The following is a 71,917-nucleotide window of genomic DNA, read 5'->3' as shown; positions in this document are numbered from 1 at the left end:
ATATGGTGAAATAAGCGTTTTCAGAGCGTAAAAAGCTCAAAAAGCACACTTTTCACAGCCAAGTGGCTGCAATCATCATCTTCTTGATGGAAAAGGTGGTTTTGTGTCTTTTTATGTCCTAAATTGGCAGATTTTTCACTTTTTAGCATCAGTGACCACTCTGATTTGGTCCCGGTATGTGACTGCATATGGTGAAATAAGCGTTTTCAGAGCGTAAAAAGCTCAAAAAGCACACTTTTCACAGCCAAGTGGCTGCAATCATCATCTTCTTGATGGAAAAGGTGGTTTTGTGTCTTTTTATGTCCTAAATTGGCAGATTTTTCACTTTTTAGCATCAGTGACCACTGTGATTTGGTCCCGGTATGTGACTGCATATGGTGAAATAAGCGTTTTCAGAGCGTAAAAAGCTCAAAAAGCACACTTTTCACAGCCAAGTGGCTGCAATCATCATCTTCTTGATGGAAAACGTGGTTTTGTGTCTTTTTATGCCCTGTTTGGGTAGATTTTTCACTTTTTAGCATCAGTGACCACTGTGATTTGGTCCCGGTATGTGACTGCATATGGTGAAATAAGCGTTTTCAGAGCGTAAAAAGCTCAAAAAGCACACTTTTCACAGCCAAGTGGCTGCAATCATCATCTTCTTGATGGAAAACGTGGGTTTGTGTCTTTTTATGTCCTAAATTGGCAGATTTTTCACTTTTTAGCATCAGTGACCACTGTGATTTGGTCCCGGTATGTGACTGCATATGGTGAAATAAGCGTTTTCAGAGCGTAAAAAGCTCAAAAAGCACACTTTTCACAGCCAAGTGGCTGGAATCATCATCTTCTTGATGGAAAAGGTGATTTTGTGTCTTTTTATGCCCTGTTTCTGCAGATTTTTCACTTTTTAGCATCAGTGACCACTCTGATTTGGTCCCGGTATGTGACTGCATATGGTGAAATAAGCGTTTTCAGAGCGTAAAAAGCTCAAAAAGCACACTTTTCACAGCCAAGTGGCTGCAATCATCATCTTCTTGATGGAAAACGTGGTTTTGTGTCTTTTTATGCCCTGTTTGGGTAGATTTTTCACTTTTTAGCATCAGTGACCACTCTGATTTGGTCCCGGTATGTGACTGCATATGGTGAAATAAGCGTTTTCAGAGCGTAAAAAGCTCAAAAAGCACACTTTTCACAGCCAAGTGGCTGCAATCATCATCTTCTTGATGGAAAACATGGTTTTGTGTCTTTTTATGCCCTGTTTAGTTAGATTTTTCACTTTTTAGCATCAGTGACCACTCTGATTTGGTCCCGGTATGTGACTGCAGATGGTGAAATAAGCGTTTTCAGAGCGTAAAAAGCTCAAAAAGCACACTTTTCACAGCCAAGTGGCTGCAATCATCATCTTCTTAATGGAAAAGGTGGTTTTGTGTCTTTTTATGCCCTGTTTCTGCAGATTTTTCACTTTTTAGCATCAGTGACCACTCTGATTTGGTCCCGGTATGTGACTGCATATGGTGAAATAAGCGTTTTCAGAGCGTAAAAAGCTCAAAAAGCACACTTTTCACAGCCAAGTGGCTGCAATCATCATCTTCTTGATGGAAAAGGTGGTTTTGTGTCTTTTTATGCCCTGTTTTGGCAGATTTTTCACTTTTTAGCATCAGTGACCACTCTGATTTGGTCCCGGTATGTGACTGCATATGGTGAAATAAGCGTTTTCAGAGCGTAAAAAGCTCAAAAAGCACACTTTTCACAGCCAAGTGGCTGCAATCATCATCTTCTTGATGGAAAAGGTGGTTTTGTGTCTTTTTATGTCCTAAATTGGCAGATTTTTCACTTTTTAGCATCAGTGACCACTCTGATTTGGTCCCGGTATGTGACTGCATATGGTGAAATAAGCGTTTTCATAGCGTAAAAAGCTCAAAAAGCACACTTTTCACAGCCAAGTGGCTGCAATCATCATCTTCTTGATGGAAAAGGTGGTTTTGTGTCTTTTTATGTCCTAAATTGGCAGATTTTTCACTTTTTAGCATCAGTGACCACTCTGATTTGGTCCCGGTATGTGACTGCATATGGTGAAATAAGCGTTTTCAGAGCGTAAAAAGCTCAAAAAGCACACTTTTCACAGCCAAGTGGCTGCAATCATCATCTTCTTGATGGAAAAGGTGGTTTTGTGTCTTTTTATGTCCTAAATTGGCAGATTTTTCACTTTTTAGCATCAGTGACCACTCTGATTTGGTCCCGGTATGTGACTGCATATGGTGAAATAAGCGTTTTCAGAGCGTAAAAAGCTCAAAAAGCACACTTTTCACAGCCAAGTGGCTGCAATCATCATCTTCTTGATGGAAAAGGTGGTTTTGTGTCTTTTTATGTCCTAAATTGGCAGATTTTTCACTTTTTAGCATCAGTGACCACTCTGATTTGGTCCCGGTATGTGACTGCATATGGTGAAATAAGCGTTTTCAGAGCGTAAAAAGCTCAAAAAGCACACTTTTCACAGCCAAGTGGCTGCAATCATCATCTTCTTGATGGAAAAGGTGGTTTTGTGTCTTTTTATGCCCTGTTTTGTCAGATTTTTCACTTTTTAGCATCAGTGACCACTCTGAGTTGGTCCCGGTATGTGACTGCATATGGTGAAATAAGCGTTTTCAGAGCGTAAAAAGCTCAAAAAGCACACTTTTCACAGCCAAGTGGCTGCAATCATCATCTTCTTGATGGAAAAGGTGGTTTTGTGTCTTTTTATGCCCTGTTTTGTCAGATTTTTCACTTTTTAGCATCAGTGACCACTCTGAGTTGGTCCCGGTATGTGACTGCATATGGTGAAATAAGCGTTTTCAGAGCGTAAAAAGCTCAAAAAGCACACTTTTCACAGCCAAGTGGCTGCAATCATCATCTTCTTGATGGAAAAGGTGCTTTTGTGTCTTTTTATGCCCTGTTTCTGCAGATTTTTCACTTTTTAGCATCAGTGACCACTCTGATTTGGTCCCGGTATGTGACTACATATGGTGAAATAAGCGTTTTCAGAGCGTAAAAAGCTCAAAAAGCACACTTTTCACAGCCAAGTGGCTGCAATCATCATCTTCTTGATGGAAAAGGTGGTTTTGTGTCTTTTTATGCCCTGTTTTGGCAGATTTTTCACTTTTTAGCATCAGTGACCACTCTGATTTGGTCCCGGTATGTGACTGCATATGGTGAAATAAGCGTTTTCAGAGCGTAAAAAGCTCAAAAAGCACACTTTTCACAGCCAAGTGGCTGCAATCATCATCTTCTTGATGGAAAAGGTGGTTTTGTGTCTTTTTATGCCCTAAATTGGCAGATTTTTCACTTTTTAGCATCAGTGACCACTCTGATTTGGTCCCGGTATGTGACTGCATATGGTGAAATAAGCGTTTTCAGAGCGTAAAAAGCTCAAAAAGCACACTTTTCACAGCCAAGTGGCTGCAATCATCATCTTCTTGATGGAAAAGGTGGTTTTGTGTCTTTTTATGCCCTGTTTCTGCAGATTTTTCACTTTTTAGCATCAGTGACCACTCTGATTTGGTCCCGGTATGTGACTGCATATGGTGAAATAAGCGTTTTCAGAGCGTAAAAAGCTCAAAAAGCACACTTTTCACAGCCAAGTGGCTGCAATCATCATCTTCTTGATGGAAAAGGTGGTTTTGTGTCTTTTTATGTCCTAAATTGGCAGATTTTTCACTTTTTAGCATCAGTGACCACTCTGATTTGGTCCCGGTATGTGACTGCATATGGTGAAATAAGCGTTTTCAGAGCGTAAAAAGCTCAAAAAGCACACTTTTCACAGCCAAGTGGCTGCAATCATCATCTTCTTGATGGAAAAGGTGGTTTTGTGTCTTTTTATGCCCTGTTTTGGCAGATTTTTCACTTTTTAGCATCAGTGACCACTGTGATTTGGTCCCTGTATGTGACTGCATATGGTGAAATAAGCGTTTTCAGAGCGTAAAAAGCTCAAAAAGCACACTTTTCACAGCCAAGTGGCTGCAATCATCATCTTCTTGATGGAAAAGGTGGTTTTGTGTCTTTTTATGTCCTAAATTGGCAGATTTTTCACTTTTTAGCATCAGTGACCACTGTGATTTGGTCCCGGTATGTGACTGCATATGGTGAAATAAGCGTTTTCAGAGCGTAAAAAGCTCAAAAAGCACACTTTTCACAGCCAAGTGGCTGCAATCATCATCTTCTTGATGGAAAAGGTGGTTTTGTGTCTTTTTATGCCCTGTTTCTGCAGATTTTTCACTTTTTAGCATCAGTGACCACTCTGATTTGGTACCGGTATGTGACTGCATATGGTGAAATAAGCGTTTTCAGAGCGTAAAAAGCTCAAAAAGCACACTTTTCACAGCCAAGTGGCTGCAATCATCATCTTCTTGATGGAAAAGGTGGTTTTGTGTCTTTTTATGTCCTAAATTGGCAGATTTTTCACTTTTTAGCATCAGTGACCACTGTGATTTGGTCCCGGTATGTGACTGCATATGGTGAAATAAGCGTTTTCAGAGCGTAAAAAGCTCAAAAAGCACACTTTTCACAGCCAAGTGGCTGCAATCATCATCTTCTTGATGGAAAAGGTGGTTTTGTGTCTTTTTATGTCCTAAATTGGCAGATTTTTCACTTTTTAGCATCAGTGACCACTCTGATTTGGTCCCGGTATGTGACTGCATATGGTGAAATAAGCGTTTTCAGAGCGTAAAAAGCTCAAAAAGCACACTTTTCACAGCCAAGTGGCTGCAATCATCATCTTCTTGATGGAAAAGGTGGTTTTGTGTCTTTTTATGCCCTGTTTTGGCAGATTTTTCACTTTTTAGCATCAGTGACCACTCTGATTTGTTACCGGTATGTGACTGCATATGCTGAAATAAGCGTTTTCAGAGCGTAAAAAGCTCAAAAAGCACACTTTTCACAGCCAAGTGGCTGCAATCATCATCTTCTTGATGGAAAAGGTGGTTTTGTGTCTTTTTATGCCCTGTTTCTGCAGATTTTTCACTTTTTAGCATCAGTGACCACTCTGATTTGGTACCGGTATGTGACTGCATATGGTGAAATAAGCGTTTTCAGAGCGTAAAAAGCTCAAAAAGCACACTTTTCACAGCCAAGTGGCTGCAATCATCATCTTCTTGATGGAAAAGGTGGTTTTGTGTCTTTTTATGCCCTGTTTTGTCAGATTTTTCACTTTTTAGCATCAGTGACCACTCTGATTTGGTCCCGGTATGTGACTGCATATGGTGAAATAAGCGTTTTCAGAGCGTAAAAAGCTCAAAAAGCACACTTTTCACAGCCAAGTGGCTGCAATCATCATCTTCTTGATGGAAAAGGTGGTTTTGTGTCTTTTTATGTCCTAAATTGGCAGATTTTTCACTTTTTAGCATCAGTGACCACTGTGATTTGGTCCCGGTATGTGACTGCATATGGTGAAATAAGCGTTTTCAGAGCGTAAAAAGCTCAAAAAGCACACTTTTCACAGCCAAGTGGCTGCAATCATCATCTTCTTGATGGAAAAGGTGGTTTTGTGTCTTTTTATGTCCTAAATTGGCAGATTTTTCACTTTTTAGCATCAGTGACCACTCTGATTTGGTCCCGGTATGTGACTGCATATGGTGAAATAAGCGTTTTCAGAGCGTAAAAAGCTCAAAAAGCACACTTTTCACAGCCAAGTGGCTGCAATCATCATCTTCTTGATGGAAAAGGTGGTTTTGTGTCTTTTTATGCCCTGTTTTGGCAGATTTTTCACTTTTTAGCATCAGTGACCACTCTGATTTGTTACCGGTATGTGACTGCATATGCTGAAATAAGCGTTTTCAGAGCGTAAAAAGCTCAAAAAGCACACTTTTCACAGCCAAGTGGCTGCAATCATCATCTTCTTGATGGAAAAGGTGGTTTTGTGTCTTTTTATGCCCTGTTTCTGCAGATTTTTCACTTTTTAGCATCAGTGACCACTCTGATTTGGTACCGGTATGTGACTGCATATGGTGAAATAAGCGTTTTCAGAGCGTAAAAAGCTCAAAAAGCACACTTTTCACAGCCAAGTGGCTGCAATCATCATCTTCTTGATGGAAAAGGTGGTTTTGTGTCTTTTTATGCCCTGTTTTGTCAGATTTTTCACTTTTTAGCATCAGTGACCACTCTGATTTGGTCCCGGTATGTGACTGCATATGGTGAAATACGCGTTTTCAGAGCGTAAAAAGCTCAAAAAGCACACTTTTCACAGCCAAGTGGCTGCAATCATCAACTTCTTGATGGAAAAGGTGGTTTTGTGTCTTTTTATGTCCTAAATTGGCAGATTTTTCACTTTTTAGCATCAGTGACCACTCTAATTTGGTCCCGGTATGTGACTGCATATGGTGAAATAAGCGTTTTCAGAGCGTAAAAAGCTCAAAAAGCACACTTTTCACAGCCAAGTGGCTGCAATCATCATCTTCTTGATGGAAAAGGTGGTTTTGTGTCTTTTTATGTCCTAAATTGGCAGATTTTTCACTTTTTAGCATCAGTGACCACTCTGATTTGGTCCCGGTATGTGACTGCATATGGTGAAATAAGCGTTTTCAGAGCGTAAAAAGCTCAAAAAGCACACTTTTCACAGCCAAGTGGCTGCAATCATCATCTTCTTGATGGAAAAGGTGGTTTTGTGTCTTTTTATGCCCTGTTTCGGCAGATTTTTCACTTTTTAGCATCAGTGACCACTCTGATTTGGTCCCGGTATGTGACTGCATATGGTGAAATAAGCGTTTTCAGAGCGTAAAAAGCTCAAAAAGCACACTTTTCACAGCCAAGTGGCTGCAATCATCATCTTCTTGATGGAAAAGGTGGTTTTGTGTCTTTTTATGCCCTTTTTTGGCAGATTTTTCACTTTTTAGCATCAGTGACCACTCTGATTTGGTCCCGGTATGTGACTGCATATTGGTGAAATAAGCGTTTTCAGAGCGTAAAAAGCTCAAAAAGCACACTTTTCACAGCCAAGTGGCTGCAATCATCATCTTCTTGATGGAAAAGGTGGTTTTGTGTCTTTTTATGCCCTGTTTTGTCAGATTTTTCACTTTTTAGCATCAGTGACCACTCTGATTTGGTCCCGGTATGTGACTGCATATGGTGAAATACGCGTTTTCAGAGCGTAAAAAGCTCAAAAAGCACACTTTTCACAGCCAAGTGGCTGCAATCATCAACTTCTTGATGGAAAAGGTGGTTTTGTGTCTTTTTATGTCCTAAATTGGCAGATTTTTCACTTTTTAGCATCAGTGACCACTCTGATTTGGTCCCGGTATGTGACTGCATATGGTGAAATAAGCGTTTTCAGAGCGTAAAAAGCTCAAAAAGCACACTTTTCACAGCCAAGTGGCTGCAATCATCATCTTCTTGATGGAAAAGGTGGTTTTGTGTCTTTTTATGCCCTGTTTTGGCAGATTTTTCACTTTTTAGCATCAGTGACCACTCTGATTTGGTACCGGTATGTGACTGCATATGGTGAAATAAGCGTTTTCAGAGCGTAAAAAGCTCAAAAAGCACACTTTTCACAGCCAAGTGGCTGCAATCATCATCTTCTTGATGGAAAAGGTGGTTTTGTGTCTTTTTATGCCCTGTTTCTGCAGATTTTTCACTTTTTAGCATCAGTGACCACTCTGATTTGGTACCGGTATGTGACTGCATATGGTGAAATAAGCGTTTTCAGAGCGTAAAAAGCTCAAAAAGCACACTTTTCACAGCCAAGTGGCTGCAATCATCATCTTCTTGATGGAAAAGGTGGTTTTGTGTCTTTTTATGTCCTAAATTGGCAGATTTTTCACTTTTTAGCATCAGTGACCACTGTGATTTGGTCCCGGTATGTGACTGCATATGGTGAAATAAGCGTTTTCAGAGCGTAAAAAGCTCAAAAAGCACACTTTTCACAGCCAAGTGGCTGCAATCATCATCTTCTTGATGGAAAAGGTGGTTTTGTGTCTTTTTATGCCCTGTTTCTGCAGATTTTTCACTTTTTAGCATCAGTGACCACTCTGATTTGGTCCCGGTATGTGACTGCATATGGTGAAATAAGCGTTTTCAGAGCGTAAAAAGCTCAAAAAGCACACTTTTCACAGCCAAGTGGCTGCAATCATCATCCTCTTTATGTAAAAGGTGGTTTTGTGTCTTTTTATGTCCTAAATTGGCAGATTTTTCACTTTTTAGCATCAGTGACCACTCTGATTTGGTCCCGGTATGTGACTGCATATGGTGAAATAAGCGTTTTCAGAGCGTAAAAAGCTCAAAAAGCACACTTTTCACAGCCAAGTGGCTGCAATCATCATCTTCTTGATGGAAAAGGTGGTTTTGTGTCTTTTTATGCCCTGTTTTGGCAGATTTTTCACTTTTTAGCATCAGTGACCACTCTGATTTGGTCCCGGTATGTGACTGCATATGGTGAAATAAGCGTTTTCAGAGCGTAAAAAGCTCAAAAAGCACACTTTTCACAGCCAAGTGGCTGCAATCATCATCTTCTTGATGGAAAAGGTGGTTTTGTGTCTTTTTATGCCCTGTTTTGGCAGATTTTTCACTTTTTAGCATCAGTGACCACTCTGATTTGGTACCGGTATGTGACTGCATATGGTGAAATAAGCGTTTTCAGAGCGTAAAAAGCTCAAAAAGCACACTTTTCACAGCCAAGTGGCTGCAATCATCATCTTCTTGATGGAAAAGGTGGTTTTGTGTCTTTTTATGCCCTGTTTCTGCAGATTTTTCACTTTTTAGCATCAGTGACCACTCTGATTTGGTCCCGGTATGTGACTGCATATGGTGAAATAAGCGTTTTCAGAGCGTAAAAAGATCAAAAAGCACACTTTTCACAGCCAAGTGGCTGCAATCATCATCTTCTTGATGGAAAAGGTGGTTTTGTGTCTTTTTATGTCCTAAATTGGCAGATTTTTCACTTTTTAGCATCAGTGACCACTCTGATTTGGTCCCGGTATGTGACTGCATATGGTGAAATAAGCGTTTTCAGAGCGTAAAAAGCTCAAAAAGCACACTTTTCACAGCCAAGTGGCTGCAATCATCATCTTCTTGATGGAAAAGGTGGTTTTGTGTCTTTTTATGCCCTGTTTTGGCAGATTTTTCACTTTTTAGCATCAGTGACCACTCTGATTTGTTACCGGTATGTGACTGCATATGCTGAAATAAGCGTTTTCAGAGCGTAAAAAGCTCAAAAAGCACACTTTTCACAGCCAAGTGGCTGCAATCATCATCTTCTTGATGGAAAAGGTGGTTTTGTGTCTTTTTATGCCCTGTTTCTGCAGATTTTTCACTTTTTAGCATCAGTGACCACTCTGATTTGGTACCGGTATGTGACTGCATATGGTGAAATAAGCGTTTTCAGAGCGTAAAAAGCTCAAAAAGCACACTTTTCACAGCCAAGTGGCTGCAATCATCATCTTCTTGATGGAAAAGGTGGTTTTGTGTCTTTTTATGCCCTGTTTTGTCAGATTTTTCACTTTTTAGCATCAGTGACCACTCTGATTTGGTCCCGGTATGTGACTGCATATGGTGAAATAAGCGTTTTCAGAGCGTAAAAAGCTCAAAAAGCACACTTTTCACAGCCAAGTGGCTGCAATCATCATCTTCTTGATGGAAAAGGTGGTTTTGTGTCTTTTTATGCCCTGTTTTGTCAGATTTTTCACTTTTTAGCATCAGTGACCACTCTGATTTGGTCCCGGTATGTGACTGCATATGGTGAAATAAGCGTTTTCAGAGCGTAAAAAGCTCAAAAAGCACACTTTTCACAGCCAAGTGGCTGCAATCATCATCTTCTTGATGGAAAAGGTGGTTTTGTGTCTTTTTATGTCCTAAATTGGCAGATTTTTCACTTTTTAGCATCAGTGACCACTCTGATTTGGTCCCGGTATGTGACTGCATATGGTGAAATAAGCGTTTTCAGAGCGTAAAAAGCTCAAAAAGCACACTTTTCACAGCCAAGTGGCTGCAATCATCATCTTCTTGATGGAAAAGGTGGTTTTGTGTCTTTTTATGTCCTAAATTGGCAGATTTTTCACTTTTTAGCATCAGTGACCACTCTGATTTGGTCCCGGTATGTGACTGCATATGGTGAAATAAGCGTTTTCAGAGCGTAAAAAGCTCAAAAAGCACACTTTTCACAGCCAAGTGGCTGCAATCATCATCTTCTTGATGGAAAAGGTGGTTTTGTGTCTTTTTATGTCCTAAATTGGCAGATTTTTCACTTTTTAGCATCAGTGACCACTCTGATTTGGTCCCGGTATGTGACTGCATATGGTGAAATAAGCGTTTTCAGAGCGTAAAAAGCTCAAAAAGCACACTTTTCACAGCCAAGTGGCTGCAATCATCATCTTCTTGATGGAAAAGGTGGTTTTGTGTCTTTTTATGCCCTGTTTCGGCAGATTTTTCACTTTTTAGCATCAGTGACCACTCTGATTTGGTCCCGGTATGTGACTGCATATGGTGAAATAAGCGTTTTCAGAGCGTAAAAAGCTCAAAAAGCACACTTTTCACAGCCAAGTGGCTGCAATCATCATCTTCTTGATGGAAAAGGTGGTTTTGTGTCTTTTTATGCCCTTTTTTGGCAGATTTTTCACTTTTTAGCATCAGTGACCACTCTGATTTGGTCCCGGTATGTGACTGCATATTGGTGAAATAAGCGTTTTCAGAGCGTAAAAAGCTCAAAAAGCACACTTTTCACAGCCAAGTGGCTGCAATCATCATCTTCTTGATGGAAAAGGTGGTTTTGTGTCTTTTTATGCCCTGTTTTGTCAGATTTTTCACTTTTTAGCATCAGTGACCACTCTGATTTGGTCCCGGTATGTGACTGCATATGGTGAAATACGCGTTTTCAGAGCGTAAAAAGCTCAAAAAGCACACTTTTCACAGCCAAGTGGCTGCAATCATCAACTTCTTGATGGAAAAGGTGGTTTTGTGTCTTTTTATGTCCTAAATTGGCAGATTTTTCACTTTTTAGCATCAGTGACCACTCTGATTTGGTCCCGGTATGTGACTGCATATGGTGAAATAAGCGTTTTCAGAGCGTAAAAAGCTCAAAAAGCACACTTTTCACAGCCAAGTGGCTGCAATCATCATCTTCTTGATGGAAAAGGTGGTTTTGTGTCTTTTTATGCCCTGTTTTGGCAGATTTTTCACTTTTTAGCATCAGTGACCACTCTGATTTGGTACCGGTATGTGACTGCATATGGTGAAATAAGCGTTTTCAGAGCGTAAAAAGCTCAAAAAGCACACTTTTCACAGCCAAGTGGCTGCAATCATCATCTTCTTGATGGAAAAGGTGGTTTTGTGTCTTTTTATGCCCTGTTTCTGCAGATTTTTCACTTTTTAGCATCAGTGACCACTCTGATTTGGTACCGGTATGTGACTGCATATGGTGAAATAAGCGTTTTCAGAGCGTAAAAAGCTCAAAAAGCACACTTTTCACAGCCAAGTGGCTGCAATCATCATCTTCTTGATGGAAAAGGTGGTTTTGTGTCTTTTTATGTCCTAAATTGGCAGATTTTTCACTTTTTAGCATCAGTGACCACTGTGATTTGGTCCCGGTATGTGACTGCATATGGTGAAATAAGCGTTTTCAGAGCGTAAAAAGCTCAAAAAGCACACTTTTCACAGCCAAGTGGCTGCAATCATCATCTTCTTGATGGAAAAGGTGGTTTTGTGTCTTTTTATGCCCTGTTTTGGCAGATTTTTCACTTTTTAGCATCAGTGACCACTCTGATTTGGTACCGGTATGTGACTGCATATGGTGAAATAAGCGTTTTCAGAGCGTAAAAAGCTCAAAAAGCACACTTTTCACAGCCAAGTGGCTGCAATCATCATCTTCTTGATGGAAAAGGTGGTTTTGTGTCTTTTTATGCCCTGTTTCTGCAGATTTTTCACTTTTTAGCATCAGTGACCACTCTGATTTGGTCCCGGTATGTGACTGCATATGGTGAAATAAGCGTTTTCAGAGCGTAAAAAGATCAAAAAGCACACTTTTCACAGCCAAGTGGCTGCAATCATCATCTTCTTGATGGAAAAGGTGGTTTTGTGTCTTTTTATGTCCTAAATTGGCAGATTTTTCACTTTTTAGCATCAGTGACCACTCTGATTTGGTCCCGGTATGTGACTGCATATGGTGAAATAAGCGTTTTCAGAGCGTAAAAAGCTCAAAAAGCACACTTTTCACAGCCAAGTGGCTGCAATCATCATCTTCTTGATGGAAAAGGTGGTTTTGTGTCTTTTTATGCCCTGTTTTGGCAGATTTTTCACTTTTTAGCATCAGTGACCACTCTGATTTGTTACCGGTATGTGACTGCATATGCTGAAATAAGCGTTTTCAGAGCGTAAAAAGCTCAAAAAGCACACTTTTCACAGCCAAGTGGCTGCAATCATCATCTTCTTGATGGAAAAGGTGGTTTTGTGTCTTTTTATGCCCTGTTTCTGCAGATTTTTCACTTTTTAGCATCAGTGACCACTCTGATTTGGTACCGGTATGTGACTGCATATGGTGAAATAAGCGTTTTCAGAGCGTAAAAAGCTCAAAAAGCACACTTTTCACAGCCAAGTGGCTGCAATCATCATCTTCTTGATGGAAAAGGTGGTTTTGTGTCTTTTTATGCCCTGTTTTGTCAGATTTTTCACTTTTTAGCATCAGTGACCACTCTGATTTGGTCCCGGTATGTGACTGCATATGGTGAAATAAGCGTTTTCAGAGCGTAAAAAGCTCAAAAAGCACACTTTTCACAGCCAAGTGGCTGCAATCATCATCTTCTTGATGGAAAAGGTGGTTTTGTGTCTTTTTATGCCCTGTTTTGTCAGATTTTTCACTTTTTAGCATCAGTGACCACTCTGATTTGGTCCCGGTATGTGACTGCATATGGTGAAATAAGCGTTTTCAGAGCGTAAAAAGCTCAAAAAGCACACTTTTCACAGCCAAGTGGCTGCAATCATCATCTTCTTGATGGAAAAGGTGGTTTTGTGTCTTTTTATGTCCTAAATTGGCAGATTTTTCACTTTTTAGCATCAGTGACCACTCTGATTTGGTCCCGGTATGTGACTGCATATGGTGAAATAAGCGTTTTCAGAGCGTAAAAAGCTCAAAAAGCACACTTTTCACAGCCAAGTGGCTGCAATCATCATCTTCTTGATGGAAAAGGTGGTTTTGTGTCTTTTTATGTCCTAAATTGGCAGATTTTTCACTTTTTAGCATCAGTGACCACTCTGATTTGGTCCCGGTATGTGACTGCATATGGTGAAATAAGCGTTTTCAGAGCGTAAAAAGCTCAAAAAGCACACTTTTCACAGCCAAGTGGCTGCAATCATCATCTTCTTGATGGAAAAGGTGGTTTTGTGTCTTTTTATGTCCTAAATTGGCAGATTTTTCACTTTTTAGCATCAGTGACCACTCTGATTTGGTCCCGGTATGTGACTGCATATGGTGAAATAAGCGTTTTCAGAGCGTAAAAAGCTCAAAAAGCACACTTTTCACAGCCAAGTGGCTGCAATCATCATCTTCTTGATGGAAAAGGTGGTTTTGTGTCTTTTTATGCCCTGTTTTGGCAGATTTTTCACTTTTTAGCATCAGTGACCACTCTGATTTGGTACCGGTATGTGACTGCATATGGTGAAATAAGCGTTTTCAGAGCGTAAAAAGCTCAAAAAGCACACTTTTCACAGCCAAGTGGCTGCAATCATCATCTTCTTGATGGAAAAGGTGGTTTTGTGTCTTTTTATGTCCTAAATTGGCAGATTTTTCACTTTTTAGCATCAGTGACCACTCTGATTTGGTCCCGGTATGTGACTGCATATGGTGAAATAAGCGTTTTCAGAGCGTAAAAAGCTCAAAAAGCACACTTTTCACAGCCAAGTGGCTGCAATCATCATCTTCTTGATGGAAAACGTGGTTTTGTGTCTTTTTATGCCCTGTTTGGGTAGATTTTTCACTTTTTAGCATCAGTGACCACTCTGATTTGGTACCGGTATGTGACTGCATATGGTGAAATAAGCGTTTTCAGAGCGTAAAAAGCTCAAAAAGCACACTTTTCACAGCCAAGTGGCTGCAATCATCATCTTCTTGATGGAAAAGGTGGTTTTGTGTCTTTTTATGCCCTGTTTCTGCAGATTTTTCACTTTTTAGCATCAGTGACCACTCTGATTTGGTACCGGTATGTGACTGCATATGGTGAAATAAGCGTTTTCAGAGCGTAAAAAGCTCAAAAAGCACACTTTTCACAGCCAAGTGGCTGCAATCATCATCTTCTTGATGGAAAAGGTGGTTTTGTGTCTTTTTATGCCCTGTTTTGGCAGATTTTTCACTTTTTAGCATCAGTGACCACTCTGATTTGGTCCCGGTATGTGACTGCATATGGTGAAATAAGCGTTTTCAGAGCGTAAAAAGCTCAAAAAGCACACTTTTCACAGCCAAGTGGCTGCAATCATCATCTTCTTGATGGAAAAGGTGGTTTTGTGTCTTTTTATGCCCTGTTTTGTCAGATTTTTCACTTTTTAGCATCAGTGACCACTCTGATTTGGTCCCGGTATGTGACTGCATGTGGTGAAATAAGCGTTTTCAGAGCGTAAAAAGCTCAAAAAGCACACTTTTCACAGCCAAGTGGCTGCAATCATCATCTTCTTGATGGAAAAGGTGGTTTTGTGTCTTTTTATGCCCTGTTTTGGCAGATTTTTCACTTTTTAGCATCAGTGACCACTCTGATTTGGTACCGGTATGTGACTGCATATGGTGAAATAAGCGTTTTCAGAGCGTAAAAAGCTCAAAAAGCACACTTTTCACAGCCAAGTGGCTGCAATCATCATCTTCTTGATGGAAAAGGTGGTTTTGTGTCTTTTTATGTCCTAAATTGGCAGATTTTTCACTTTTTAGCATCAGTGACCACTCTGATTTGGTCCCGGTATGTGACTGCATATGGTGAAATAAGCGTTTTCAGAGCGTAAAAAGCTCAAAAAGCACACTTTTCACAGCCAAGTGGCTGCAATCATCATCTTCTTGATGGAAAACGTGGTTTTGTGTCTTTTTATGCCCTGTTTGGGTAGATTTTTCACTTTTTAGCATCAGTGACCACTCTGATTTGGTACCGGTATGTGACTGCATATGGTGAAATAAGCGTTTTCAGAGCGTAAAAAGCTCAAAAAGCACACTTTTCACAGCCAAGTGGCTGCAATCATCATCTTCTTGATGGAAAAGGTGGTTTTGTGTCTTTTTATGCCCTGTTTCTGCAGATTTTTCACTTTTTAGCATCAGTGACCACTCTGATTTGGTACCGGTATGTGACTGCATATGGTGAAATAAGCGTTTTCAGAGCGTAAAAAGCTCAAAAAGCACACTTTTCACAGCCAAGTGGCTGCAATCATCATCTTCTTGATGGAAAAGGTGGTTTTGTGTCTTTTTATGCCCTGTTTTGGCAGATTTTTCACTTTTTAGCATCAGTGACCACTCTGATTTGGTCCCGGTATGTGACTGCATATGGTGAAATAAGCGTTTTCAGAGCGTAAAAAGCTCAAAAAGCACACTTTTCACAGCCAAGTGGCTGCAATCATCATCTTCTTGATGGAAAAGGTGGTTTTGTGTCTTTTTATGCCCTGTTTCTGCAGATTTTTCACTTTTTAGCATCAGTGACCACTCTGCTTTGGTCCCGGTATGTGACTGCATATGGTGAAATAAGCGTTTTCAGAGCGTAAAAAGCTCAAAAAGCACACTTTTCACAGCCAAGTGGCTTCAATCATCATCTTCTTGATGGAAAAGGTGGTTTTGTGTCTTTTTATGTCCTAAATTGGCAGATTTTTCACTTTTTAGCATCAGTGACCACTCTGATTTGGTACCGGTATGTGACTGCATATGGTGAAATAAGCGTTTTCAGAGCGTAAAAAGCTCAAAAAGCACACTTTTCACAGCCAAGTGGCTGCAATCATCATCTTCTTGATGGAAAAGGTGGTTTTGTGTCTTTTTATGTCCTAAATTGGCAGATTTTTCACTTTTTAGCATCAGTGACCACTCTGATTTGGTCCCGGTATGTGACTGCATATGGTGAAATAAGCGTTTTCAGAGCGTAAAAAGCTCAAAAAGCACACTTTTCACAGCCAAGTGGCTGCAATCATCATCTTCTTGATGGAAAAGGTGGTTTTGTGTCTTTTTATGCCCTGTTTTGGCAGATTTTTCACTTTTTAGCATCAGTGACCACTCTGATTTGGTCCCGGTATGTGACTGCATATGGTGAAATAAGCGTTTTCAGAGCGTAAAAAGCTCAAAAAGCACACTTTTCACAGCCAAGTGGCTGCAATCATCATCTTCTTGATGGAAAAGGTGGTTTTGTGTCTTTTTATGCCCTGTTTTGTCAGATTTTTCACTTTTTAGCATCAGTGACCACTCTGATTTGGTCCCGGTATGTGACTGCATATGGTGAAATAAGCGTTTTCAGAGCGTAAAAAGCTCAAAAAGCACACTTTTCACAGCCAAGTGGCTGCAATCATCATCTTCTTGATGGAAAAGGTGGTTTTGTGTCTTTTTATGCCCTGTTTCTGCAGATTTTTCACTTTTTAGCATCAGTGACCACTCTGATTTGGTCCCGGTATGTGACTGCATATGGTGAAATAAGCGTTTTCAGAGCGTAAAAAGCTCAAAAAGCACACTTTTCACAGCCAAGTGGCTGCAATCATCATCTTCTTGATGGAAAAGGTGGTTTTGTGTCTTTTTATGTCCTAAATTGGCAGATTTTTCACTTTTTAGCATCAGTGACCACTCTGATTTGGTCCCGGTATGTGACTGCATATGGTGAAATAAGCGTTTTCAGAGCGTAAAAAGCTCAAAAAGCACACTTTTCACAGCCAAGTGGCTGCAATCATCATCTTCTTGATGGAAAAGGTGGTTTTGTGTCTTTTTATGTCCTAAATTGGCAGATTTTTCACTTTTTAGCATCAGTGACCACTCTGATTTGGTCCCGGTATGTGACTGCATATGGTGAAATAAGCGTTTTCAGAGCGTAAAAAGCTCAAAAAGCACACTTTTCACAGCCAAGTGGCTGCAATCATCATCTTCTTGATGGAAAAGGTGGTTTTGTGTCTTTTTATGTCCTAAATTGGCAGATTTTTCACTTTTTAGCATCAGTGACCACTCTGATTTGGTCCCGGTATGTGACTGCATATGGTGAAATAAGCGTTTTCAGAGCGTAAAAAGCTCAAAAAGCACACTTTTCACAGCCAAGTGGCTGCAATCATCATCTTCTTGATGGAAAACGTGGTTTTGTGTCTTTTTATGCCCTGTTTGGGTAGATTTTTCACTTTTTAGCATCAGTGACCACTGTGATTTGGTCCCGGTATGTGACTGCATATGGTGAAATAAGCGTTTTCAGAGCGTAAAAAGCTCAAAAAGCACACTTTTCACAGCCAAGTGGCTGCAATCATCATCTTCTTGATGGAAAAGGTGGTTTTGTGTCTTTTTATGCCCTGTTTCTGCAGATTTTTCACTTTTTAGCATCAGTGACCACTCTGATTTGGTACCGGTATGTGACTACATATGGTGAAATAAGCGTTTACAGAGCGTAAAAAGCTCAAAAAGCACACTTTTCACAGCCAAGTGGCTGCAATCATCATCTTCTTGATGGAAAAGGTGATTTTGTGTCTTTTTATGCCCTGTTTTGTCAGATTTTTCACTTTTTAGCATCAGTGACCACTCTGATTTGGTACCGGTATGTGACTGCATATGGTGAAATAAGCGTTTTCAGAGCGTAAAAAGCTCAAAAAGCACACTTTTCACAGCCAAGTGGCTGCAATCATCATCTTCTTGATGGAAAAGGTGGTTTTGTGTCTTTTTATGCCCTGTTTCTGCAGATTTTTCACTTTTTAGCATCAGTGACCACTCTGATTTGGTCCCGGTATGTGACTGCATATGGTGAAATAAGCGTTTTCAGAGCGTAAAAAGCTCAAAAAGCACACTTTTCACAGCCAAGTGGCTGCAATCATCATCTTCTTGATGGAAAAGGTGGTTTTGTGTCTTTTTATGTCCTAAATTGGCAGATTTTTCACTTTTTAGCATCAGTGACCACTCTGATTTGGTCCCGGTATGTGACTGCATATGGTGAAATAAGCGTTTTCAGAGCGTAAAAAGCTCAAAAAGCACACTTTTCACAGCCAAGTGGCTGCAATCATCATCTTCTTGATGGAAAAGGTGGTTTTGTGTCTTTTTATGTCCTAAATTGGCAGATTTTTCACTTTTTAGCATCAGTGACCACTCTGATTTGGTCCCGGTATGTGACTGCATATGGTGAAATAAGCGTTTTCAGAGCGTAAAAAGCTCAAAAAGCACACTTTTCACAGCCAAGTGGCTGCAATCATCATCTTCTTGATGGAAAAGGTGGTTTTGTGTCTTTTTATGTCCTAAATTGGCAGATTTTTCACTTTTTAGCATCAGTGACCACTCTGATTTGGTCCCGGTATGTGACTGCATATGGTGAAATAAGCGTTTTCAGAGCGTAAAAAGCTCTGAAAGCACACTTTTCACAGCCAAGTGGCTGCAATCATCATCTTCTTGATGGAAAACGTGGTTTTGTGTCTTTTTATGCCCTGTTTGGGTAGATTTTTCACTTTTTAGCATCAGTGACCACTGTGATTTGGTCCCGGTATGTGACTGCATATGGTGAAATAAGCGTTTTCAGAGCGTAAAAAGCTCAAAAAGCACACTTTTCACAGCCAAGTGGCTGCAATCATCATCTTCTTGATGGAAAAGGTGGTTTTGTGTCTTTTTATGCCCTGTTTCTGCAGATTTTTCACTTTTTAGCATCAGTGACCACTCTGATTTGGTACCGGTATGTGACTGCATATGGTGAAATAAGCGTTTTCAGAGCGTAAAAAGCTCAAAAAGCACACTTTTCACAGCCAAGTGGCTGCAATCATCATCTTCTTGATGGAAAAGGTGGTTTTGTGTCTTTTTATGCCCTGTTTTGTCAGATTTTTCACTTTTTAGCATCAGTGACCACTCTGATTTGGTACCGGTATGTGACTGCATATGGTGAAATAAGCGTTTTCAGAGCGTAAAAAGCTCAAAAAGCACACTTTTCACAGCCAAGTGGCTGCAATCATCATCTTCTTGATGGAAAAGGTGGTTTTGTGTCTTTTTATGCCCTGTTTCTGCAGATTTTTCACTTTTTAGCATCAGTGACCACTCTGATTTGGTCCCGGTATGTGACTGCATATGGTGAAATAAGCGTTTTCAGAGCGTAAAAAGCTCAAAAAGCACACTTTTCACAGCCAAGTGGCTGCAATCATCATCTTCTTGATGGAAAAGGTGGTTTTGTGTCTTTTTATGCCCTAAATTGGCAGATTTTTCACTTTTTAGCATCAGTGACCACTCTGATTTGGTCCCGGTATGTGACTGCATATGGTGAAATAAGCGTTTTCAGAGCGTAAAAAGCTCAAAAAGCACACTTTTCACAGCCAAGTGGCTGCAATCATCATCTTCTTGATGGAAAAGGTGGTTTTGTGTCTTTTTATGCCCTGTTTTGGCAGATTTTTCACTTTTTAGCATCAGTGACCACTCTGATTTGGTACCGGTATGTGACTGCATATGGTGAAATAAGCGTTTTCAGAGCGTAAAAAGCTCAAAAAGCACACTTTTCACAGCCAAGTGGCTGCAATCATCATCTTCTTGATGGAAAAGGTGGTTTTGTGTCTTTTTATGCCCTGTTTTGGCAGATTTTTCACTTTTTAGCATCAGTGACCACTCTGATTTGGTACCGGTATGTGACTGCATATGGTGAAATAAGCGTTTTCAGAGCGTAAAAAGCTCAAAAAGCACACTTTTCACAGCCAAGTGGCTGCAATCATCATCTTCTTGATGGAAAAGGTGGTTTTGTGTCTTTTTATGCCCTGTTTCTGCAGATTTTTCACTTTTTAGCATCAGTGACCACTGTGATTTGGTCCCGGTATGTGACTGCATATGGTGAAATAAGCGTTTTCAGAGCGTAAAAAGCTCAAAAAGCACACTTTTCACAGCCAAGTGGCTGCAATCATCATCTTCTTGATGGAAAAGGTGGTTTTGTGTCTTTTTATGTCCTAAATTGGCAGATTTTTCACTTTTTAGCATCAGTGACCACTCTGATTTGGTCCCGGTATGTGACTGCATATGGTGAAATAAGCGTTTTCAGAGCGTAAAAAGCTCAAAAAGCACACTTTTCACAGCCAAGTGGCTGCAATCATCATCTTCTTGATGGAAAAGGTGGTTTTGTGTCTTTTTATGTCCTAAATTGGCAGATTTTTCACTTTTTAGCATCAGTGACCACTCTGATTTGGTCCCGGTATGTGACTGCATATGGTGAAATAAGCGTTTTCAGAGCGTAAAAAGCTCAAAAAGCACACTTTTCACAGCCAAGTGGCTGCAATCATCATCTTCTTGATGGAAAAGGTGGTTTTGTGTCTTTTTATGTCCTAAATTGGCAGATTTTTCACTTTTTAGCATCAGTGACCACTGTGATTTGGTCCCGGTATGTGACTGCATATGGTGAAATAAGCGTTTTCAGAGCGTAAAAAGCTCAAAAAGCACACTTTTCACAGCCAAGTGGCTGCAATCATCATCTTCTTGATGGAAAAGGTGGTTTTGTGTCTTTTTATGTCCTAAATTGGCAGATTTTTCACTTTTTAGCATCAGTGACCACTCTGATTTGGTCCCGGTATGTGACTGCATATGGTGAAATAAGCGTTTTCAGAGCGTAAAAAGCTCAGAAAGCACACTTTTCACAGCCAAGTGGCTGCAATCATCATCTTCTTGATGGAAAAGGTGGTTTTGTGTCTTTTTATGTCCTAAATTGGCAGATTTTTCACTTTTTAGCATCAGTGACCACTCTGATTTGGTCCCGGTATGTGACTGCATATGGTGAAATAAGCGTTTTCAGAGCGTAAAAAGCTCAAAAAGCACACTTTTCACAGCCAAGTGGCTGCAATCATCATCTTCTTGATGGAAAAGGTGGTTTTGTGTCTTTTTATGTCCTAAATTGGCAGATTTTTCACTTTTTAGCATCAGTGACCACTCTGATTTGGTCCCGGTATGTGACTGCATATGGTGAAATAAGCGTTTTCAGAGCGTAAAAAGCTCAAAAAGCACACTTTTCACAGCCAAGTGGCTGCAATCATCATCTTCTTGATGGAAAAGGTGGTTTTGTGTCTTTTTATGTCCTAAATTGGCAGATTTTTCACTTTTTAGCATCAGTGACCACTGTGATTTGGTCCCGGTATGTGACTGCATATGGTGAAATAAGCGTTTTCAGAGCGTAAAAAGCTCAAAAAGCACACTTTTCACAGCCAAGTGGCTGCAATCATCATCTTCTTGATGGAAAAGGTGGTTTTGTGTCTTTTTATGTCCTAAATTGGCAGATTTTTCACTTTTTAGCATCAGTGACCACTCTGATTTGGTCCCGGTATGTGACTGCATATGGTGAAATAAGCGTTTTCAGAGCGTAAAAAGCTCAGAAAGCACACTTTTCACAGCCAAGTGGCTGCAATCATCATCTTCTTGATGGAAAACGTGGTTTTGTGTCTTTTTATGCCCTGTTTGGGTAGATTTTTCACTTTTTAGCATCAGTGACCACTGTGATTTGGTCCCGGTATGTGACTGCATATGGTGAAATAAGCGTTTTCAGAGCGTAAAAAGCTCAAAAAGCACACTTTTCACAGCCAAGTGGCTGCAATCATCATCTTCTTGATGGAAAAGGTGGTTTTGTGTCTTTTTATGTCCTAAATTGGCAGATTTTTCACTTTTTAGCATCAGTGACCACTCTGATTTGGTCCCGGTATGTGACTGCATATGGTGAAATAAGCGTTTTCAGAGCGTAAAAAGCTCAAAAAGCACACTTTTCACAGCCAAGTGGCTGCAATCATCATCTTCTTGATGGAAAAGGTGGTTTTGTGTCTTTTTATGTCCTAAATTGGCAGATTTTTCACTTTTTAGCATCAGTGACCACTCTGATTTGGTCCCGGTATGTGACTGCATGTGGTGAAATAAGCGTTTTCAGAGCGTAAAAAGCTCAAAAAGCACACTTTTCACAGCCAAGTGGCTGCAATCATCATCTTCTTGATGGAAAAGGTGGTTTTGTGTCTTTTTATGCCATGTTTAGTTAGATTTTTCACTTTTTAGCATCAGTGACCACTCTGATTTGGTCCCGGTATGTGACTGCATATGGTGAAATAAGCGTTTTCAGAGCGTAAAAAGCTCAAAAAGCACACTTTTCACAGCCAAGTGGCTGCAATCATCATCTTCTTGATGGAAAAGGTGGTTTTGTGTCTTTTTATGCCCTAAATTGGCAGATTTTTCACTTTTTAGCATCAGTGACCACTCTGATTTGGTCCCGGTATGTGACCGCATATGGTGAAATAAGCGTTTTTAGAGCGTAAAAAGCTCAAAAAGCACACTTTTCACAGCCAAGTGGCTGCAATCATCATCTTCTTGATGGAAAAGGTGGTTTTGTGTCTTTTTATGCCCTAAATTGGCAGATTTTTCACTTTTTAGCATCAGTGACCACTCTGATTTGGTCCCGGTATGTGACTGCATATGGTGAAATAAGCGTTTTCAGAGCGTAAAAAGCTCAAAAAGCACACTTTTCACAGCCAAGTGGCTGCAATCATCATCTTCTTGATGGAAAAGGTGGTTTTGTGTCTTTTTATGCCCTGTTTTGTCAGATTTTTCACTTTTTAGCATCAGTGACCACTGTGATTTGGTCCCGGTATGTGACTGCATATGGTGAAATAAGCGTTTTCAGAGCGTAAAAAGCTCAAAAAGCACACTTTTCACAGCCAAGTGGCTGCAATCATCATCTTCTTGATGGAAAAGGTGGTTTTGTGTCTTTTTATGTCCTAAATTGGCAGATTTTTCACTTTTTAGCATCAGTGACCAATGTGATTTGTTCCCGGTATGTGATTGCATATGGTGAAATAAGCGTTTTCAGAGCGTAAAAAGCTCAAAAAGCAAACTTTTCACAGCCAAGTGGCTGCAATCATCATCTTCTTGATGGAAAAGGTGGTTTTGTGTCTTTTTATGCCCTAAATTGGCAGATTTTTCACTTTTTAGCATCAGTGACCACTCTGATTTGGTCCCGGTATGTGACTGCATATGGTGAAATAAGCGTTTTTAGAGCGTAAAAAGCTCAAAAAGCACACTTTTCACAGCCAAGTGGCTGCAATCATCATCTTCTTGATGGAAAAGGTGGTTTTGTGTCTTTTTATGCCCTGTTTCTGCAGATTTTTCACTTTTTAGCATCAGTGACCACTCTGATTTGGTCCCGGTATGTGACTGCATATGGTGAAATAAGCGTTTTCAGAGCGTAAAAAGCTCAAAAAGCACACTTTTCACAGCCAAGTGGCTGCAATCATCATCTTCTTGATGGAAAAGGTGGTTTTGTGTCTTTTTATGCCCTGTTTTGGCAGATTTTTCACTTTTTAGCATCAGTGACCACTGTGATTTGGTCCCGGTATGTGACTGCATATGGTGAAATAAGCGTTTTCAGAGCGTAAAAAGCTCAAAAAGCACACTTTTCACAGCCAAGTGGCTGCAATCATCATCTTCTTGATGGAAAAGGTGGTTTTGTGTCTTTTTATGTCCTAAATTGGCAGATTTTTCACTTTTTAGCATCAGTGACCATTCTGATTTGGTCCCGGTATGTGACTGCATATGGTGAAATAAGCGTTTTCAGAGCGTAAAAAGATCAAAAAGCACACTTTTCACAGCCAAGTGGCTGCAATCATCATCTTCTTGATGGAAAAGGTGGTTTTGTGTCTTTTTATGCCCTGTTTGGGTAGATTTTTCACTTTTTAGCATCAGTGACCACTCTGATTTGGTACCGGTATGTGACTGCATATGGTGAAATAAGCGTTTTCAGAGCGTAAAAAGCTCAAAAAGCACACTTTTCACATCCAAGTGGCTGCAATCATCATCTTCTTGATGGAAAAGGTGGTTTTGTGTCTTTTTATGCCCTAAATTGGCAGATTTTTCACTTTTTAGCATCAGTGACCACTGTGATTTGGTCCCGGTATGTGACTGCATATGGTGAAATAAGCATTTTCAGAGCGTAAAAAGCTCAAAAAGCACACTTTCCAGTGCCAAGTGGCTGCAAACATCATCTTCTTGATGGAAAAGGAGGTTTTGTGTCTTTTTATGCCCTGTTTTGGCAGATTTTTCACTTTTTAGCATCAGTGACCACTCTGATTTGGGTCCGGTATGTGACTGCATATGGTGAAATAAGCGTTTTCAGAGCGTAAAAAGCTCAAAAAGCACACTTTTCACAGCCAAGTGGCTGCAATCATCATCTTCTTGATGGAAAAGGTGGTTTTGTGTCTTTTTATGCCCTGTTTGGGCAGATTTTTCACTTTTTAGCATGAGTGACCACTCTGATTTGGTCCCGGTATGTGACTGCATATGGTGAAATAAGCGTTTTCAGAGCGTAAAAAGCTCAAAAAGCACACTTTTCACAGCCAAGTGGCTGCAATCATCATCTTCTTGATGGAAAAGGTGGTTTTGTGTCTTTTTATGCCCTGTTTGGGCAGATTTTTCACTTTTTAGCATGAGTGACCACTGTGATTTGGTCCCGGTATGTGACTGCATATGGTGAAATAAGCGTTTTCAGAGCGTAAAAAGCTCAAAAAGCACACTTTTCACAGCCAAGTGGCTGCAATCATCATCTTCTTGATGGAAAAGGTGGTTTTGTGTCTTTTTATGCCCTGTTTTGGCAGATTTTTCACTTTTTAGCATCAGTGACCACTGTGATTTGGTCCCGGTATGTGCCTGCATATGGTGAAATAAGCGTTTTCAGAGCGTAAAAAGCTCAAAAAGCACACTTTTCACAGCCAAGTGGCTGCAATCATCATCTTCTTGATGGAAAAGGTGGTTTTGTGTGTTTTTATGCCCTGTTTGGGCAGATTTTTCACTTTTTAGCATGAGTGACCACTCTGATTTGGTCCCGGTATGTGACTGCATATGGTGAAATAAGCGTTTTTAGAGCGTAAAAAGCTCAAAAAGCACACTTTTCACAGCCAAGTGGCTGCAATCATCATCTTCTTCATGGAAAAGGTGGTTTTGTGTCTTTTTATGCCCTGTTTGGCCAGATTTTTCACTTTTTTAGCATGAGTGACCACTGTGAGTTGGTCCCTGTATGTGACTGCATATGGTGAAATAAGCGTTTTCAGAGCGTAAAAAGCTCAAAAAGCACACTTTCCAGTGCCAAGTGGCTGCAATCATCATCTTCTTGATGGAAAAGGTGGTTTTGTGTCTTTTTATGCCCTGTTTTGCCAGATTTTTCACTTTTAAACATTAGTGACCACTCTGTGATTTGAGCCCTGTATGTGACTGCATTTGGTGAAATAAGCGTTTTCAGAGCGTAAAAAGCTCAAAAAGCACACTTTCACAGCCAAGTGGCTGCAATCATCATCTTCTTGATGGAAAACGTGGTTTTGTGTCTTTTTATGCCCTGTTTTGCCAGATTTTTCACTTTTAAGCATGAGTGACCACTCTGTGATTTGGGCCCTGTATGTGACTGCATATGGTGAAATAAGCGTTTTCAGAGCGTAAAAAGCTCAAAAAGCACACTTTCACAGCCAAGTGGCTGCAATCATCATCTTCTTGATGGAAAAGGTGGTTTTGTGTCTTTTTATGCCCTGTTTTGCCAGATTTTTCACTTTTAAGCATCACTGACCACTCTGTGATTTGGGCCCTGTATGTGACTGCATATGGTGAAATAAGCGTTTTCAGAGCGTAAAAAGCTCAAAAAGCACACTTTCACAGCCAAGTGGCTGCAATCATCATCTTCTTGATGGAAAAGGTGGTTTTGTGTCTTTTTATGTCCTGTTTTGCCAGATTTTTCACTTTTAAGCATCACTGACCACTCTGTGATTTGGGCCCTGTATGTGACTGCATATGGTGAAATAAGCGTTTTCAGAGCGTAAAAAGCTCAAAAAGCACACTTTTCACAGCCAAGTGGCTGCAATCATCATCTTCTTGATGGAAAAGGTGGTTTTGTGTCTTTTTATGCCCTGTTTTGGCAGATTTTTCACTTTTTAGCATGAGTGACCACTGTGATTTGGTCCCGGTATGTGACTGCATATGGTGAAATAAGCATTTTCAGAGCGTAAAAAGCTCAAAAAGCACACTTTCCAGTGCCAAGTGGCTGCAATCATCATCTTCTTGATGGAAAACGTGGTTTTGTGTCTTTTTATGCCCTGTTTTGCCAGATTTTTCACTTTTTTAGCATGAGTGACCACTGTGAGTTGGTCCCTGTATGTGACTGCATATGGTGAAATAAGCGTTTTCAGAGCGTAAAAAGCTCAAAAAGCACACTTTCCAGTGCCAAGTGGCTGCAATCATCATCTTCTTGATGGAAAAGGTGGTTTTGTGTCTTTTTATGCCCTGTTTTGCCAGATTTTTCACTTTTAAACATCAGTGACCACTCTGTGATTTGAGCCCTGTATGTGACTGCATTTGGTGAAATAAGCGTTTTCAGAGCGTAAAAAGCTCAAAAAGCACACTTTCACAGCCAAGTGGCTGCAATCATCATCTTCTTGATGGAAAACGTGGTTTTGTGTCTTTTTATGCCCTGTTTTGGCAGATTTTTCACTTTTTTAGCATGTGTGACCACTGTGATTTGGTCCCTGTATGTGACTGCATATGGTGAAATAAGCATTTTCAGAGCGTAAAAAGCTCAAAAAGCACACTTTCCAGTGCCAAGTGGCTGCAATCATCATCTTCTTGATGGAAAAGGTGGTTTTGTGTCTTTTTATGCCCTAAATTGGCAGATTTTTCACTTTTTAGCATGAGTGACCACTCTGATTTGGTCCCGGTATGTGACTGCATATGGTGAAATAAGCGTTTTCAGAGCGTAAAAAGCTCAAAAAGCACACTTTTCACAGCCAAGTGGCTGCAATCATCATCTTCTTGATGGAAATGGTGGTTTTGTGTCTTTTTATGCCCTGTTTTGGCAGATTTTTCACTTTTTAGCATGAGTGACCACTCTGATTTGGTCCCGGTATGTGACTGCATATGGTGAAATAAGCGTTTTCAGAGCGTAAAAAGCTCAAAAAGCACACTTTTCACAGCCAAGTGGCTGCAATCATCATCTTCTTGATGGAAAAGGTGGTTTTGTGTCTTTTTATGCTCTGTTTTGGCAGATTTTTCACTTTTTAGCATCAGTGACCACTCTGATTTGGTCCCGGTATGTGACTGCATATGGTGAAATAAGCGTTTTCAGAGCGTAAAAAGCTCAAAAAGCACACTTTTCACAGCCAAGTGGCTGCAATCATCATCTTCTTGATGGAAAAGGTGGTTTTGTGTCTTTTTATGCCCTAAATTGGCAGATTTTTCACTTTTTAGCATGAGTGACCACTCTGATTTGGTCCCGGTATGTGACTGCATATGGTGAAATAAGCGTTTTCAGAGCGTAAAAAGCTCAAAAAGCACACTTTTCACAGCCAAGTGGCTGCAATCATCATCTTCTTGATGGAAATGGTGGTTTTGTGTCTTTTTATGCCCTGTTTTGGCAGATTTTTCACTTTTTAGCATGAGTGAACACTCTGATTTGGTCCCGGTATGTGACTGCATATGGTGAAATAAGCGTTTCCAGAGCGTAAAAAGCTCAAAAAGCACACTTTTCACAGCCAAGTGGCTGCAATCATCATCTTCTTGATGGAAAAGGTGGTTTTGTGTCTGTTTATGCCCTGTTTTGGCAGATTTTTCACTTTTTAGCATGAGTGACCACTGTGATTTGGTCCCGGTATGTGACTGCATATGGTGAAATAAGCGTTTTCAGAGCGTAAAAAGCTCAAAAAGCACACTTTTCACAGCCAAGTGGCTGCAATCATCATCTTCTTGATGGAAAAGGTGGTTTTGTGTCTTTTTATGCCCTAAATTGGCAGATTTTTCACTTTTTAGCATCAGTGACCACTCTGATTTGGTCCCGGTATGTGACTGCATATGGTGAAATAAGCGTTTTCAGAGCGTAAAAAGCTCAAAAAGCACACTTTCCAGTGCCAAGTGGCTGCAATCATCATCTTCTTGATGGAAAACGTGGTTTTGTGTCTTTTTATGCCCTGTTTGGCCAGATTTTTCACTTTTTTAGCATGAGTGACCACTGTGAGTTGGTCCCTGTATGTGACTGCATATGGTGAAATAAGCGTTTTCAGAGCGTAAAAAGCTCAAAAAGCACACTTTCCAGTGCCAAGTGGCTGCAATCATCATCTTCTTGATGGAAAAGGTGGTTTTGTGTCTTTTTATGCCCTGTTTTGCCAGATTTTTCACTTTTAAACATTAGTGACCACTCTGTGATTTGAGCCCTGTATGTGACTGCATTTGGTGAAATAAGCGTTTTCAGAGCGTAAAAAGCTCAAAAAGCACACTTTCACAGCCAAGTGGCTGCAATCATCATCTTCTTGATGGAAAACGTGGTTTTGTGTCTTTTTATGCCCTGTTTTGCCAGATTTTTCACTTTTAAGCATGAGTGACCACTCTGTGATTTGGGCCCTGTATGTGACTGCATATGGTGAAATAAGCGTTTTCAGAGCGTAAAAAGCTCAAAAAGCACACTTTCACAGCCAAGTGGCTGCAATCATCATCTTCTTGATGGAAAAGGTGGTTTTGTGTCTTTTTATGCCCTGTTTTGCCAGATTTTTCACTTTTAAGCATCACTGACCACTCTGTGATTTGGGCCCTGTATGTGACTGCATATGGTGAAATAAGCGTTTTCAGAGCGTAAAAAGCTCAAAAAGCACACTTTCACAGCCAAGTGGCTGCAATCATCATCTTCTTGATGGAAAAGGTGGTTTTGTGTCTTTTTATGTCCTGTTTTGCCAGATTTTTCACTTTTAAGCATCACTGACCACTCTGTGATTTGGGCCCTGTATGTGACTGCATATGGTGAAATTAGCGTTTTCAGAGCGTAAAAAGCTCAAAAAGCACACTTTTCACAGCCAAGTGGCTGCAATCATCATCTTCTTGATGGAAAAGGTGGTTTTGTGTCTTTTTATGCCCTGTTTTGGCAGATTTTTCACTTTTTAGCATGAGTGACCACTGTGATTTGGTCCCGGTATGTGACTGCATATGGTGAAATAAGCATTTTCAGAGCGTAAAAAGCTCAAAAAGCACACTTTTCACAGCCAAGTGGCTGCAATCATCATCTTCTTGATGGAAAAGGTGGTTTTGTGTCTTTTTATGCCCTAAATTGGCAGATTTTTCACTTTTTAGCATGAGTGACCACTCTGATTTGGTCCCGGTATGTGACTGCATATGGTGAAATAAGCGTTTTCAGAGCGTAAAAAGCTCAAAAAGCACACTTTTCACAGCCAAGTGGCTGCAATCATCATCTTCTTGATGGAAATGGTGGTTTTGTGTCTTTTTATGCCCTGTTTTGGCAGATTTTTCACTTTTTAGCATGAGTGAACACTCTGATTTGGTCCCGGTATGTGACTGCATATGGTGAAATAAGCGTTTTCAGAGCGTAAAAAGCTCAAAAAGCACACTTTTCACAGCCAAGTGGCTGCAATCATCATCTTCTTGATGGAAAAGGTGGTTTTGTGTCTGTTTATGCCCTGTTTTGGCAGATTTTTCACTTTTTAGCATGAGTGACCACTGTGATTTGGTCCCGGTATGTGACTGCATATGGTGAAATAAGCGTTTTCAGAGCGTAAAAAGCTCAAAAAGCACACTTTTCACAGCCAAGTGGCTGCAATCATCATCTTCTTGATGGAAAAGGTGGTTTTGTGTCTTTTTATGCCCTAAATTGGCAGATTTTTCACTTTTTAGCATCAGTGACCACTCTGATTTGGTCCCGGTATGTGACTGCATATGGTGAAATAAGCGTTTTCAGAGCGTAAAAAGCTCAAAAAGCACACTTTCACAGCCAAGTGGCTGCAATCATCATCTTCTTGATGGAAAACGTGGTTTTGTGTCTTTTTATGCCCTGTTTTGCCAGATTTTTCACTTTTAAGCATCAGTGACCACTCTGTGATTTGGGCCCTGTATGTGACTGCATATGGTGAAATAAGCGTTTTCAGAGCGTAAAAAGCTCAAAAAGCACACTTTCGCAGCCAAGTGGCTGCAATCATCATCTTCTTGATGGAAAACGTGGTTTTGTGTCTTTTTATGCCCTGTTTTGCCAAATTTTTCACTTTTAAGCATCAGTGACCACTCTGTGATTTGGGCCCTGTATGTGACTGCATATGGTGAAATAAGCGTTTTCAGAGCGTAAAAAGCTCAAAAAGCACACTTTCACAGCCAAGTGGCTGCAATCATCATCTTCTTGATGGAAAAGGTGGTTTTGTGTCTTTTTATGCCCTGTTTTGCCAGATTTTTCACTTTTAAGCATGACTGACCACTCTGTGATTTGGTCCCTGTATGTGACTGCATATGGTGAAATAAGCGTTTTCAGAGCGTAAAAAGCTCAAAAAGCACACTTTCCAGTACCAAGTGGCTGCAATCATCATCTTCTTGATGGAAAACGTGGTTTTGTGTCTTTTTATGCCCTGTTTTGCCAGATTTTTCACTTTTAAGCATCAGTGACCACTCTGTGATTTGGGCCCTGTATGTGACTGCATATGGTGAAATAAGCGTTTTCAGAGCGTAAAAAGCTCAAAAAGCACACTTTCCAGTGCCAAGTGGCTGCAATCATTATCTTCTTGTTGGAAAAGGTGGTTTTGTGTCTTTTTATGCCCTGTTTTGGCAGATTTTTCACTTTTTTAGCATGAGTGACCACTGTGATTTGGTCCCTGTATGTGACTGCATATGGTGAAATAAGCGTTTTCAGAGCGTAAAAAGCTCAAAAAGCACACTTTCCAGTGCCAAGTGGCTGCAATCATCATCTTCTTGATGGAAAAGGTGGTTTGGTGTCTTTTTATGCCCTGTTTGGCCAGATTTTTCACTTTTAAGCATCAGTGACCACTCTGTGATTTGGTCCCTGTATGTGACTGCATATGGTGAAATAAGCGTTTTCAGAGCGTAAAAAGCTCAAAAAGCACACTTTCCAGTTCCAAGTGGCTGCAATCATCATCTTCTTGATGGAAAAGGTGGTTTTGTGTCTTTTTATGCCCTGTTTTGCCAGATTTTTCAATTTTAAGCATCACTGACCACTCTGTGATTTGAGCCCTGTATGTGACTGCATATGGTGAAATAAGCCTTTTCAGAGCGTAAAAAGCTCAAAAAGCACACTTTCACAGCCAAGTGGCTGCAATCATTATCTTCTTGATGGAAAAGGTGGTTTTGTGTCTTTTTATGCCCTGTTTTGGCAGATTTTTCACTTTTTTAGCATGAGTGACCACTGTGATTTGGTCCCTGTATGTGACTGCATATGGTGAAATAAGCGTTTTCAGAGCGTAAAAAGCTCAAAAAGCACACTTTCCAGTGCCAAGTGGCTGCAATCATCATCTTCTTGATGGAAAAGGTGGTTTTGTGTCTTTTTATGCCCTGTTTTGCCAGATTTTTCACTTTTAAACATCAGTGACCACTCTGTGATTTGAGCCCTGTATGTGACTGGATATGGTGAAATAAGCCTTTTCAGAGCGTAAAAAGCTCAAAAAGCACACTTTCACAGCCAAGTGGCTGCAATCATCATCTTCTTGATGGAAAAGGTGGTTTTGTGTCTTTTTATGGCCTGTTTTGCCAGATTTTTCACTTTTAAGCATGAGTGACCACTCTGTGATTTGGGCCCTGTATGTGACTGCATATGGTGAAATAAGCGTTTTCAGAGCGTAAAAAGCTCAAAAAGCACACTTTCACAGCCAAGTGGCTGCAATCATCATCTTCTTGATGGAAAAGGTGGTTTTGTGTCTTTTTATGCCCTGTTTTGCCAGATTTTTCACTTTTAAGCATGACTGACCACTCTGTGATTTGGTCCCTGTATGTGACTGCATATGGTAAAATAAGCATTTTCAGAGCGTAAAAATCTCAAAAAGCACACTTTCCAGTGCCAAGTGGCTGCAATCATCATCTTCTTGATGGAAAAGGTGGTTTTGTGTCTTTTTATGCCCTGTTTTGCCAGATTTTTCACTTTTAAGCATGAGTGACCACTCTGTGATTTGGGCCCTGTATGTGACTGCATATGGTGAAATAAGGCTTTTCAGAGCGTAAAAAGCTCAAAAAGCACACTTTTCACAGCCAAGTGGCTGCAATCATCATCTTCTTGATGGAAAAGGTGGTAAGGTGTCTTTTTATGCCCTGTTTTGGCAGATTTTTCACTTTTTAGCATCAGTGACCACTCTGTGATTTGAGCCCTGTATGTGACTGCATATGGTGAAATAAGCGTTTTCAGAGCGTAAAAAGCTCAAAAAGCACACTTTCACAGCCAAGTGGCTGCAATCATCATCTTCTTGATGGAAAACGTGGTTTTGTGTCTTTTTATGCCCTGTTTTGCCAGATTTTTCACTTTTAAGCATCAGTGACCACTCTGTGATTTGGGCCCTGTATGTGACTGCATATGGTGAAATAAGCGTTTTCAGAGCGTAAAAAGCTCAAAAAGCACACTTTCGCAGCCAAGTGGCTGCAATCATCATCTTCTTGATGGAAAACGTGGTTTTGTGTCTTTTTATGCCCTGTTTTGCCAAATTTTTCACTTTTAAGCATCAGTGACCACTCTGTGATTTGGGCCCTGTATGTGACTGCATATGGTGAAATAAGCGTTTTCAGAGCGTAAAAAGCTCAAAAAGCACACTTTCACAGCCAAGTGGCTGCAATCATCATCTTCTTGATGGAAAAGGTGGTTTTGTGTCTTTTTATGCCCTGTTTTGCCAGATTTTTCACTTTTAAGCATGACTGACCACTCTGTGATTTGGTCCCTGTATGTGACTGCATATGGTGAAATAAGCATTTTCAGAGCGTAAAAAGCTCAAAAAGCACACTTTCCAGTGCCAAGTGGCTGCAATCATCATCTTCTTGATGGAAAACGTGGTTTTGTGTCTTTTTATGCCCTGTTTTGCCAGATTTTTCACTTTTAAGCATGAGTGACCACTCTGTGATTTGGGCCCTGTATGTGACTGCATATGGTGAAATAAGCGTTTTCAGAGCGTAAAAAGCTCAAAAAGCACACTTTCCAGTGCCAAGTGGCTGCAATCATTATCTCCTTGATGGAAAAGGTGGTTTTGTGTCTTTTTATGCCCTGTTTTGGCAGATTTTTCACTTTTTTAGCATGAGTGACCACTGTGATTTGGTCCCTGTATGTGACTGCATATGGTGAAATAAGCGTTTTCAGAGCGTAAAAAGCTCAAAAAGCACACTTTCCAGTGCCAAGTGGCTGCAATCATCATCTTCTTGATGGAAAAGGTGGTTTTGTGTCTTTTTATGCCCTGTTTTGCCAGATTTTTCACTTTTAAGCATAACTGACCACTCTGTGATTTGGGCCCTGTATGTGACTGCATATGGTGAAATAAGCGTTTTCAGAGCGTAAAAAGCTCAAAAAGCACACTTTCACAGCCAAGTGGCTGCAATCATCATCTTCTTGATGGAAAAGGTGGTTTTGTGTCTTTTTATGCCTTGTTTTGCCAGATTTTTCACTTTTAAGCATCACTGACCACTCTGTGATTTGGTCCCTGTATGTGACTGCATATGGTGAAATAAGCGTTTTCAGAGCGTAAAAAGCTCAAAAAGCACACTTTCACAGCCAAGTGGCTGCAATCATCATCTTCTTGATGGAAAAGGTGGTTTTGTGTCTTTTTATGCCCTGTTTTGCCAGATTTTTCACTTTTAAGCATGACTGACCACTCTGTGATTTGGTCCCTGTATGTGACTGCATATGGTGAAATAAGCATTTTCAGAGCGTAAAAAGCTCAAAAAGCACACTTTCCAGTGCCAAGTGGCTGCAATCATCATCTTCTTGATGGAAAACGTGGTTTTGTGTCTTTTTATGCCCTGTTTTGCCAGATTTTTCACTTTTAAGCATGAGTGACCACTCTGTGATTTGGGCCCTGTATGTGACTGCATATGGTGAAATAAGCGTTTTCAGAGCGTAAAAAGCTCAAAAAGCACACTTTCACAGCCAAGTGGCTGCAATCATCATCTTCTTGATGGAAAAGGTGGTTTTGTGTCTTTTTATGCCCTGTTTTGCCAGATTTTTCACTTTTAAGCATCACTGACCACTCTGTGATTTGGGCCCTGTATGTGACTGCATATGGTGAAATAAGCGTTTTCAGAGCGTAAAAAGCTCAAAAAGCACACTTTCACAGCCAAGTGGCTGCAATCATCATCTTCTTGATGGAAAAGGTGGTTTTGTGTCTTTTTATGTCCTGTTTTGCCAGATTTTTCACTTTTAAGCATCACTGACCACTCTGTGATTTGGGCCCTGTATGTGACTGCATATGGTGAAATAAGCGTTTTCAGAGCGTAAAAAGCTCAAAAAGCACACTTTTCACAGCCAAGTGGCTGCAATCATCATCTTCTTGATGGAAAAGGTGGTTTTGTGTCTTTTTATGCCCTGTTTTGGCAGATTTTTCACTTTTTAGCATGAGTGACCACTGTGATTTGGTCCCGGTATGTGACTGCATATGGTGAAATAAGCATTTTCAGAGCGTAAAAAGCTCAAAAAGCACACTTTCCAGTGCCAAGTGGCTGCAATCATCATCTTCTTGATGGAAAACGTGGTTTTGTGTCTTTTTATGCCCTGTTTTGCCAGATTTTTCACTTTTTTAGCATGAGTGACCACTGTGAGTTGGTCCCTGTATGTGACTGCATATGGTGAAATAAGCGTTTTCAGAGCGTAAAAAGCTCAAAAAGCACACTTTCCAGTGCCAAGTGGCTGCAATCATCATCTTCTTGATGGAAAAGGTGGTTTTGTGTCTTTTTATGCCCTGTTTTGCCAGATTTTTCACTTTTAAACATCAGTGACCACTCTGTGATTTGAGCCCTGTATGTGACTGCATTTGGTGAAATAAGCGTTTTCAGAGCGTAAAAAGCTCAAAAAGCACACTTTCACAGCCAAGTGGCTGCAATCATCATCTTCTTGATGGAAAACGTGGTTTTGTGTCTTTTTATGCCCTGTTTTGCCAGATTTTTCACTTTTTTAGCATGTGTGACCACTGTGATTTGGTCCCTGTATGTGACTGCATATGGTGAAATAAGCATTTTCAGAGCGTAAAAAGCTCAAAAAGCACACTTTCCAGTGCCAAGTGGCTGCAATCATCATCTTCTTGATGGAAAAGGTGGTTTTGTGTCTTTTTATGCCCTAAATTGGCAGATTTTTCACTTTTTAGCATGAGTGACCACTCTGATTTGGTCCCGGTATGTGACTGCATATGGTGAAATAAGCGTTTTCAGAGCGTAAAAAGCTCAAAAAGCACACTTTTCACAGCCAAGTGGCTGCAATCATCATCTTCTTGATGGAAATGGTGGTTTTGTGTCTTTTTATGCCCTGTTTTGGCAGATTTTTCACTTTTTAGCATGAGTGACCACTCTGATTTGGTCCCGGTATGTGACTGCATATGGTGAAATAAGCGTTTTCAGAGCGTAAAAAGCTCAAAAAGCACACTTTTCACAGCCAAGTGGCTGCAATCATCATCTTCTTGATGGAAAAGGTGGTTTTGTGTCTTTTTATGCTCTGTTTTGGCAGATTTTTCACTTTTTAGCATCAGTGACCACTCTGATTTGGTCCCGGTATGTGACTGCATATGGTGAAATAAGCGTTTTCAGAGCGTAAAAAGCTCAAAAAGCACACTTTTCACAGCCAAGTGGCTGCAATCATCATCTTCTTGATGGAAAAGGTGGTTTTGTGTCTTTTTATGCCCTAAATTGGCAGATTTTTCACTTTTTAGCATGAGTGACCACTCTGATTTGGTCCCGGTATGTGACTGCATATGGTGAAATAAGCGTTTTCAGAGCGTAAAAAGCTCAAAAAGCACACTTTTCACAGCCAAGTGGCTGCAATCATCATCTTCTTGATGGAAATGGTGGTTTTGTGTCTTTTTATGCCCTGTTTTGGCAGATTTTTCACTTTTTAGCATGAGTGAACACTCTGATTTGGTCCCGGTATGTGACTGCATATGGTGAAATAAGCGTTTCCAGAGCGTAAAAAGCTCAAAAAGCACACTTTTCACAGCCAAGTGGCTGCAATCATCATCTTCTTGATGGAAAAGGTGGTTTTGTGTCTGTTTATGCCCTGTTTTGGCAGATTTTTCACTTTTTAGCATGAGTGACCACTGTGATTTGGTCCCGGTATGTGACTGCATATGGTGAAATAAGCGTTTTCAGAGCGTAAAAAGCTCAAAAAGCACACTTTTCACAGCCAAGTGGCTGCAATCATCATCTTCTTGATGGAAAAGGTGGTTTTGTGTCTTTTTATGCCCTAAATTGGCAGATTTTTCACTTTTTAGCATCAGTGACCACTCTGATTTGGTCCCGGTATGTGACTGCATATGGTGAAATAAGCGTTTTCAGAGCGTAAAAAGCTCAAAAAGCACACTTTCCAGTGCCAAGTGGCTGCAATCATCATCTTCTTGATGGAAAACGTGGTTTTGTGTCTTTTTATGCCCTGTTTGGCCAGATTTTTCACTTTTTTAGCATGAGTGACCACTGTGAGTTGGTCCCTGTATGTGACTGCATATGGTGAAATAAGCGTTTTCAGAGCGTAAAAAGCTCAAAAAGCACACTTTCCAGTGCCAAGTGGCTGCAATCATCATCTTCTTGATGGAAAAGGTGGTTTTGTGTCTTTTTATGCCCTGTTTTGCCAGATTTTTCACTTTTAAACATTAGTGACCACTCTGTGATTTGAGCCCTGTATGTGACTGCATTTGGTGAAATAAGCGTTTTCAGAGCGTAAAAAGCTCAAAAAGCACACTTTCACAGCCAAGTGGCTGCAATCATCATCTTCTTGATGGAAAACGTGGTTTTGTGTCTTTTTATGCCCTGTTTTGCCAGATTTTTCACTTTTAAGCATGAGTGACCACTCTGTGATTTGGGCCCTGTATGTGACTGCATATGGTGAAATAAGCGTTTTCAGAGCGTAAAAAGCTCAAAAAGCACACTTTCACAGCCAAGTGGCTGCAATCATCATCTTCTTGATGGAAAAGGTGGTTTTGTGTCTTTTTATGCCCTGTTTTGCCAGATTTTTCACTTTTAAGCATCACTGACCACTCTGTGATTTGGGCCCTGTATGTGACTGCATATGGTGAAATAAGCGTTTTCAGAGCGTAAAAAGCTCAAAAAGCACACTTTCACAGCCAAGTGGCTGCAATCATCATCTTCTTGATGGAAAAGGTGGTTTTGTGTCTTTTTATGTCCTGTTTTGCCAGATTTTTCACTTTTAAGCATCACTGACCACTCTGTGATTTGGGCCCTGTATGTGACTGCATATGGTGAAATTAGCGTTTTCAGAGCGTAAAAAGCTCAAAAAGCACACTTTTCACAGCCAAGTGGCTGCAATCATCATCTTCTTGATGGAAAAGGTGGTTTTGTGTCTTTTTATGCCCTGTTTTGGCAGATTTTTCACTTTTTAGCATGAGTGACCACTGTGATTTGGTCCCGGTATGTGACTGCATATGGTGAAATAAGCATTTTCAGAGCGTAAAAAGCTCAAAAAGCACACTTTTCACAGCCAAGTGGCTGCAATCATCATCTTCTTGATGGAAAAGGTGGTTTTGTGTCTTTTTATGCCCTAAATTGGCAGATTTTTCACTTTTTAGCATGAGTGACCACTCTGATTTGGTCCCGGTATGTGACTGCATATGGTGAAATAAGCGTTTTCAGAGCGTAAAAAGCTCAAAAAGCACACTTTTCACAGCCAAGTGGCTGCAATCATCATCTTCTTGATGGAAATGGTGGTTTTGTGTCTTTTTATGCCCTGTTTTGGCAGATTTTTCACTTTTTAGCATGAGTGAACACTCTGATTTGGTCCCGGTATGTGACTGCATATGGTGAAATAAGCGTTTTCAGAGCGTAAAAAGCTCAAAAAGCACACTTTTCACAGCCAAGTGGCTGCAATCATCATCTTCTTGATGGAAAAGGTGGTTTTGTGTCTGTTTATGCCCTGTTTTGGCAGATTTTTCACTTTTTAGCATGAGTGACCACTGTGATTTGGTCCCGGTATGTGACTGCATATGGTGAAATAAGCGTTTTCAGAGCGTAAAAAGCTCAAAAAGCACACTTTTCACAGCCAAGTGGCTGCAATCATCATCTTCTTGATGGAAAAGGTGGTTTTGTGTCTTTTTATGCCCTAAATTGGCAGATTTTTCACTTTTTAGCATCAGTGACCACTCTGATTTGGTCCCGGTATGTGACTGCATATGGTGAAATAAGCGTTTTCAGAGCGTAAAAAGCTCAAAAAGCACACTTTCACAGCCAAGTGGCTGCAATCATCATCTTCTTGATGGAAAACGTGGTTTTGTGTCTTTTTATGCCCTGTTTTGCCAGATTTTTCACTTTTAAGCATCAGTGACCACTCTGTGATTTGGGCCCTGTATGTGACTGCATATGGTGAAATAAGCGTTTTCAGAGCGTAAAAAGCTCAAAAAGCACACTTTCGCAGCCAAGTGGCTGCAATCATCATCTTCTTGATGGAAAAGGTGGTTTTGTGTCTTTTTATGCCCTGTTTTGCCAGATTTTTCACTTTTAAACATCAGTGACCACTCTGTGATTTGAGCCCTGTATGTGACTGGATATGGTGAAATAAGCCTTTTCAGAGCGTAAAAAGCTCAAAAAGCACACTTTCACAGCCAAGTGGCTGCAATCATCATCTTCTTGATGGAAAAGGTGGTTTTGTGTCTTTTTATGGCCTGTTTTGCCAGATTTTTCACTTTTAAGCATGAGTGACCACTCTGTGATTTGGGCCCTGTATGTGACTGCATATGGTGAAATAAGCGTTTTCAGAGCGTAAAAAGCTCAAAAAGCACACTTTCACAGCCAAGTGGCTGCAATCATCATCTTCTTGATGGAAAAGGTGGTTTTGTGTCTTTTTATGCCCTGTTTTGCCAGATTTTTCACTTTTAAGCATGACTGACCACTCTGTGATTTGGTCCCTGTATGTGACTGCATATGGTAAAATAAGCATTTTCAGAGCGTAAAAATCTCAAAAAGCACACTTTCCAGTGCCAAGTGGCTGCAATCATCATCTTCTTGATGGAAAAGGTGGTTTTGTGTCTTTTTATGCCCTGTTTTGCCAGATTTTTCACTTTTAAGCATGAGTGACCACTCTGTGATTTGGGCCCTGTATGTGACTGCATATGGTGAAATAAGCGTTTTCAGAGCGTAAAAAGCTCAAAAAGCACACTTTCCAGTGCCAAGTGGCTGCAATCATTATCTCCTTGATGGAAAAGGTGGTTTTGTGTCTTTTTATGCCCTGTTTTGGCAGATTTTTCACTTTTTTAGCATGAGTGACCACTGTGATTTGGTCCCTGTATGTGACTGCATATGGTGAAATAAGCGTTTTCAGAGCGTAAAAAGCTCAAAAAGCACACTTTCCAGTGCCAAGTGGCTGCAATCATCATCTTCTTGATGGAAAACGTGGTTTTGTGTCTTTTTATGCCCTGTTTTGCCAGATTTTTCACTTTTAAGCATCACTGACCACTCTGTGATTTGAGCCCTGTATGTGACTGCATATGGTGAAATAAGGCTTTTCAGAGCGTAAAAAGCTCAAAAAGCACACTTTTCACAGCCAAGTGGCTGCAATCATCATCTTCTTGATGGAAAAGGTGGTAAGGTGTCTTTTTATGCCCTGTTTTGGCAGATTTTTCACTTTTTAGCATGCGTGACCACTGTGATTTGGTCCCGGTATGTGACTGCATATGGTGAAATAAGCGTTTTCAGAGCGTAAAAAGCTCAAAAAGCACACTTTCACAGCCAAGTGGCTGCAATCATCATCTTCTTGATGGAAAACGTGGTTTTGTGTCTTTTTATGCCCTGTTTTGCCAAATTTTTCACTTTTAAGCATCAGTGACCACTCTGTGATTTGGGCCCTGTATGTGACTGCATATGGTGAAATAAGCGTTTTCAGAGCGTAAAAAGCTCAAAAAGCACACTTTCACAGCCAAGTGGCTGCAATCATCATCTTCTTGATGGAAAAGGTGGTTTTGTGTCTTTTTATGCCCTGTTTTGCCAGATTTTTCACTTTTAAGCATGACTGACCCACTCTGTGATTTGGTCCCTGTATGTGACTGCATATGGTGAAATAAGCATTTTCAGAGCGTAAAAAGCTCAAAAAGCACACTTTCCAGTGCCAAGTGGCTGCAATCATCATCTTCTTGATGGAAAACGTGGTTTTGTGTCTTTTTATGCCCTGTTTTGCCAGATTTTTCACTTTTAAGCATGAGTGACCACTCTGTGATTTGGGCCCTGTATGTGACTGCATATGGTGAAATAAGCGTTTTCAGAGCGTAAAAAGCTCAAAAAGCACACTTTCCAGTGCCAAGTGGCTGCAATCATCATCTTCTTGATGGAAAAGGTGGTTTTGTGTCTTTTTATGCCCTGTTTTGCCAGATTTTTCACTTTTAAACATCAGTGACCACTCTGTGATTTGGGCCCTGTATGTGACTGCATATGGTGAAATAAGCGTTTTCAGAGCGTAAAAAGCTCAAAAAGCACACTTTCCAGTGCCAAGTGGCTGCAATCATTATCTTCTTGTTGGAAAAGGTGGTTTTGTGTCTTTTTATGCCCTGTTTTGGCAGATTTTTCACTTTTTTAGCATGAGTGACCACTGTGATTTGGTCCCTGTATGTGACTGCATATGGTGAAATAAGCGTTTTCAGAGCGTAAAAAGCTCAAAAAGCACACTTTCCAGTGCCAAGTGGCTGCAATCATCATCTTCTTGATGGAAAAGGTGGTTTGGTGTCTTTTTATGCCCTGTTTGGCCAGATTTTTCACTTTTAAGCATCAGTGACCACTCTGTGATTTGGTCCCTGTATGTGACTGCATATGGTGAAATAAGCGTTTTCAGAGCGTAAAAAGCTCAAAAAGCACACTTTCCAGTTCCAAGTGGCTGCAATCATCATCTTCTTGATGGAAATGGTGGTTTTGTGTCTTTTTATGCCCTGTTTTGCCAGATTTTTCACTTTTAAGCATAACTGACCACTCTGTGATTTGGGCCCTGTATGTGACTGCATATGGTGAAATAAGGCTTTTCAGAGCGTAAAAAGCTCAAAAAGCACACTTTTCACAGCCAAGTGGCTGCAATCATCATCTTCTTGATGGAAAAGGTGGTAAGGTGTCTTTTTATGCCCTGTTTTGGCAGATTTTTCACTTTTTAGCATCAGTGACCACTCTGTGATTTGAGCCCTGTATGTGACTGCATATGGTGAAATAAGCGTTTTCAGAGCGTAAAAAGCTCAAAAAGCACACTTTCACAGCCAAGTGGCTGCAATCATCATCTTCTTGATGGAAAACGTGGTTTTGTGTCTTTTTATGCCCTGTTTTGCCAGATTTTTCACTTTTAAGCATCAGTGACCACTCTGTGATTTGGGCCCTGTATGTGACTGCATATGGTGAAATAAGCGTTTTCAGAGCGTAAAAAGCTCAAAAAGCACACTTTCGCAGCCAAGTGGCTGCAATCATCATCTTCTTGATGGAAAACGTGGTTTTGTGTCTTTTTATGCCCTGTTTTGCCAAATTTTTCACTTTTAAGCATCAGTGACCACTCTGTGATTTGGGCCCTGTATGTGACTGCATATGGTGAAATAAGCGTTTTCAGAGCGTAAAAAGCTCAAAAAGCACACTTTCACAGCCAAGTGGCTGCAATCATCATCTTCTTGATGGAAAAGGTGGTTTTGTGTCTTTTTATGCCCTGTTTTGCCAGATTTTTCACTTTTAAGCATGACTGACCACTCTGTGATTTGGTCCCTGTATGTGACTGCATATGGTGAAATAAGCATTTTCAGAGCGTAAAAAGCTCAAAAAGCACACTTTCCAGTGCCAAGTGGCTGCAATCATCATCTTCTTGATGGAAAACGTGGTTTTGTGTCTTTTTATGCCCTGTTTTGCCAGATTTTTCACTTTTAAGCATGAGTGACCACTCTGTGATTTGGGCCCTGTATGTGACTGCATATGGTGAAATAAGCGTTTTCAGAGCGTAAAAAGCTCAAAAAGCACACTTTCCAGTGCCAAGTGGCTGCAATCATTATCTCCTTGATGGAAAAGGTGGTTTTGTGTCTTTTTATGCCCTGTTTTGGCAGATTTTTCACTTTTTTAGCATGAGTGACCACTGTGATTTGGTCCCTGTATGTGACTGCATATGGTGAAATAAGCGTTTTCAGAGCGTAAAAAGCTCAAAAAGCACACTTTCCAGTGCCAAGTGGCTGCAATCATCATCTTCTTGATGGAAAAGGTGGTTTTGTGTCTTTTTATGCCCTGTTTTGCCAGATTTTTCACTTTTAAGCATAACTGACCACTCTGTGATTTGGGCCCTGTATGTGACTGCATATGGTGAAATAAGCGTTTTCAGAGCGTAAAAAGCTCAAAAAGCACACTTTCACAGCCAAGTGGCTGCAATCATCATCTTCTTGATGGAAAAGGTGGTTTTGTGTCTTTTTATGCCTTGTTTTGCCAGATTTTTCACTTTTAAGCATCACTGACCACTCTGTGATTTGGTCCCTGTATGTGACTGCATATGGTGAAATAAGCATTTTCAGAGCGTAAAAAGCTCAAAAAGCACACTTTCCAGTGCCAAGTGGCTGCAATCATCATCTTCTTGATGGAAAACGTGGTTTTGTGTCTTTTTATGCCCTGTTTTGCCAGATTTTTGACTTTTTTAGCATGAGTGACCACTGTGAGTTGGTCCCTGTATGTGACTGCATATGGTGAAATAAGCGTTTTCAGAGCGTAAAAAGCTCAAAAAGCACACTTTCCAGTGCCAAGTGGCTGCAATCATCATCTTCTTGATGGAAAACGTGGTTTTGTGTCTTTTTATGCCCTGTTTTGCCAGATTTTTCACTTTTAAGCATCAGTGACCACTCTGTGATTTGGTCCCTGTATGTGACTGCATATGGTGAAATAAGCCTTTTCAGAGCGTAAAAAGCTCAAAAAGCACACTTTTCACAGCCAAGTGGCTGCAATCATCATCTTCTTGATGGAAAAGGTGGTTTTGTGTCTTTTTATGCCCTGTTTTGCCAGATTTTTCACTTTTTTAGCATGTGTGACCACTGTGATTTGGTCCCTGTATTTGACTGCATATGGTGAAATAAGCATTTTCAGAGCGTAAAAAGCTCAAAAAGCACACTTTCCAGTGCCAAGTGACTGCAATCATCATCTTCTTGATGGAAAAGGTGGTTTGGTGTCTTTTTATGCCCTAAATTGGCAGATTTTTCACTTTTTAGCATCAGTGACCACTCTGATTTGGTCCCGGTATGTGACTGCATATGGTGAAATATGCATTTTCAGAGCGTAAAAAGCTCAAAAAGCACACTTTCCAGTGCCAAGTGACTGCAATCATCATCTTCTTGATGGAAAAGGTGGTTTGGTGTCTTTTTATGCCCTGTTTGGCCAGATTTTTCACTTTTAAGCATCAGTGACCACTCTGTGATTTGGTCCCTGTATGTGACTGCATATGGTGAAATAAGCGTTTTCAGAGCGTAAAAAGCTCAAAAAGCACACTTTCCAGTGCCAAGTGGCTGCAATCATCATCTTCTTGATGGAAAAGGTGTTTTTGTGTCTGTTTATGCCCTGTTTTGGCAGATTTTTCACTTTTTAGCATGAGTGACCACTGTGATTTGGTCCCGGTATGTGACTGCATATGGTGAAATAAGCGTTTTCAGAGCGTAAAAAGCTCAAAAAGCACACTTTTCACAGCCAAGTGGCTGCAATCATCATCTTCTTGATGGAAAAGGTGGTTTTGTGTCTTTTTATGCCCTAAATTGGCAGATTTTTCACTTTTTAGCATCAGTGACCACTCTGATTTGGTCCCGGTATGTGACTGCATATGGTGAAATAAGCGTTTTCAGAGCGTAAAAAGCTCAAAAAGCACACTTTTCACAGCCAAGTGGCTGCAATCATCATCTTCTTGATGGAAAAGGTGGTTTTGTGTCTGTTTATGCCCTGTTTGGGCAGATTTTTCACTTTTTAGCATGAGTGACCACTCTGATTTGGTCCCGGTATGTGACTGCATATGGTGAAATAAGCGTTTTCAGAGCGTAAAAAGCTCAAAAAGCACACTTTTCACAGCCAAGTGGCTGCAATCATCATCTTCTTGATGGAAAAGGTGGTTTTGTGTCTTTTTATGCCCTAAATTGGCAGATTTTTCACTTTTTAGCATCAGTGACCACTCTGATTTGGTCCCGGTATGTGACTGCATATGGTGAAATAAGCGTTTTCAGAGCGTAAAAAGCTCAAAAAGCACACTTTCCAGTGCCAAGTGGCTGCAATCATCATCTTCTTGATGGAAAAGGTGGTTTTGTGTCTTTTTATGCCCTGTTTTGCCAGATTTTTCACTTTTAAGCATAACTGACCACTCTGTGATTTGGGCCCTGTATGTGACTGCATATGGTGAAATAAGCGTTTTCAGAGCGTAAAAAGCTCAAAAAGCACACTTTTCACAGCCAAGTGGCTGCAATCATCATCTTCTTGATGGAAAAGTTGGTAAGGTGTCTTTTTATGCCCTGTTTTGCCAGATTTTTCACTTTTAAGCATGAGTGACCACTCTGTGATTTGGGCCCTGTATGTGACTGCATATGGTGAAATAAGCGTTTTCAGAGCGTAAAAAGCTCAAAAAGCACACTTTCCAGTACCAAGTGGCTGCAATCATCATCTTCTTGATGGAAAACGTGGTTTTGTGTCTTTTTATGCCCTGTTTTGCCAGATTTTTCACTTTTTAGCATCAGTGACCACTCTGTGATTTGAGCCCTGTATGTGACTGCATATGGTGAAATAAGCGTTTTCAGAGCGTAAAAAGCTCAAAAAGCACACTTTCACAGCCAAGTGGCTGCAATCATCATCTTCTTGATGGAAAAGGTGGTTTTGTGTCTTTTTATGCCCTGTTTTGCCAGATTTTTCACTTTTAAGCATGACTGACCACTCTGTGATTTGGTCCCTGTATGTGACTGCATATGGTGAAATAAGCATTTTCAGAGCGTAAAAAGCTCAAAAAGCACACTTTCCAGTGCCAAGTGGCTGCAATCATCATCTTCTTGATGGAAAACGTGGTTTTGTGTCTTTTTATGCCCTGTTTTGCCAGATTTTTCACTTTTAAGCATGAGTGACCACTCTGTGATTTGGGCCCTGTATGTGACTGCATATGGTGAAATAAGCGTTTTCAGAGCGTAAAAAGCTCAAAAAGCACACTTTCCAGTGCCAAGTGGCTGCAATCATCATCTTCTTGATGGAAAAGGTGGTTTTGTGTCTTTTTATGCCCTGTTTTGCCAGATTTTTCACTTTTAAACATCAGTGACCACTCTGTGATTTGGGCCCTGTATGTGACTGCATATGGTGAAATAAGCGTTTTCAGAGCGTAAAAAGCTCAAAAAGCACACTTTCCAGTGCCAAGTGGCTGCAATCATTATCTTCTTGTTGGAAAAGGTGGTTTTGTGTCTTTTTATGCCCTGTTTTGGCAGATTTTTCACTTTTTTAGCATGAGTGACCACTGTGATTTGGTCCCTGTATGTGACTGCATATGGTGAAATAAGCGTTTTCAGAGCGTAAAAAGCTCAAAAAGCACACTTTCCAGTGCCAAGTGGCTGCAATCATCATCTTCTTGATGGAAAACGTGGTTTTGTGTCTTTTTATGCCCTGTTTTGCCAGATTTTTCACTTTTAAGCATCACTGACCACTCTGTGATTTGAGCCCTGTATGTGACTGCATATGGTGAAATACGGCTTTTCAGAGCGTAAAAAGCTCAAAAAGCACACTTTTCACAGCCAAGTGGCTGCAATCATCATCTTCTTGATGGAAAAGGTGGTAAGGTGTCTTTTTATGCCCTGTTTTGGCAGATTTTTCACTTTTTAGCATCAGTGACCACTGTGATTTGGTCCCTGTATGTGACTGCATATGGTGAAATAAGCGTTTTCAGAGCGTAAAAAGCTCAAAAAGCACACTTTTCACAGCCAAGTGGCTGCAATCATCATCTTCTTGATGGAAAAGGTGGTAAGGTGTCTTTTTATGCCCTGTTTTGGCAGATTTTTCACTTTTTAGCATCAGTGACCACTGTGATTTGGTCCCGGTATGTGACTGCATATGGTGAAATAAGCGTTTTCAGAGCGTAAAAAGCTCAAAAAGCACACTTTTCACAGCCAAGTGGCTGCAATCATCATCTTCTTGATGGAAAAGGTGGTAAGGTGTCTTTTTATGCCCTGTTTTGGCAGATTTTTCACTTTTTAGCATCAGTGACCACTCTGTGATTTGAGCCCTGTATGTGACTGCATATGGTGAAATAAGCGTTTTCAGAGCGTAAAAAGCTCAAAAAGCACACTTTCACAGCCAAGTGGCTGCAATCATCATCTTCTTGATGGAAAAGGTGGTTTTGTGTCTTTTTATGCCCTGTTTTGCCAGATTTTTCACTTTTAAGCATGACTGACCACTCTATGATTTGGTCCCTGTATGTGACTGCATATGGTGAAATAAGCATTTTCAGAGCGTAAAAAGCTCAAAAAGCACACTTTCCAGTGCCAAGTGGCTGCAATCATCATCTTCTTGATGGAAAACGTGGTTTTGTGTCTTTTTATGCCCTGTTTTGCCAGATTTTTCACTTTTAAGCATGAGTGACCACTCTGTGATTTGGGCCCTGTATGTGACTGCATATGGTGAAATAAGCGTTTTCAGAGCGTAAAAAGCTCAAAAAGCACACTTTCCAGTGCCAAGTGGCTGCAATCATCATCTTCTTGATGGAAAAGGTGGTTTTGTGTCTTTTTATGCCCTGTTTTGCCAGATTTTTCACTTTTAAACATCAGTGACCACTCTGTGATTTGGGCCCTGTATGTGACTGCATATGGTGAAATAAGCGTTTTCAGAGCGTAAAAAGCTCAAAAAGCACACTTTCCAGTGCCAAGTGGCTGCAATCATTATCTTCTTGTTGGAAAAGGTGGTTTTGTGTCTTTTTATGCCCTGTTTTGGCAGATTTTTCACTTTTTTAGCATGAGTGACCACTGTGATTTGGTCCCTGTATGTGACTGCATATGGTGAAATAAGCGTTTTCAGAGCGTAAAAAGCTCAAAAAGCACACTTTCCAGTGCCAAGTGGCTGCAATCATCATCTTCTTGATGGAAAACGTGGTTTTGTGTCTTTTTATGCCCTGTTTTGCCAGATTTTTCACTTTTAAGCATGAGTGACCACTCTGTGATTTGGGCCCTGTATGTGACTGCATATGGTGAAATAAGCGTTTTCAGAGCGTAAAAATCTCAAAAAGCACACTTTCCAGTGCCAAGTGGCTGCAATCATCATCTTCTTGATGGAAAAGGTGGTTTTGTGTCTTTTTATGCCCTGTTTTGCCAGATTTTTCACTTTTAAACATCAGTGACCACTCTGTGATTTGGGCCCTGTATGTGACTGCATATGGTGAAATAAGCGTTTTCAGAGCGTAAAAAGCTCAAAAAGCACACTTTCCAGTGCCAAGTGGCTGCAATCATTATCTTCTTGTTGGAAAAGGTGGTTTTGTGTCTTTTTATGCCCTGTTTTGGCAGATTTTTCACTTTTTTAGCATGAGTGACCACTGTGATTTGGTCCCTGTCTGTGACTGCATATGGTGAAATAAGCGTTTTCAGAGCGTAAAAAGCTCAAAAAGCACACTTTCCAGTGCCAAGTGGCTGCAATCATCATCTTCTTGATGGAAAAGGTGGTTTGGTGTCTTTTTATGCCCTGTTTGGCCAGATTTTTCACTTTTAAGCATCAGTGACCACTCTGTGATTTGGTCCCTGTATGTGACTGCATATGGTGAAATAAGCGTTTTCAGAGCGTAAAAAGCTCAAAAAGCACACTTTCCAGTTCCAAGTGGCTGCAATCATCATCTTCTTGATGGAAAAGGTGGTTTTGTGTCTTTTTATGCCCTGTTTTGCCAGATTTTTCACTTTTAAGCATAACTGACCACTCTGTGATTTGGGCCCTGTATGTGACTGCATATGGTGAAATAAGCGTTTTCAGAGCGTAAAAAGCTCAAAAAGCACACTTTCACAGCCAAGTGGCTGCAATCATCATCTTCTTGATGGAAAAGGTGGTTTTGTGTCTTTTTATGCCCTGTTTTGCCAGATTTTTCACTTTTAAACATCAGTGACCACTCTGTGATTTGAGCCCTGTATGTGACTGCATTTGGTGAAATAAGCGTTTTCAGAGCGTAAAAAGCTCAAAAAGCACACTTTCACAGCCAAGTGGCTGCAATCATCATCTTCTTGATGGAAAACGTGGTTTTGTGTCTTTTTGTGTCCTGTTTTGCCAAATTTTTCACTTTTAAGCATCAGTGACCACTCTGTGATTTGAGCCCTGTATGTGACTGCATATGGTGAAATAAGCCTTTTCAGAGCGTAAAAAGCTCAAAAAGCACACTTTCACAGCCAAGTGGCTGCAATCATCATCTTCTTGATGGAAAAGGTGGTTTTGTGTCTTTTTATGCCCTGTTTTGCCAGATTTTTCACTTTTAAGCATGAGTGACCACTCTGTGATTTGGGCCCTGTATGTGACTGCATATGGTGAAATAAGCGTTTTCAGAGCGTAAAAAGCTCAAAAAGCACACTTTCCAGTGCCAAGTGGCTGCAATCATTATCTCCTTGATGGAAAAGGTGGTTTTGTGTCTTTTTATGCCCTGTTTTGGCAGATTTTTCACTTTTAAGCATCAGTGACCACTCTGTGATTTGGTCCCTGTATGTGACTGCATATGGTGAAATAAACGTTTTCAGAGCGTAAAAAGCTCAAAAAGCACACTTTCCAGTGCCAAGTGACTGCAATCATCATCTTCTTGATGGAAAAGGTGGTTTGGTGTCTTTTTATGCCCTGTTTGGCCAGATTTTTCACTTTTAAACATCAGTGACCACTCTGTGATTTGAGCCCTGTATGTGACTGCATTTGGTGAAATAAGCGTTTTCAGAGCGTAAAAAGCTCAAAAAGCACACTTTCACAGCCAAGTGGCTGCAATCATCATCTTCTTGATGGAAAACGTGGTTTTGTGTCTTTTTATGCCCTGTTTTGCCAGATTTTTCACTTTTTAGCATCAGTGACCACTGTGATTTGGTCCCGGTATGTGACTGCATATGGTGAAATAAGCGTTTTCAGAGCGTAAAAAGCTCAAAAAGCACACTTTCCAGTGCCAAGTGGCTGCAATCATCATCTTCTTGATGGAAAAGGTGGTTTTGTGTCTTTTTATGCCCTGTTTTGCCAGATTTTTCACTTTTAAGCATCAGTGACCACTCTCTGATTTGAGCCCTGTATGTGACTGCATATGGTGAAATAAGCGTTTTCAGAGCGTAAAAAGCTCAAAAAGCACACTTTTCACAGCCAAGTGGCTGCAATCATCATCTTCTTGATGGAAAAGGTGGTTTTGTGTCTTTTTATGCCCTGTTTTGCCAGATTTTTCACTTTTTTAGCATGTGTGACCACTGTGATTTGGTCCCTGTATGTGACTGCATATGCTGAAATAAGCATTTTCAGAGCGTAAAAAGCTCAAAAAGCACACTTTCCAGTGCCAAGTGACTGCAATCATCATCTTCTTGATGGAAAAGGTGGTTTGGTGTCTTTTCATGCCCTGTTTGGCCAGATTTTTCACTTTTAAGCATCAGTGACCACTCTGTGATTTGGTCCCTGTATGTGACTGCATATGGTGAAATAAGCGTTTTCAGAGCGTAAAAAGCTCAAAAAGCACACTTTTCACAGCCAAGTGGCTGCAATCATCATCTTCTTGATGGAAAAGGTGGTTTTGTGTCTTTTTATGCCCTGTTTTGGCAGATTTTTCACTTTTTAGCATGAGTGACCACTGTGATTTGGTCCCGGTATGTGACTGCATATGGTGAAATAAGCATTTTCAGAGCGTAAAAAGCTCAAAAAGCACACTTTCACAGCCAAGTGGCTGCAATCATCATCTTCTTGATGGAAAAGGTGGTTTTGTGTCTTTTTATGTCCTGTTTTGCCAGATTTTTCACTTTTAAGCATCACTGAACACTCTGTGATTTGGGCCCTGTATGTGACTGCATATGGTGAAATAAGCGTTTTCAGAGCGTAAAAAGCTCAAAAAGCACACTTTCCAGTGCCAAGTGGCTGCAATCATCATCTTCTTGATGGAAAAGGTGGTTTTGTGTCTTTTTATGCCCTGTTTTGCCAAATTTTTCACTTTTAAACATCAGTGACCACTCTGTGATTTGAGCCCTGTATGTGACTGCATTTGGTGAAATAAGCGTTTTCAGAGCGTAAAAAGCTCAAAAAGCACACTTTCACAGCCAAGTGGCTGCAATCATCATCTTCTTGATGGAAAACGTGGTTTTGTGTCTTTTTGTGTCCTGTTTTGCCAGGTTTTTCACTTTTAAGCATCAGTGACCACTCTGTGATTTGAGCCCTGTATGTGACTGCATATGGTGAAATAAGCCTTTTCAGAGCGTAAAAAGCTCAAAAAGCACACTTTCACAGCCAAGTGGCTGCAATCATCATCTTCTTGATGGAAAAGGTGGTTTTGTGTCTTTTTATGCCCTGTTTTGCCAGATTTTTCACTTTTAAGCATGACTGACCACTCTGTGATTTGGTCCCTGTATGTGACTGCATATGGTGAAATAAGCATTTTCAGAGCGTAAAAAGCTCAAAAAGCACACTTTCCAGTGCCAAGTGGCTGCAATCATCATCTTCTTGATGGAAAACGTGGTTTTGTGTCTTTTTATGCCCTGTTTTGCCAGATTTTTCACTTTTAAGCATGAGTGACCACTCTGTGATTTGGGCCCTGTATGTGACTGCATATGGTGAAATAAGCGTTTTCAGAGCGTAAAAAGCTCAAAAAGCACACTTTCCAGTGCCAAGTGGCTGCAATCATCATCTTCTTGATGGAAAAGGTGGTTTTGTGTCTTTTTATGCCCTGTTTTGCCAGATTTTTCACTTTTAAACATCAGTGACCACTCTGTGATTTGGGCCCTGTATGTGACTGCATATGGTGAAATAAGCGTTTTCAGAGCGTAAAAAGCTCAAAAAGCACACTTTCCAGTGCCAAGTGGCTGCAATCATTATCTTCTTGTTGGAAAAGGTGGTTTTGTGTCTTTTTATGCCCTGTTTTGGCAGATTTTTCACTTTTTTAGCATGAGTGACCACTGTGATTTGGTCCCTGTATGTGACTGCATATGGTGAAATAAGCGTTTTCAGAGCGTAAAAAGCTCAAAAAGCACACTTTCCAGTGCCAAGTGGCTGCAATCATCATCTTCTTGATGGAAAACGTGGTTTTGTGTCTTTTTATGCCCTGTTTTGCCAGATTTTTCACTTTTAAGCATCACTGACCACTCTGTGATTTGAGCCCTGTATGTGACTGCATATGGTGAAATACGGCTTTTCAGAGCGTAAAAAGCTCAAAAAGCACACTTTTCACAGCCAAGTGGCTGCAATCATCATCTTCTTGATGGAAAAGGTGGTAAGGTGTCTTTTTATGCCCTGTTTTGGCAGATTTTTCACTTTTTAGCATCAGTGACCACTGTGATTTGGTCCCTGTATGTGACTGCATATGGTGAAATAAGCGTTTTCAGAGCGTAAAAAGCTCAAAAAGCACACTTTTCACAGCCAAGTGGCTGCAATCATCATCTTCTTGATGGAAAAGGTGGTAAGGTGTCTTTTTATGCCCTGTTTTGGCAGATTTTTCACTTTTTAGCATCAGTGACCACTGTGATTTGGTCCCGGTATGTGACTGCATATGGTGAAATAAGCGTTTTCAGAGCGTAAAAAGCTCAAAAAGCACACTTTTCACAGCCAAGTGGCTGCAATCATCATCTTCTTGATGGAAAAGGTGGTAAGGTGTCTTTTTATGCCCTGTTTTGGCAGATTTTTCACTTTTTAGCATCAGTGACCACTCTGTGATTTGAGCCCTGTATGTGACTGCATATGGTGAAATAAGCGTTTTCAGAGCGTAAAAAGCTCAAAAAGCACACTTTCACAGCCAAGTGGCTGCAATCATCATCTTCTTGATGGAAAAGGTGGTTTTGTGTCTTTTTATGCCCTGTTTTGCCAGATTTTTCACTTTTAAGCATGACTGACCACTCTATGATTTGGTCCCTGTATGTGACTGCATATGGTGAAATAAGCATTTTCAGAGCGTAAAAAGCTCAAAAAGCACACTTTCCAGTGCCAAGTGGCTGCAATCATCATCTTCTTGATGGAAAACGTGGTTTTGTGTCTTTTTATGCCCTGTTTTGCCAGATTTTTCACTTTTAAGCATGAGTGACCACTCTGTGATTTGGGCCCTGTATGTGACTGCATATGGTGAAATAAGCGTTTTCAGAGCGTAAAAAGCTCAAAAAGCACACTTTCCAGTGCCAAGTGGCTGCAATCATCATCTTCTTGATGGAAAAGGTGGTTTTGTGTCTTTTTATGCCCTGTTTTGCCAGATTTTTCACTTTTAAACATCAGTGACCACTCTGTGATTTGGGCCCTGTATGTGACTGCATATGGTGAAATAAGCGTTTTCAGAGCGTAAAAAGCTCAAAAAGCACACTTTCCAGTGCCAAGTGGCTGCAATCATTATCTTCTTGTTGGAAAAGGTGGTTTTGTGTCTTTTTATGCCCTGTTTTGGCAGATTTTTCACTTTTTTAGCATGAGTGACCACTGTGATTTGGTCCCTGTATGTGACTGCATATGGTGAAATAAGCGTTTTCAGAGCGTAAAAAGCTCAAAAAGCACACTTTCCAGTGCCAAGTGGCTGCAATCATCATCTTCTTGATGGAAAACGTGGTTTTGTGTCTTTTTATGCCCTGTTTTGCCAGATTTTTCACTTTTAAGCATGAGTGACCACTCTGTGATTTGGGCCCTGTATGTGACTGCATATGGTGAAATAAGCGTTTTCAGAGCGTAAAAATCTCAAAAAGCACACTTTCCAGTGCCAAGTGGCTGCAATCATCATCTTCTTGATGGAAAAGGTGGTTTTGTGTCTTTTTATGCCCTGTTTTGCCAGATTTTTCACTTTTAAACATCAGTGACCACTCTGTGATTTGGGCCCTGTATGTGACTGCATATGGTGAAATAAGCGTTTTCAGAGCGTAAAAAGCTCAAAAAGCACACTTTCCAGTGCCAAGTGGCTGCAATCATTATCTTCTTGTTGGAAAAGGTGGTTTTGTGTCTTTTTATGCCCTGTTTTGGCAGATTTTTCACTTTTTTAGCATGAGTGACCACTGTGATTTGGTCCCTGTCTGTGACTGCATATGGTGAAATAAGCGTTTTCAGAGCGTAAAAAGCTCAAAAAGCACACTTTCCAGTGCCAAGTGGCTGCAATCATCATCTTCTTGATGGAAAAGGTGGTTTGGTGTCTTTTTATGCCCTGTTTGGCCAGATTTTTCACTTTTAAGCATCAGTGACCACTCTGTGATTTGGTCCCTGTATGTGACTGCATATGGTGAAATAAGCGTTTTCAGAGCGTAAAAAGCTCAAAAAGCACACTTTCCAGTTCCAAGTGGCTGCAATCATCATCTTCTTGATGGAAAAGGTGGTTTTGTGTCTTTTTATGCCCTGTTTTGCCAGATTTTTCACTTTTAAGCATAACTGACCACTCTGTGATTTGGGCCCTGTATGTGACTGCATATGGTGAAATAAGCGTTTTCAGAGCGTAAAAAGCTCAAAAAGCACACTTTCACAGCCAAGTGGCTGCAATCATCATCTTCTTGATGGAAAAGGTGGTTTTGTGTCTTTTTATGCCCTGTTTTGCCAGATTTTTCACTTTTAAACATCAGTGACCACTCTGTGATTTGAGCCCTGTATGTGACTGCATTTGGTGAAATAAGCGTTTTCAGAGCGTAAAAAGCTCAAAAAGCACACTTTCACAGCCAAGTGGCTGCAATCATCATCTTCTTGATGGAAAACGTGGTTTTGTGTCTTTTTGTGTCCTGTTTTGCCAAATTTTTCACTTTTAAGCATCAGTGACCACTCTGTGATTTGAGCCCTGTATGTGACTGCATATGGTGAAATAAGCCTTTTCAGAGCGTAAAAAGCTCAAAAAGCACACTTTCACAGCCAAGTGGCTGCAATCATCATCTTCTTGATGGAAAAGGTGGTTTTGTGTCTTTTTATGCCCTGTTTTGCCAGATTTTTCACTTTTAAGCATGAGTGACCACTCTGTGATTTGGGCCCTGTATGTGACTGCATATGGTGAAATAAGCGTTTTCAGAGCGTAAAAAGCTCAAAAAGCACACTTTCCAGTGCCAAGTGGCTGCAATCATTATCTCCTTGATGGAAAAGGTGGTTTTGTGTCTTTTTATGCCCTGTTTTGGCAGATTTTTCACTTTTAAGCATCAGTGACCACTCTGTGATTTGGTCCCTGTATGTGACTGCATATGGTGAAATAAACGTTTTCAGAGCGTAAAAAGCTCAAAAAGCACACTTTCCAGTGCCAAGTGACTGCAATCATCATCTTCTTGATGGAAAAGGTGGTTTGGTGTCTTTTTATGCCCTGTTTGGCCAGATTTTTCACTTTTAAACATCAGTGACCACTCTGTGATTTGAGCCCTGTATGTGACTGCATTTGGTGAAATAAGCGTTTTCAGAGCGTAAAAAGCTCAAAAAGCACACTTTCACAGCCAAGTGGCTGCAATCATCATCTTCTTGATGGAAAACGTGGTTTTGTGTCTTTTTATGCCCTGTTTTGCCAGATTTTTCACTTTTTAGCATCAGTGACCACTGTGATTTGGTCCCGGTATGTGACTGCATATGGTGAAATAAGCGTTTTCAGAGCGTAAAAAGCTCAAAAAGCACACTTTCCAGTGCCAAGTGGCTGCAATCATCATCTTCTTGATGGAAAAGGTGGTTTTGTGTCTTTTTATGCCCTGTTTTGCCAGATTTTTCACTTTTAAGCATCAGTGACCACTCTCTGATTTGAGCCCTGTATGTGACTGCATATGGTGAAATAAGCGTTTTCAGAGCGTAAAAAGCTCAAAAAGCACACTTTTCACAGCCAAGTGGCTGCAATCATCATCTTCTTGATGGAAAAGGTGGTTTTGTGTCTTTTTATGCCCTGTTTTGCCAGATTTTTCACTTTTTTAGCATGTGTGACCACTGTGATTTGGTCCCTGTATGTGACTGCATATGCTGAAATAAGCATTTTCAGAGCGTAAAAAGCTCAAAAAGCACACTTTCCAGTGCCAAGTGACTGCAATCATCATCTTCTTGATGGAAAAGGTGGTTTGGTGTCTTTTCATGCCCTGTTTGGCCAGATTTTTCACTTTTAAGCATCAGTGACCACTCTGTGATTTGGTCCCTGTATGTGACTGCATATGGTGAAATAAGCGTTTTCAGAGCGTAAAAAGCTCAAAAAGCACACTTTTCACAGCCAAGTGGCTGCAATCATCATCTTCTTGATGGAAAAGGTGGTTTTGTGTCTTTTTATGCCCTGTTTTGGCAGATTTTTCACTTTTTAGCATGAGTGACCACTGTGATTTGGTCCCGGTATGTGACTGCATATGGTGAAATAAGCATTTTCAGAGCGTAAAAAGCTCAAAAAGCACACTTTCACAGCCAAGTGGCTGCAATCATCATCTTCTTGATGGAAAAGGTGGTTTTGTGTCTTTTTATGTCCTGTTTTGCCAGATTTTTCACTTTTAAGCATCACTGAACACTCTGTGATTTGGGCCCTGTATGTGACTGCATATGGTGAAATAAGCGTTTTCAGAGCGTAAAAAGCTCAAAAAGCACACTTTCCAGTGCCAAGTGGCTGCAATCATCATCTTCTTGATGGAAAAGGTGGTTTTGTGTCTTTTTATGCCCTGTTTTGCCAAATTTTTCACTTTTAAACATCAGTGACCACTCTGTGATTTGAGCCCTGTATGTGACTGCATTTGGTGAAATAAGCGTTTTCAGAGCGTAAAAAGCTCAAAAAGCACACTTTCACAGCCAAGTGGCTGCAATCATCATCTTCTTGATGGAAAACGTGGTTTTGTGTCTTTTTGTGTCCTGTTTTGCCAGGTTTTTCACTTTTAAGCATCAGTGACCACTCTGTGATTTGAGCCCTGTATGTGACTGCATATGGTGAAATAAGCCTTTTCAGAGCGTAAAAAGCTCAAAAAGCACACTTTCACAGCCAAGTGGCTGCAATCATCATCTTCTTGATGGAAAAGGTGGTAAGGTGTCTTTTTATGCCCTGTTTTGGCAGATTTTTCACTTTTTAGCATCAGTGACCACTCTGTGATTTGAGCCCTGTATGTGACTGCATATGGTGAAATAAGCGTTTTCAGAGCGTAAAAAGCTCAAAAAGCACACTTTCACAGCCAAGTGGCTGCAATCATCATCTTCTTGTTGGAAAAGGTGGTTTTGTGTCTTTTTATGCCCTGTTTTGCCAGATTTTTCACTTTTAAGCATGACTGACCACTCTGTGATTTGGTCCCTGTATGTGACTGCATATGGTGAAATAAGCATTTTCAGAGCGTAAAAAGCTCAAAAAGCACACTTTCCAGTGCCAAGTGGCTGCAATCATCATCTTCTTGATGGAAAACGTGGTTTTGTGTCTTTTTATGCCCTGTTTTGCCAGATTTTTCACTTTTTTAGCATGAGTGACCACTGTGAGTTGGTCCCTGTGTGTGACTGCATATGGTGAAATAAGCGTTTTCAGAGCGTAAAAAGCTCAAAAAGCACACTTTCCAGTGCCAAGTGGCTGCAATCATCATCTTCTTGATGGAAAAGGTGGTTTTGTGTCTTTTTATGCCCTGTTTTGCCAGATTTTTCACTTTTAAACATCAGTGACCACTCTGTGATTTGAGCCCTGTATGTGACTGCATTTGGTGAAATAAGCGTTTTCAGAGCGTAAAAAGCTCAAAAAGCACACTTTCACAGCCAAGTGGCTGCAATCATCATCTTCTTGATGGAAAACGTGGTTTTGTGTCTTTTTATGCCCTGTTTTGCCAGATTTTTCACTTTTTAGCATCAGTGACCACTGTGATTTGGTCCCGGTATGTGACTGCATATGGTGAAATAAGCGTTTTCAGAGCGTAAAAAGCTCAAAAAGCACACTTTCCAGTGCCAAGTGGCTGCAATCATCATCTTCTTGATGGAAAAGGTGGTTTTGTGTCTTTTTATGCCCTGTTTTGCCAGATTTTTCACTTTTAAGCTTCAGTGACCACTCTCTGATTTGTGCCCTGTATGTGACTGCATATGGTGAAATAAGCCTTTTCAGAGCGTAAAAAGCTCAAAAAGCACACTTTTCACAGCCAAGTGGCTGCAATCATCATCTTCTTGATGGAAAAGGTGGTTTTGTGTCTTTTTATGCCCTGTTTTGCCAGATTTTTCACTTTTTTAGCATGTGTGACCACTGTGATTTGGTCCCTGTATGTGACTGCATATGGTGAAATAAGCATTTTCAGAGCGTAAAAAGCTCAAAAAGCACACTTTCCAGTGCCAAGTGACTGCAATCATCATCTTCTTGATGGAAAAGGTGGTTTGGTGTCTTTTTATGCCCTGTTTGGCCAGATTTTTCACTTTTAAGCATCAGTGACCACTCTGTGATTTGGTCCCTGTATCTGACTGCATATGGTGAAATAAGCATTTTCAGAGCGTAAAAAGCTCAAAAAGCACACTTTCCAGTGCCAAGTGACTGCAATCATCATCTTCTTGATGGAAAAGGTGGTTTGGTGTCTTTTTATGCCCTGTTTGGCCAGATTTTTCACTTTTAAACATCAGTGACCACTCTGTGATTTGGTCCCTGTATCTGACTGCATATGGTGAAATAAGCATTTTCAGAGCGTAAAAAGCTCAAAAAGCACACTTTCCAGTGCCAAGTGACTGCAATCATCATCTTCTTGATGGAAAAGGTGGTTTGGTGTCTTTTTATGCCCTGTTTGGCCAGATTTTTCACTTTTAAGCATCAGTGACCACTCTGTGATTTGGTCCCTGTATGTGACTGCATATGGTGAAATAAGCGTTTTCAGAGCGTAAAAAGCTCAAAAAGCACACTTTCACAGCCAAGTGGCTGCAATCATCATCTTCTTGATGGAAAAGGTGGTTTTGTGTCTTTTTATGTCCTGTTTTGCCAGATTTTTCACTTTTAAGCATCACTGACCACTCTGTGATTTGGGCCCTGTATGTGACTGCATATGGTGAAATAAGCGTTTTCAGAGCGTAAAAAGCTCAAAAAGCACACTTTTCACAGCCAAGTGGCTGCAATCATCATCTTCTTGATGGAAAAGGTGGTTTTGTGTCTTTTTATGCCCTGTTTTGGCAGATTTTTCACTTTTTAGCATGAGTGACCACTGTGATTTGGTCCCGGTATGTGACTGCATATGGTGAAATAAGCATTTTCAGAGCGTAAAAAGCTCAAAAAGCACACTTTCCAGTGCCAAGTGGCTGCAATCATCATCTTCTTGATGGAAAAGGTGGTTTTGTGTCTTTTTATGCCCTGTTTTGCCAAATTTTTCACTTTTAAACATCAGTGACCACTCTGTGATTTGAGCCCTGTATGTGACTGCATTTGGTGAAATAAGCGTTTTCAGAGCGTAAAAAGCTCAAAAAGCACACTTTCACAGCCAAGTGGCTGCAATCATCATCTTCTTGATGGAAAACGTGGTTTTGTGTCTTTTTGTGTCCTGTTTTGCCAGATTTTTCACTTTTAAGCATCAGTGACCACTCTGTGATTTGAGCCCTGTATGTGACTGCATATGGTGAAATAAGCGTTTTCAGAGCGTAAAAAGCTCAAAAAGCACACTTTCCAGTACCAAGTGGCTGCAATCATCATCTTCTTGATGGAAAAGGTGGTTTTGTGTCTTTTTATGCCCTGTTTTGCCAGATTTTTCACTTTTAAGCATCAGTGACCACTCTGTGATTTGAGCCCTGTATGTGACTGCATATGGTGAAATAAGCCTTTTCAGAGCGTAAAAAGCTCAAAAAGCACACTTTTCACAGCCAAGTGGCTGCAATCATCATCTTCTTGATGGAAAAGGTGGTTTTGTGTCTTTTTATGCCCTGTTTTGCCAGATTTTTCACTTTTTTAGCATGTGTGACCACTGTGATTTGGTCCCTGTATGTGACTGCATATGGTGAAATAAGCATTTTCAGAGCGTAAAAAGCTCAAAAAGCACACTTTCCAGTGCCAAGTGACTGCAATCATCATCTTCTTGATGGAAAAGGTGGTTTGGTGTCTTTTTATGCCCTGTTTGGCCAGATTTTTCACTTTTTTAGCATGAGTGACCACTGTGATTTGGTCCCTGTATGTGACTGCATATGGTGAAATAAACGTTTTCAGAGCGTAAAAAGCTCAAAAAGCACACTTTCCAGTGCCAAGTGACTGCAATCATCATCTTCTTGATGGAAAAGGTGGTTTGGTGTCTTTTTATGCCCTGTTTGGCCAGATTTTTCACTTTTAAGCATCAGTGACCACTCTGTGATTTGGTCCCTGTATGTGACTGCATATGGTGAAATAAGCGTTTTCAGAGCGTAAAAAGCTCAAAAAGCACACTTTCACAGCCAAGTGGCTGCAATCATCATCTTCTTGATGGAAAAGGTGGTTTTGTGTCTTTTTATGTCCTGTTTTGCCAGATTTTTCACTTTTAAGCATCACTGACCACTCTGTGATTTGGGCCCTGTATGTGACTGCATATGGTGAAATAAGCGTTTTCAGAGCGTAAAAAGCTCAAAAAGCACACTTTCCAGTGCCAAGTGGCTGCAATCATCATCTTCTTGATGGAAAAGGTGGTTTTGTGTCTTTTTATGCCCTGTTTTGCCAAATTTTTCACTTTTAAACATCAGTGACCACTCTGTGATTTGAGCCCTGTATGTGACTGCATTTGGTGAAATAAGCGTTTTCAGAGCGTAAAAAGCTCAAAAAGCACACTTTCACAGCCAAGTGGCTGCAATCATCATCTTCTTGATGGAAAACGTGGTTTTGTGTCTTTTTGTGTCCTGTTTTGCCAGATTTTTCACTTTTAAGCATCAGTGACCACTCTGTGATTTGAGCCCTGTATGTGACTGCATATGGTGAAATAAGCCTTTTCAGAGCGTAAAAAGCTCAAAAAGCACACTTTCACAGCCAAGTGGCTGCAATCATCATCTTCTTGATGGAAAAGGTGGTAAGGTGTCTTTTTATGCCCTGTTTTGGCAGATTTTTCACTTTTTAGCATCAGTGACCACTCTGTGATTTGAGCCCTGTATGTGACTGCATATGGTGAAATAAGCGTTTTCAGAGCGTAAAAAGCTCAAAAAGCACACTTTCACAGCCAAGTGGCTGCAATCATCATCTTCTTGATGGAAAACGTGGTTTTGTGTCTTTTTATGCCCTGTTTTGCCAGATTTTTCACTTTTTTAGCATGAGTGACCACTGTGAGTTGGTCCCTGTGTGTGACTGCATATGGTGAAATAAGCGTTTTCAGAGCGTAAAAAGCTCAAAAAGCACACTTTCCAGTGCCAAGTGGCTGCAATCATCATCTTCTTGATGGAAAAGGTGGTTTTGTGTCTTTTTATGCCCTGTTTTGCCAGATTTTTCACTTTTAAACATCAGTGACCACTCTGTGATTTGAGCCCTGTATGTGACTGCATTTGGTGAAATAAGCATTTTCAGAGCGTAAAAAGCTCAAAAAGCACACTTTCCAGTGCCAAGTGACTGCAATCATCATCTTCTTGATGGAAAAGGTGGTTTGGTGTCTTTTTATGCCCTGTTTGGCCAGATTTTTCACTTTTAAGCATCAGTGACCACTCTGTGATTTGGTCCCTGTATGTGACTGCATATGGTGAAATAAGCGTTTTCAGAGCGTAAAAAGCTCAAAAAGCACACTTTCACAGCCAAGTGGCTGCAATCATCATCTTCTTGATGGAAAAGGTGGTTTTGTGTCTTTTTATGTCCTGTTTTGCCAGATTTTTCACTTTTAAGCATCACTGACCACTCTGTGATTTGGGCCCTGTATGTGACTGCATATGGTGAAATAAGCGTTTTCAGAGCGTAAAAAGCTCAAAAAGCACACTTTCACAGCCAAGTGGCTGCAATCATCATCTTCTTGATGGAAAAGGTGGTTTTGTGTCTTTTTATGTCCTGTTTTGCCAGATTTTTCACTTTTAAGCATCACTGACCACTCTGTGATTTGGGCCCTGTATGTGACTGCATATGGTGAAATAAGCGTTTTCAGAGCGTAAAAAGCTCAAAAAGCACACTTTTCACAGCCAAGTGGCTGCAATCATCATCTTCTTGATGGAAAAGGTGGTTTTGTGTCTTTTTATGCCCTGTTTTGGCAGATTTTTCACTTTTTAGCATGAGTGACCACTGTGATTTGGTCCCGGTATGTGACTGCATATGGTGAAATAAGCATTTTCAGAGCGTAAAAAGCTCAAAAAGCACACTTTCCAGTGCCAAGTGGCTGCAATCATCATCTTCTTGATGGAAAACGTGGTTTTGTGTCTTTTTATGCCCTGTTTTGCCAGATTTTTCACTTTTTTAGCATGAGTGACCACTGTGAGTTGGTCCCTGTATGTGACTGCATATGGTGAAATAAGCGTTTTCAGAGCGTAAAAAGCTCAAAAAGCACACTTTCCAGTGCCAAGTGGCTGCAATCATCATCTTCTTGATGGAAAAGGTGGTTTTGTGTCTTTTTATGCCCTGTTTTGCCAGATTTTTCACTTTTAAACATCAGTGACCACTCTGTGATTTGAGCCCTGTATGTGACTGCATTTGGTGAAATAAGCGTTTTCAGAGCGTAAAAAGCTCAAAAAGCACACTTTCACAGCCAAGTGGCTGCAATCATCATCTTCTTGATGGAAAACGTGGTTTTTGTGTCTTTTTATGCCCTGTTTTGCCAGATTTTTCACTTTTAAGCATCACTGACCACTCTGTGATTTGAGCCCTGTATGTGACTGCATATGGTGAAATAAGGCTTTTCAGAGCGTAAAAAGCTCAAAAAGCACACTTTTCACAGCCAAGTGGCTGCAATCATCATCTTCTTGATGGAAAAGGTGGTTTTGTGTCTTTTTATGCCCTGTTTTGCCAGATTTTTCACTTTTAAACATCAGTGACCACTCTGTGATTTGAGCCCTGTATGTGACTGCATTTGGTGAAATAAGCGTTTTCAGAGCGTAAAAAGCTCAAAAAGCACACTTTCACAGCCAAGTGGCTGCAATCATCATCTTCTTGATGGAAAACGTGGTTTTGTGTCTTTTTATGCCCTGTTTTGCCAGATTTTTCACTTTTAAGCATGAGTGACCACTCTGTGATTTGAGCCCTGTATGTGACTACATATGGTGAAATAAGCCTTTTCAGAGCGTAAAAAGCTCAAAAAGCACACTTTCACAGCCAAGTGGCTGCAATCATTATCTTCTTGATGGAAAAGGTGGTTTTGTGTCTTTTTATGCCCTGTTTTGGCAGATTTTTCACTTTTTTTAGCATGAGTGACCACTGTGATTTGGTCCCTGTATGTGACTGCATATGGTGAAATAAGCGTTTTCAGAGCGTAAAAAGCTCAAAAAGCATACTTTCCAGTGCCAAGTGGCTGCAATCATCATCTTCTTGATGGAAAAGGTGGTTTTGTGTCTTTTTATGCCCTGTTTTGCCAGATTTTTCACTTTTAAACATCAGTGACCACTCTGTGATTTGAGCCCTGTATGTGACTGGATATGGTGAAATAAGCCTTTTCAGAGCGTAAAAAGCTCAAAAAGCACACTTTCACAGCCAAGTGGCTGCAATCATCATCTTCTTGATGGAAAAGGTGGTTTTGTGTCTTTTTATGCCCTGTTTTGCCAGATTTTTCACTTTTAAGCATGAGTGACCACTCTGTGATTTGGTCCCTGTATGTGACTGCATATGGTGAAATAAGCGTTTTCAGAGCGTAAAAAGCTCAAAAAGCACACTTTCACAGCCAAGTGGCTGCAATCATCATCTTCTTGATGGAAAAGGTGGTTTTGTGTCTTTTTATGTCCTGTTTTGCCAGATTTTTCACTTTTAAGCATCACTGACCACTCTGTGATTTGGGCCCTGTATGTGACTGCATATGGTGAAATAAGCGTTTTCAGAGCGTAAAAAGCTCAAAAAGCACACTTTCACAGCCAAGTGGCTGCAATCATCATCTTCTTGATGGAAAAGGTGGTTTTGTGTCTTTTTATGTCCTGTTTTGCCAGATTTTTCACTTTTAAGCATCACTGACCACTCTGTGATTTGGGCCCTGTATGTGACTGCATATGGTGAAATAAGCGTTTTCAGAGCGTAAAAAGCTCAAAAAGCACACTTTTCACAGCCAAGTGGCTGCAATCATCATCTTCTTGATGGAAAAGGTGGTTTTGTGTCTTTTTATGCCCTGTTTTGCCAGATTTTTCACTTTTTTAGCATGTGTGACCACTGTGATTTGGTCCCTGTATGTGACTGCATATGGTGAAATAAGCATTTTCAGAGCGTAAAAAGCTCAAAAAGCACACTTTCCAGTGCCAAGTGACTGCAATCATCATCTTCTTGATGGAAAAGGTGGTTTGGTGTCTTTTTATGCCCTGTTTGGCCAGATTTTTCACTTTTAAGCATCACTGACCACTCTGTGATTTGGTCCCTGTATGTGACTGCATATGGTGAAATAAGCGTTTTCAGAGCGTAAAAAGCTCAAAAAGCACACTTTCACAGCCAAGTGGCTGCAATCATCATCTTCTTGATGGAAAAGGTGGTTTTGTGTCTTTTTATGTCCTGTTTTGCCAGATTTTTCACTTTTAAGCATCACTGACCACTCTGTGATTTGGGCCCTGTATGTGACTGCATATGGTGAAATAAGCGTTTTCAAAGCGTAAAAAGCTCAAAAAGCACACTTTTCACAGCCAAGTGGCTGCAATCATCATCTTCTTGATGGAAAAGGTGGTTTTGTGTCTTTTTATGCCCTGTTTTGGCAGATTTTTCACTTTTAAGCATCAGTGACCACTCTGTGATTTGAGCCCTGTATGTGACTGCATATGGTGAAATAAGCCTTTTCAGAGCGTAAAAAGCTCAAAAAGCACACTCTCACAGCCAAGTGGCTGCAATCATTATCTTCTTGATGGAAAAGGTTGTTTTGTGTCTTTTTATGCCCTGTTTTGCCAGATTTTTCACTTTTAAGCATGAGTGACCACTCTGTGATTTGGGCCCTGTATGTGACTGCATATGGTGAAATAAGCGTTTTCAGAGCGTAAAAAGCTCAAAAAGCACACTTTCCAGTGCCAAGTGGCTGCAATCATTATCTCCTTGATGGAAAAGGTGGTTTTGTGTCTTTTTATGCCCTGTTTTGGCAGATTTTTCACTTTTTTAGCATGAGTGACCACTGTGATTTGGTCCCTGTATGTGACTGCATATGGTGAAATAAGCGTTTTCAGAGCGTAAAAAGCTCAAAAAGCACACTTTCCAGTGCCAAGTGGCTGCAATCATTATCTTCTTGTTGGAAAAGGTTGTTTTGTGTCTTTTTATGCCCTGTTTTGGCAGATTTTTCACTTTTTTAGCATGAGTGACCACTGTGATTTGGTCCCTGTATGTGACTGCATATGGTGAAATAAACGTTTTCAGAGCGTAAAAAGCTCAAAAAGCACACTTTCCAGTGCCAAGTGGCTGCAATCATCATCTTCTTGATGGAAAAGGTGGTTTTGTGTCTTTTTATGCCCTGTTTTGCCAGATTTTTCACTTTTAAGCATCAGTGACCACTCTTTGATTTGAGCCCTGTATGTGACTGCATATGGTGAAATAAGGCTTTTCAGAGCGTAAAAAGCTCAAAAAGCACACTTTTCACAGCCAAGTGGCTGCAATCATTATCTTCTTGATGGAAAAGGTGGTTTTGTGTCTTTTTATGCCCTGTTTTGGCAGATTTTTCACTTTTTTAGCATGAGTGACCACTGTGATTTGGTCCCTGTATGTGACTGCATATGGTGAAATAAACGTTTTCAGAGCGTAAAAAGCTCAAAAAGCACACTTTTCACAGCCAAGTGGCTGCAATCATCATCTTCTTGATGGAAAAGGTGGTTTTGTGTCTTTTTATGCCCTGTTTTGCCAGACTTTTCACTTTTAAGCATGACTGACCACTCTGTGATTTGGTCCCTGTATGTGACTGCATATGGTGAAATAAGCATTTTCAGAGCGTAAAAAGCTCAAAAAGCACACTTTCCAGTGCCAAGTGGCTGCAATCATCATCTTCTTGATGGAAAACGTGGTTTTGTGTCTTTTTATGCCCTGTTTTGCCAGATTTTTCACTTTTAAGCATGAGTGACCACTCTGTGATTTGGGCCCTGTATGTGACTGCATATGGTGAAATAAGCGTTTTCAGAGCGTAAAAAGCTCAAAAAGCACACTTTCCAGTGCCAAGTGGCTGCAATCATTATCTTCTTGTTGGAAAAGGTGGTTTTGTGTCTTTTTATGCCCTGTTTTGCCAGATTTTTCACTTTTTTAGCATGTGTGACCACTGTGATTTGGTCCCTGTATGTGACTGCATATGGTGAAATAAGCATTTTCAGAGCGTAAAAAGCTCAAAAAGCACACTTTCCAGTGCCAAGTGACTGCAATCATCATCTTCTTGATGGAAAAGGTGGTTTGGTGTCTTTTTATGCCCTGTTTGGCCAGATTTTTCACTTTTAAGCATCAGTGACCACTCTGTGATTTGGTCCCTGTATGTGACTGCATATGGTGAAATAAGCGTTTTCAGAGCGTAAAAAGCTCAAAAAGCACACTTTCACAGCCAAGTGGCTGCAATCATCATCTTCTTGATGGAAAAGGTGGTTTTGTGTCTTTTTATGTCCTGTTTTGCCAGATTTTTCACTTTTAAGCATCACTGACCACTCTGTGATTTGGGCCCTGTATGTGACTGCATATGGTGAAATAAGCGTTTTCAGAGCGTAAAAAGCTCAAAAAGCACACTTTCACAGCCAAGTGGCTGCAATCATCATCTTCTTGATGGAAAAGGTGGTTTTGTGTCTTTTTATGTCCTGTTTTGCCAGATTTTTCACTTTTAAGCATCACTGACCACTCTGTGATTTGGGCCCTGTATGTGACTGCATATGGTGAAATAAGCGTTTTCAGAGCGTAAAAAGCTCAAAAAGCACACTTTTCACAGCCAAGTGGCTGCAATCATCATCTTCTTGATGGAAAAGGTGGTTTTGTGTCTTTTTATGCCCTGTTTTGCCAGATTTTTCACTTTTAAGCATCAGTGACCACTCTGTGATTTGAGCCCTGTATGTGACTGCATATGGTGAAATAAGCCTTTTCAGAGCGTAAAAAGCTCAAAAAGCACACTTTCACAGCCAAGTGGCTGCAATCATTATCTTCTTGATGGAAAAGGTTGTTTTGTGTCTTTTTATGCCCTGTTTTGCCAGATTTTTCACTTTTAAGCATGAGTGACCACTCTGTGATTTGGGCCCTGTATGTGACTGCATATGGTGAAATAAGCGTTTTCAGAGCGTAAAAAGCTCAAAAAGCACACTTTCCAGTGCCAAGTGGCTGCAATCATTATCTTCTTGTTGGAAAAGGTGGTTTTGTGTCTTTTTATGCCCTGTTTTGGCAGATTTTTCACTTTTTTAGCATGAGTGACCACTGTGATTTGGTCCCTGTATGTGACTGCATATGGTGAAATAAGCGTTTTCAGAGCGTAAAAAGCTCAAAAAGCACACTTTCCAGTGCCAAGTGGCTGCAATCATCATCTTCTTGATGGAAAAGGTGGTTTTGTGTCTTTTTATGCCCTGTTTTGCCAGATTTTTCACTTTTAAGCATCAGTGACCACTCTGTGATTTGAGCCCTGTATGTGACTGCATATGGTGAAATAAGCCTTTTCAGAGCGTAAAAAGCTAAAAAAGCACACTTTCACAGCCAAGTGGCTGCAATCATCATCTTCTTGATGGAAAAGGTGGTTTTGTGTCTTTTTATGCCCTGTTTTGCCAGATTTTTCACTTTTAAGCATCAGTGACCACTCTGTGATTTGGGCCCTGTATGTGACTGCATATGGTGAAATAAGCGTTTTCAGTGCGTAAAAAGCTCAAAAAGCACACTTTCACAGCCAAGTGGCTGCAATCATCATCTTCTTGATGGAAAAGGTGGTTTTGTGTCTTTTTATGTCCTGTTTTGCCAGATTTTTCACTTTTAAGCATCACTGACCACTCTGTGATTTGGGCCCTGTATGTGACTGCATATGGTGAAATAAGCGTTTTCAGAGCGTAAAAAGCTCAAAAAGCACACTTTTCACAGCCAAGTGGCTGCAATCATCATCTTCTTGATGGAAAACGTGGTTTTGTGTCTTTTTATGCCCTGTTTTGCCAGATTTTTCACTTTTTTAGCATCAGTGACCACTGTGAGTTGGTCCCTGTATGTGACTGCATATGGTGAAATAAGCGTTTTCAGAGCGTAAAAAGCTCAAAAAGCACACTTTCCAGTGCCAAGTGGCTGCAATCATCATCTTCTTGATGGAAAAGGTGGTTTTGTGTCTTTTTATGCCCTGTTTTGCCAGATTTTTCACTTTTAAACATCAGTGACCACTCTGTGATTTGAGCCCTGTATGTGACTGCATTTGGTGAAATAAGCGTTTTCAGAGCGTAAAAAGCTCAAAAAGCACACTTTCACAGCCAAGTGGCTGCAATCATCATCTTCTTGATGGAAAACGTGGTTTTGTGTCTTTTTATGCCCTGTTTTGCCAGATTTTTCACTTTTTAGCATCAGTGACCACTGTGATTTGGTCCCGGTATGTGACTGCATATGGTGAAATAAGCGTTTTCAGAGCGTAAAAAGCTCAAAAAGCACACTTTCCAGTACCAAGTGGCTGCAATCATCATCTTCTTGATGGAAAAGGTGGTTTTGTGTCTTTTTATGCCCTGTTTTGCCAGATTTTTCACTTTTAAGCATCAGTGACCACTCTGTGATTTGAGCCCTGTATGTGACTGCATATGGTGAAATAAGCCTTTTCAGAGCGTAAAAAGCTCAAAAAGCACACTTTCACAGCCAAGTGGCTGCAATCATTATCTTCTTGATGGAAAAGGTGGTTTTGTGTCTTTTTATACCCTGTTTTGCCAGATTTTTCACTTTTTTAGCATGTGTGACCACTGTGATTTGGTCCCTGTATGTGACTGCATATGGTGAAATAAGCATTTTCAGAGCGTAAAAAGCTCAAAAAGCACACTTTCACAGCCAAGTGGCTGCAATCATCATCTTCTTGATGGAAAAGGTGGTTTTGTGTCTTTTTATGCCCTGTTTTGGCAGATTTTTCACTTTTTTAGCATGAGTGACCACTGTGATTTGGTCCCTGTATGTGACTGCATATGGTGAAATAAGCGTTTTCAGAGCGTAAAAAGCTCAAAAAGCACACTTTCCAGTGCCAAGTGGCTGCAATCATCATCTTCTTGATGGAAAAGGTGGTTTTGTGTCTTTTTATGCCCTGTTTTGCCAGATTTTTCACTTTTAAGCATCAGTGACCACTCTGTGATTTGAGCCCTGTATGTGACTGCATATGGTGAAATAAGCCTTTTCAGAGCGTAAAAAGCTAAAAAAGCACACTTTCACAGCCAAGTGGCTGCAATCATCATCTTCTTGATGGAAAAGGTGGTTTTGTGTCTTTTTATGCCCTGTTTTGCCAGATTTTTCACTTTTAAGCATCAGTGACCACTCTGTGATTTGGGCCCTGTATGTGACTGCATATGGTGAAATAAGCGTTTTCAGAGCGTAAAAAGCTCAAAAAGCACACTTTCACAGCCAAGTGGCTGCAATCATCATCTTCTTGATGGAAAACGTGGTTTTGTGTCTTTTTATGCCCTGTTTTGCCAGATTTTTCACTTTTAAGCATCAGTGACCACTCTGTGATTTGGTCCCTGTATGTGACTGCATATGGTGAAATAAGCGTTTTCAGAGCGTAAAAAGCTCAAAAAGCACACTTTCCAGTGCCAAGTGGCTGCAATCATCATCTTCTTGATGGAAAAGGTGGTTTTGTGTCTTTTTATGCCCTGTTTGGCCAGATTTTTCACTTTTAAGCATGAGTGACCACTCTGTGATTTGGTCCCTGTATGTGACTGCATATGGTGAAATAAGCGTTTTCAGTGCGTAAAAAGCTCAAAAAGCACACTTTTCCCAGCCAAGTGGCTGCAATCATCATCTTCTTGATGGAAAACGTGGTTTTGTGTCTTTTTATGCCCTGTTTTGCCAGATTTTTCACTTTTTTAGCATGAGTGACCACTGTGATTTGGTCCCTGTATGTGACTGCATATGGTGAAATAAGCGTTTTCAGAGCGTAAAAAGCTCAAAAAGCACACTTTCCAGTGCCAAGTGGCTGCAATCATCATCTTCTTGATGGAAAAGGTGGTTTTGTGTCTTTTTATGCCCTGTTTTGGCAGATTTTTCACTTTTAAGCATAACTGACCACTCTGTGATTTGGGCCCTGTATGTGACTGCATATGGTGAAATAAGCGTTTTCAGAGCGTAAAAAGCTCAAAAAGCACACTTTCCAGTGCCAAGTGGCTGCAATCATCATCTTCTTGATGGAAAAAGTGGTTTTGTGTCTTTTTATGCCCTGTTTTGCCAGATTTTTCACTTTTAAGCATCACTGACCACTCTGTGATTTGGGCCCTGTATGTGACTGCATATGGTGAAATAAGCGTTTTCAGAGCGTAAAAAGCTCAAAAAGCACACTTTTCACAGCCAAGTGGCTGCAATCATTATCTTCTTGTTGGAAAAGGTGGTTTTGTGTCTTTTTATGCCCTGTTTTGCCAGATTTTTCACTTTTAAGCATGAGTGACCACTCTGTGATTTGGGCCCTGTATGTGACTGCATATGGTGAAATAAGCGTTTTCAGAGCGTAAAAAGCTCAAAAAGCACACTTTCCAGTGCCAAGTGGCTGCAATCATTATCTTCTTGTTGGAAAAGGTGGTTTTGTGTCTTTTTATGCCCTGTTTTGGCAGATTTTTCACTTTTTTAGCATGAGTGACCACTGTGATTTGGTCCCTGTATGTGACTGCATATGGTGAAATAAGCGTTTTCAGAGCGTAAAAAGCTCAAAAAGCACACTTTCCAGTGCCAAGTGGCTGCAATCATCATCTTCTTGATGGAAAAGGTGGTTTTGTGTCTTTTTATGCCCTGTTTTGCCAGATTTTTCACTTTTAAGCATCAGTGACCACTCTGTGATTTGAGCCCTGTATGTGACTGCATATGGTGAAATAAGCCTTTTCAGAGCGTAAAAAGCTAAAAAAGCACACTTTCACAGCCAAGTGGCTGCAATCATCATCTTCTTGATGGAAAAGGTGGTTTTGTGTCTTTTTATGCCCTGTTTTGCCAGATTTTTCACTTTTAAGCATCAGTGACCACTCTGTGATTTGGGCCCTGTATGTGACTGCATATGGTGAAATAAGCGTTTTCAGAGCGTAAAAAGCTCAAAAAGCACACTTTCACAGCCAAGTGGCTGCAATCATCATCTTCTTGATGGAAAACGTGGTTTTGTGTCTTTTTATGCCCTGTTTTGCCAGATTTTTCACTTTTAAGCATCAGTGACCACTCTGTGATTTGGTCCCTGTATGTGACTGCATATGGTGAAATAAGCGTTTTCAGAGCGTAAAAAGCTCAAAAAGCACACTTTCCAGTGCCAAGTGGCTGCAATCATCATCTTCTTGATGGAAAAGGTGGTTTTGTGTCTTTTTATGCCCTGTTTGGCCAGATTTTTCACTTTTAAGCATGAGTGACCACTCTGTGATTTGGTCCCTGTATGTGACTGCATATGGTGAAATAAGCGTTTTCAGTGCGTAAAAAGCTCAAAAAGCACACTTTTCACAGCCAAGTGGCTGCAATCATCATCTTCTTGATGGAAAACGTGGTTTTGTGTCTTTTTATGCCCTGTTTTGCCAGATTTTTCACTTTTTTAGCATGAGTGACCACTGTGATTTGGTCCCTGTATGTGACTGCATATGGTGAAATAAGCGTTTTCAGAGCGTAAAAAGCTCAAAAAGCACACTTTCCAGTGCCAAGTGGCTGCAATCATCATCTTCTTGATGGAAAAGGTGGTTTTGTGTCTTTTTATGCCCTGTTTTGGCAGATTTTTCACTTTTAAGCATAACTGACCACTCTGTGATTTGGGCCCTGTATGTGACTGCATATGGTGAAATAAGCGTTTTCAGAGCGTAAAAAGCTCAAAAAGCACACTTTCCAGTGCCAAGTGGCTGCAATCATCATCTTCTTGATGGAAAAAGTGGTTTTGTGTCTTTTTATGCCCTGTTTTGCCAGATTTTTCACTTTTAAGCATCACTGACCACTCTGTGATTTGGGCCCTGTATGTGACTGCATATGGTGAAATAAGCGTTTTCAGAGCGTAAAAAGCTCAAAAAGCACACTTTTCACAGCCAAGTGGCTGCAATCATCATCTTCTTGATGGAAAAGGTGGTTTTGTGTCTTTTTATGCCCTGTTTTGCCAGATTTTTCACTTTTAAGCATCAGTGACCACTCTGTGATTTGAGCCCTGTATGTGACTGCATATGGTGAAATAAGCCTTTTCAGAGCGTAAAAAGCTCAAAAAGCACACTTTCACAGCCAAGTGGCTGCAATCATTATCTTCTTGATGGAAAAGGTGGTTTTGTGTCTTTTTATACCCTGTTTTGCCAGATTTTTCACTTTTTTAGCATGTGTGACCACTGTGATTTGGTCCCTGTATGTGACTGCATATGGTGAAATAAGCATTTTCAGAGCGTAAAAAGCTCAAAAAGCACACTTTCACAGCCAAGTGGCTGCAATCATCATCTTCTTGATGGAAAAGGTGGTTTTGTGTCTTTTTATGCCCTGTTTTGCCAGATTTTTCACTTTTTTAGCATGAGTGACCACTGTGATTTGGTCCCTGTATGTGACTGCATATGGTGAAATAAGCGTTTTCAGAGCGTAAAAAGCTCAAAAAGCACACTTTTCACAGCCAAGTGGCTGCAATCATCATCTTCTTGATGGAAAAGGTGGTTTTGTGTCTTTCTATGCCCTGTTTGTCAGATTTTTCACTTTTTTAGCTTTTTGTTCACAGATTCTCATTTAGGCTACGGGATCTCCTTTACACATGAGATTTT

Source organism: Lutjanus erythropterus, chromosome 21 (assembly GCF_056507025.1).
Source record: "Lutjanus erythropterus isolate fLutEry1 chromosome 21, fLutEry1.hap2, whole genome shotgun sequence".
NCBI classification, from domain to species: domain Eukaryota; kingdom Metazoa; phylum Chordata; class Actinopteri; order Lutjaniformes; family Lutjanidae; genus Lutjanus; species Lutjanus erythropterus.
Note: the sequence above shows the minus strand (reverse complement) of the source record.